The following is a 72,089-nucleotide window of genomic DNA, read 5'->3' as shown; positions in this document are numbered from 1 at the left end:
ACAGGACAAGGGGCAATGGGCACAAACTGAGGCACAGGAAGTTCCGTCTGAACATGAGGAAGAACTTCTTCCCTCTGAGGGTGACGGAGCCCTGGAACAGGCTGCCCAGGGAGGTTGTGGAGTCTCCTTCTCTGGAGATATTCCAGACCCGCCTGGACAAGGTCCTGTGCAGCCTGCTGTAGGTGACCCTGCTTCAGCAGGAGGGTTGGACTAGATGACCCACAGAGGTCCCTTCCAACCCCTACTATTCTGTGATTCTGTGATTCTGTGATTCTGTCAGTCAATCTGTCACTCATTTTTTAGGCAGGACAGTAGCAGAGGTTAGAATCAAATTATTTTTAATGCTCGCTGACAGAGCCAGATTGGATCCTATCTCCTTTTGGAAGTGGAAGCATAAAGGTTATACAGTGAAATGCTCTCAAAACAGGCAGAGGAAGTCGTCCTTTGCCTTTGTAGCCCTAATTGTGTCATTTCTCCTCCCTTTCCGGCAGATTCATAAACGTAATTAGATACCCATAAAATCTCAGCTCTGAGGCATGGGAATCTCTTCTGCTGCACCTGCTGAGACCTCACTGAAGCCATTCATTCTTATTTGCAGCTTTGTCGGGAGACATCACTCTCGGAGAGTCAGAAATCCTTATCTTTATGTATAACAACACCTCATATGCTTCACATTTGATTTTCTCACTGTTCGTTTGCTGCGGGTCCTCAGCGCAACTTCTGCCTGTGCGTGTACTCCATTGGCAGTTCACTGGTTTGTCTCCACCAGCACAGCGCCATGTTTTAGCATCAGGACAGGCTGAAGAGTTTTGAGTAATCATTTCACAGCACTCTTAAATAATTTCAAATCATGTCAAATGATGAAAAATCATTTCAAATCATGTCAGACTGTTTTAGTGCTTACTTTCTGCAAGGAGCCTGCCTAGCAAATTTTCCTGCAGGAATATTTCTAGTCTCAACACATTTTATACATTTTAACTCAATTTTCAGCAGGGAAAAAAAGATGTATTTTACTTATGAAATGCGTAACATGGTAACGGATGTAAAATAAAATCTTTGTAAAGACAGTTCTGTCTGCACGTGCCATTTGAGTTGGCAGATGAATGTTGATACTTGGTAGGGGAAGATGTAGTTTAAACCAGCCTATTAATTTCCGCAGTAATGATACATTGACTTGTCTTCACCTGAATTTTTATCTGGTGTTACTTCCCACAGTCCAGATAAGAAGGTTGTTTTTGTTTTCTTCTCTTTCCCTCTGAAACTAGGACCTTATATTCTCCTTCTAGAGTTTTCTGAGGCCATGCAGTACATCAACAGCAAAGTTAGGTCTTATTCTTCTTGATTTCTTCCAGAATATCCACCAGATTTGCTCAACGCGTACCAAAACAGGCAGCTCCTCCTTTGAAGAGATCTTACTGTAATCTTCTGGCCTTCAGCAAAGCGTCCTGTTAGCCTGCACACTGCGAAAGATGGTGAATGTCGAATTTTTCAAATGCAGGTTTTGTCACCTAAATTAATGTTAATGAGTAAATATGTATACTGTCGGAGCTAGCAGGATGCAGTTTGCTTTTGTTATCTGCTGTGATGATAGGTAAGGGGTGTAATTCAGTTGCATACACATATGTGTCTGTTGCCATGTGAGGCTCCGCAGGATGCCTCTCTTGGCCTCCAGTGACCTCTCCGTAAGGGAATAGGTTTGTGCTCCCGTGCCGTATCTGCCACCCTTGGGAGGGTGTCACCTGTACCCTAGAGCATTAAGACCACGTGACTAGTACCAGTGTTCAGATTTGCAAAAATCTTTCTGGGAAGCAGATCAGAAACTGCCAAAAAAATCCATGCTTTCCTATATTGTACAGCAAGTTGTGTATGCTGGAGAGTGATCAAGTCATCAGCTGGTGGCAGATGGTTTCCCTGACTCCTGGAACCACAGTGACCACTGTTCTGTGCAGTGCTCCCAGTCACTGTGCTTGCTTCCCGCTCTCTTCCCCTTGTATTTCTTTGCCTGGCACTCTTTCATAAAGGCTGCTGACTCCAAAACAGCAAAAGTGTTCCATGCAGGAGCAGCATGCTTATGTCAGGGAAACTGTGTCCACGTTGGAAGTAGTGACTCCGCGTGATGATTTTGGCAGACTGAGGCTAAAATACTCAACACCTTTGAGACTGTCATTGTCCTTGTGTAATCCATGTGGTTGCTGATTTTATTGCAATTATGACACAGAATCAAATCTCTGATTTTGCACAAGGAAAGGTGCAAATATAAATCGCTTATAATAAGCAATGAGGGGTCAGGAATTTGCCTTGGGACTAATTGCTCAGCTTTAAGTATATCCCTGAAAATTCTGGTTTTCAGTTCCAGATCGTACATCTCCAAGAAGTGTGACTGCTGCCTGTCAACACCACAGAGCCAGGGGAAATCTTGTTTTCCCTTCTATCCTGTTACTCAGCAAAGGGCTAGTCATAACTGCCCAAAATAACTGTGACTTTATAATGTAAGGCCTTCACTATGCCTTGCCATCCATCTCTCTTTCTGGCTTATTTAATTATTTCCTTTTCTGCCTTCTTTCTACTTCTTCCAGCATACTGATTTTAAGTGGCAGTGTCTAGGTCTACACATACGTGTAAAACAAAAAACACTTCAGGCTTTTTGCTTTTTTTTTTTTTAAGTGAATGAGAAAATGGACAATTACCACATTTAAAACAATTATTGGAAGCAAAAACCCCCAGCGAGATAAACCAAAAAAACCCAAACACTGCTAATCATTTCTTGCTACCAGCACCATTATTCATCTTTGACCATATTGGCAGAGAAAAGCAAATGGTACTAACTCTCCTCAAGGAAACAGAACTGGAAAAATACAGCCCTGGAGGTCAGACGACTTTTCAAGAAGGATGTCAAAGGCAAACTACAGCAGCTAGTCTCATTGCTCTATTGTGTGCTCTGCAACAGAGCACAAAGCTTGACTTTAATTCCATTTCAAAACAAAACAAAAATCATTATTTCTTTGGAATTTAAAAGAAATTTCCTTTTCTATAGGAAATATCACGATGTATTTCATTTTCATACGTAATTTGTATGCTCAAAATTTCAAAATTACCATGGAACAGAAATATGGAGTGTTTTATCATTGCTAGTCATCAAACATACAGGTGTTCATTGACAGACACAGAACTGACCTGAGTTTCAGGAATGAGAAAGTTGCAGGCAGGACATATTGATATATTTTGATACCCCACCTTACAGCAGCAGAGACCGATAAATTGCTGCATTGTCCTGGATATTTCTAAGATTAAAAAAGCACAAAGAGTAACAATTTCAAAGCCCAGAGCAACTTTGCCTTGTTCAGCACATGAGATATTCTCCCTTTCATAAATTTTCACCATGGTTTCTATAATATGGCTAAACTTTCCCCACTGAGACAGCAAACGACTAGATTAGCATTTGGGCTGCAGTCTAGATTACTATATTAGGGATGTTACAATGCAATGTATTTGCTGCTACACCAAAACTGTTTTTTTTTCCTTTCTGTTTGGTTGGCGTGGTTCTAGAAAGATAACTTGAAAACAACAAGATACAATATATTCTTGAATGTAAAACTTACTTTAGCTTCACTATAATCCTAGTTCGAGCAGCTCTCAGACTGAGCATCCGATGGGAACAATAAGAAGCTATACGGCGATGCATATTCCTCAGCCTACAGAGGGAAAGAGAAACTGGAAATGTGTACTCTTTAAAGGTAAAATCCACAGAGGGAAGTATTAACATTTACATTATTCTAGTGCCCTTTAGTTGAGATCCAAATTTATCTTACTAAAATACCATCTTTAGGCAATCTATTCGCTCCACAAGTCTGAAAGTGCTGTTTTGTATGCCCAATACAACATTGTTTAGACATTAACGTTCACAACAATGTCAAAAAGTGATGACATGGTTATTATCTGACACATTTTTAGTCTTCTTTCTCTCAAAGTTGGAGTCACACTAGAAAAATCAAGTTGGCACATGGGTGTGGTCTGTTTCACTCAGTATCCAAATGCCAAATGATAAACTTCACATAATGTCAACTTTATGCAGCTCAACTCAGCATAACTGGCTTTTGCAAAAAAATTTCTTGAAGGTACATAGCAACACATCTTCCTTCCAGATAAAGACAGCATTAATAACAATTAACATCCATCACTGATATAACATAGTACTCTAAATGTGGATCGACATTTCAGTGCTCCAGTGAATTCTGATTTGCCTCTGGGGTGCTGCCATGACTGTGGATCTGGAGCTCTTCCCTTGGGACAGGAGCTTCTGTGCTGCCAAGTGGCCAGCCATCCACTACATCCATTCATCTTTTGCTACAGCATTGCCCAAATGTGCCAACAAATAATTTATCTTAATGAATGGTGTCTGCACTTGAAAACTCCGATAAAATGAATTTAACCATTGAGCTCTTCTCGGTTGTAAAACGAAGTCATTAATTTAGTCACCGCATTAGATGATGTTTTGCACTCTCTGAAATCAGGTTTCATACTTCTTTCTGCCTCAAAACTTCGTATTTCATTTAGTACTCTAGATGCTCTACCAATTTGACAATGCCAATGCATCATTCATGCTCTGTGAGCTTCACTTGAGATTGCCTTATTTCCTTAGCTTGGCATAGTCTAGTTGCTTCATTAAGTGCCTTTCAGTGTTCAAAACTAGGTCTCAGCATGGACCTAACTCTCCACCCTGCAAACTGGCCTGAGGTCAAGGAGCTGATCACTCTTCTTTGTGTTTAAACATTTTGTCTCTAAAATCCTTTCACAAAGAGATTTCCTTCTCGTATGTTATTAAAAGCAGCACGGTGGTCTGGAGATTGGCTTCCCCCAGCTGCAGGGAAATTACCAGGTCCAATGTCATAGTCACGGTTGATGGCTGCAAGAACTGAAGCCCCTGCTACCCACGGTGTTGGATGAAAGCCTACAATTCTATGTTTGGCATCCCTGAGGGCAGATGTCAACAGTTGGCCCTTCCACCCTGCTCCTCCTCTTGAACTCACTGACTCCTTTAGCCCATTGTTTCCATCCCCCAATTGAGCTGGCGTCAGGGATTCATCGGGAGAGCCCCTAGCCCAGCTCTGCTTCCCTGGCCCTGGTGGGAACCAGCCCGGAGAGCTGATGCAGCCTCTCAAGGTGGAGTCGAGAGGCTGCCTCTCACAGTCACCTTGGATGGCCAAGGGTTCACTAGAAACGCAGGCTGGTAACCAGGGAAAAGGTGCTATGGAAAAGTGTGTTTCTTCACAGCAGCGAGTGCTGCCTACTGCAAAGGCCAGTCTTGCTGCTGACCCTCCTGTAGTATCACCTGTGTCCTATACAGTCTTTCTTTCCTTGGGCTTGGGTAGATACAGAAGGAGATCAGAAAGGAGACTGCAGAGCAGCAGCATGGGGAAATGACAGTGACTAGCAGTGCGTGCAGAGCTGGAGTCCAGGGGTTACGGGAACACAGTGGCTTTCGCTGTGCCTGACAGGTCCCCCACGCAAGAAAATGAAATCTCTCCCGATCTCTCCCCACTCTGAAAATAATAACCTTGCTCAGGAGGAAGCTTGCTGCTTGTGCTTGAGAGACAGGAGACACAATATTACCATCACATTCATTCTTTATCTCTCCATGACTTGAATATATTTAAATCCCAAGTGATTAGAATGAAGAAGAGCAGGGAGGAAAGATTGTTTAAGGCGACTTAAAAAAAACCCCAACAACTTCTCTTAAATTCAGATACTTTGAAGGAAAGATAAAAATCTCATCTTATCCTCTCCACAGCCACTGTTCTCCAGAGCTTACTGGGAAAATCATGTGGTAGCAGGAAGGTGACTGCTGATTCACATGACCTTGCCAAGATGCAAAGCAGGAGGTCATAAACTGTTTCCCTGGTGCCTGTATGAAAAATTTTATCCCACTATTTGTTTCCATTTCATTAGTCAGGGAAAAAAATGGGTGGCCAAATCTTCACATGCTCTTTTCTCTGGTTTCCATAACATATCCCTGCTTATTGGTATGCTTCTCTCTCCAGAGTCTAGAAAGAGAGTGGAATAGAAACAGTAGGTGAGGGATGAAAGTATTCCTGAAAGGGTAAATGCAACAGTCAAAACCATCTTCTGAATGTTCTTCTCTTTTGAAACTAGTAGCCAAAAGAAGTTTTAAACGGACCTTCTCCCCACCTCTCTCCATCTTGCCGATGAAGACTGGAAAAAGGAAAAAGTAGTCTGAGGTCTGTGACCTCAGGTGACCTGTTCTGCTCTGAATAAGAGTCTCCTGGAATACGTCCACACTGTTTCATCAGAGGATCCTTGTCCTCTGCTTTTCCGTATTGCATACAAGATTTTTCACTCCCTGGGTGACAGCTGAGACAATTGGTTTCCTTCAGAAGAAAGGTAGGGTGCAACTGGCAGAATCGTTTTCTTCAGCTCCTTTCCTGTTAGCAAGACCGGCCATGATCCAGAACAAGTTTGGTTTCCTCCTCCAGCACCCTCCTTGTAGATACGCGTGGCCTGACATCTGCCCTGCCATACATCAGGATACACAACATACCTTTTAACATTCTGTGAAGAGACGTCACTGCTGACGGCATCACCACCCATTCATCACTATGGACACAGGACTGCTGACATGCTGGCATCATCTTATGATGTGGCATAGACACCATCCATGGTTGGCTTTGATACTGTCTTCCATATTTGACCCTCAGCAGGGCTCTTGAGTATTTCTTCTCTTGATTTTGCTCAGAAGGTCTTTTTCTGTCTCGTTCACACACTGATTCCCTTTGAGTATAGATAGACTACACTGTGAATCACAATTTCCATTCCATAGGAACTGATTATATTTTATCAATTTTTTTGAAAAAAATATTGTGGAAAGTTGATACACTTTTTTTTAACATTTTTGACTGAAATGAGTAGTGTTGATGTTCCCAAATTAGAATGTTTCATTTGCTGAACTCAGTTGAGACTTTATTTGAAGTCAATTCAAAATGAACATACCTCTGCCAACGGTGCTGCAGGTCCTTAGTTTGGCACCTGCTGTGAGACGAAGCTGCAGTGACCTAGGGGAAACACAGGGTGAGATAAAGGAGCTTGGTCTGTAAAGGAGGATGAGAAGTAAGTCGTGTGATTTCTGACATAACAGGATTTGAAGCGTTCAAGTAGAACATATTTCTGAACAGATCGTTATGGCCCATAGGTGTTCTGTCAGGGAGGCAGGATGCATTGGCATGGTAGAGGCAAAGGAATGGGACATTCCCCCTGGGAGGAGCAGTGCTGAGTCTCTAACAGTGAAACCTTTTGCAGCAGCTTGGCATGTGTCTTGTTCAAAGAGGCATCCATAGCAAACTTTAAGGAAGACAAGAGAAGTTCATGGTGTGCAAGAAGAAAGACAAGAAAAACAATGCTACAAATAGCATTGATGGTGAGCCTGCTCTTCATCATCTGTTGCCAGTTCTGATGGAAAAAAGGACTTGCAGACAGCAGGAGAGTAGCTGATTTGCTGGCTGCTTCTCCCAGGTCCTTCTTCTCCAGCTACTGAACATACTGATTCCAAGTACTTACGCGCTAGGTAGGGTGCTGAAACATTAACTCACTCTTTCTCTCCTTCCATCTGATTTGGGTACTATAATCCTATGTAGCAAGTACACAGATTTATTAGTATGTTTATGAGGCTGCAAGCATATGATAGAAAATATATGAGCTCAGTTAATACGGTAGACTAGCAGCTTATTTTATGATTATTTCTATTAAATTGATATCAGTGAGGTCTGTCTTTATTTTCTCTGTACAACAGAGTGAAACTGTAGTGCAATTTGCCATATATTAAAACCAGATATATATGCCCAGCATGTGAGGAGTGTGTACAGTTAAAGCATACCATTCATTATGTTAACTATACAATCTAGAGACAGAGCTACGCAGGAAGAAGAGGTTGAGGCATGCTGGTCGGCTAACTTCATTACATAAAAAACTTCAGGAAGGCGACCAAACCATCCCTCCACCTACACATATTAAGACTTCTTTTAAAGACTTAAGACAGACTTTAAGACCTAAGACAGTTCTTTCTCACTTGATGTAATTCACTCTTTTTGTCAGGGAAAATTAAGTCTCGAGACTAAAGGAGGGGAAAAATGGAATAAAGTGTTTATGTAAGTAGAGGGGTTGGAGGATGTAACAGCTCTCTCGACACTATTGCAGGTTCTGTGTTTGCTGTAACAGGGCTGCTCAGTGTGCACAACTTCGGTTAATAACTTGTCCAGAGCAGTGCAAAGACTGACTATCCTATAAAACATTCGGACTATTTTTCCTGCCGTTCCAAAAGGAAAAACAGCTTCTGAAAGTTTCTGCAGGCATTTTCACGTCACTAGTACCACGCTTATTTCTGAAATTTTTAAAACTAAGCTGAGCCAGGGATTTCACGCTTTGAAGTTCCTTCCCTGGCCACAATACCTAGGACATCTAAGGTGTCCAACACCCAGTCCAAAAGTTTATCTACAATGATAGATCATAAGTTTTGTTCATGGGGTAGTTCAGAGTATTAAGCCAGAAAGAAACAACTCTGATGGATGCTTCATAACAGAAACTAAAAGTAATTTCAAATCTATCTTTGTTTAAAGTAGAGCGTATGCTCAAAAAAAATCCAATTCTGTCAACCAAACTGTGCAGAGATCATTGGTAAAAATATTGGATGACAGCACCTTGCTGTGCAGATTGTAACTGGTTTGTTAGTAAGCCTGAAGTATGTCAAGTACATTGCCACAGATGGGAAATAAGGGAGAACTAGTGGCACATATTGCACCAAAAAACCCAACAAACCACAAACCAAAAAAATCCCAGAAACTAACTCCAAATTTTCTAAACATACTTTGATGAGAAACACCCTTGTCTCTGCCTTCTCCCTACGCTTATCATGGAGCTCAAAGCTTTAACCTCACTAAACACCAGAAATGGTTTCTCCTCTACCCAAAAGCTGAAGTGGCCGTTAGACTGAAGGGCTGAGTTCCCAAAATGTGTTCTTCAAGCATCCCGCAGTGAAGTTTAAGCCTGTGGGAAGCCTGTCTTGTGGTAGCATGGACACATGTCCTCCAAGGTCTGGGAAAGAAAGCAGTGGGGGGAGAACAGGGAGTTAGGAGAGAAGGCAAGTTTCTTTGAGACAACCAGCCAGGGTAAATCAACTGATCACGAGCAGGGTAAAGCAATGGACTCCTACAGAGTAAGCTGATTTGCTGTATAACTGTCATATGCAGAAGGCACTACGTGTTTTAGCATGCAGGGTACAGTTATCGTAAGAAAAGTGTGCCATCTTGTGGGAAAACGGGGAAAATAGCAAACCGTGGCTTCACATCTATTTTACACGCATTACGCAAAACGAAGGGCAGGTGCCTCCACGAACAAATGTTTGAGGGAATGTTCAGAAGGTCGCTATGCAAAGGGAAGTCCCCAGCCTGAACACTGGAGGACCAAAACCTTCAATAGACAAGTTCAGCTTTCTGATCGAAAGACTTCTGTATGCTTTGTAGTTCTCAGATTGAGAAGATAAACTCAACCAAGAGATTTATTACTGAAAAATTCCAAACGGGCAGACTTCTCCTAGCCAGCTATGGACTTCTACAGCAGGCTAACTCCTAAGCAAAATAAATTGGCATAGCCCAGCTAATTCATTCCATCCTAACTTGTGAGCTTTTTAAGGAAAGAACATGCAGGTTGATCAAAAGAGTCAGAAATGGAAATGAAGGGAAAAGGAGAAAATCAGAAATACTTGCAGAACAAACCTTGTATCACCAGGGCCTCAGTCTCTGTGATTCTTGGCAAAGAGCAAGCGAGCAAGACTTCGTATCCAAGAGAGTGCAGTTCTATTAGCAGTATGAAATGAAAACTAGACAATAGCAACCAATGTCTTGGTCAGAGATCAAATGCTGTACAGCTAATCCTTGGATTATTTACGTAGTTTGGAAAAGTGATGCTTTTCAAATGGACTTTTGGCCGTAAGTATTACCGGGCTGCTGTTGCTCAGGAGACCTGCTACAAGAGGCATAATGGGGCAGAGAAGATGAGAGAAGAGCAAGGTGCATGTGTGGGGTTAGGGCATACAGGCAGAGAAGAAAGGTGGGGGAAGTTGTCCTCTACCAAAGAAAAGAACAGGTAGAAGAAACCTGTGTAAGAAAAAGTCTGTGCTACATCCTTTCCCTTCCCAGTGGCTGGGGTGAGTGCTTTCTCCTCTGGTGGAGCCTGCCCATGGCCCTGCCGTTGTGGAGGGAGCCCACAGCCACCTCTTAGCCCCTCCGCAGCTGGTTCAGTAGTTGTGGCACACAATATGAGGTGTGAGGTCAACGAGCTCTGTACAGCCCAAGCTGCTCAAGCTTCACAGCTGGGTTTATCCTTTGACAGGAAGAAGTGTCAGATGTGTCTCGTTAGCTGCCCTGCTTTCCACAGCTATTTAAATAATGCAAAATATGGAAGAATATTCCACTGATTTGAATGCAAAAGAAAAAAAAAATACAAAAAACCCCACAGGTTAGGACAAAATGGATTGCCATAAAATCATATTTGGGACACACATGCTTTAAATTTAAAAATGACTGAGAGATGCTAGACAGTGGAAGGAAAAAGGATATTAAAAACAAAAAGACTGTCAGAAGTCTTAATAAGCAACAAAAAAGGAAGTCTGAAAGCTTTTCTTTTTTGCTGCTTGGAAAGTTTGCTTTGTTATTGAGTCCCTTCAGATATAACAGTGTCCAGTGTAGCAGGGAGATAATTTTTAGTCCGGTTTGTTATTTTTACATGAAGAATGTTAGTTGCAAAATAAGGAGAAGGTCAAGCGTCAAAACAAACAGCAAGTTCATGTGATATGTCCAGAATGTTGGCAGAACCTATTTGGAGTGAGAGTAGGCCCGTGAAGTGGGGCAAGATTCACATGACTGAGCTTCAAGATGCCCAAGTATGGAGCTTGGTTGCATTCTGTTCCCTGGAGGCCAGTAAAGAGAGAGGGCTCCAGAGAGAGAAGTGAAGGAATTCTCTTCAACGTCTGACGTTTGGCAGGTTGAATCAGGACTTTGCTGTGGCCATATTCACACTAGGGGTGCTTGGTTCAGGACGCCAGATTCTCTCTAGTCCAAAGTAAAACTGCATGTTAGTACAGTTGGAGAGCCCCCGGCAACATAGTCTTCAACCTGCTCACCTGCCCGGAGCGTGCTCGTGCAAACATTGGCGTGTGTTTGCTGACGCGGCATGAACAAAACCAGCCTGGACAGAGTGCTGAGCAGACACAGTGACACTGTCCCCAGGCTGAGCCATGCAGAGAACAGCTTAGAAAATATTTCTTTGCAGAGCATCTCTTTTGCCTGGGATTGCTAGGAAGAGCAGGGGATGCCAAACATCAGTCACGCTGTCCCCTTAATTTAGCCAAAGCAGTTGTCCAACACCCTGCTTGCGGCATGCAGGCTTATCTGCTGGCTGGCACGCGGGAAAAGTGGGGTCGGTGTTGGCAACAAGGCTACGCACAGCCTCAGGATGAATACTCAGGGCAACTGTGAAGGCTGTGGCTTTTGCTGATACAGGAGAAAGTCGACCTCGAGCAGCAGAGTCCTTCACGGCGGAGTACAGCAGGACTTGGGTAAAGCAGAAAGAAGGGAAAATGAGCCACAAAGTTGGGATCTGCCCTGGAAATGGAGAAGAGAGGTAGAGCAGTAGCAAGGAGTCAACGTGAGCACCATGTTACAGTAGGACTTTTGCACGTAAAGGTGGGTTATGTAAACCTATGCCAATCACATCATGCCGTTGGTGAACTTTGCTTGGGAAGGCTCAAGCTTTTATTTTTATTAATTTGGGGCTTCCTTTGATGCATCCACTCCAGTGAAGGAAAGGGAACTATGTTTGACCAAGGCCTAATCAGGCCAGTAGAAACTTCATATTCCTGCTGCTGAGTGGCCTCTTTGTCAATTCAGCACAGATGTTTGATCGTATTCTGGTTTCTTGGTTTCTTTTTTCATGCACAGCCTAACAGATGTCTTAAAAAACTTGCAATATTATTCTTGCATATTTACTCTAAATTCCTCCTAGCTGGTTCTGACCTTTCTAAAAATAGAATTTATGTGTGAGTTTTGACTAAAGAACATTTTTAATTCCTGTAATCCCTGACTAGAACAGGACATTGTGATCATTCACTGAACTTACGGAGCCCATGATAAGTTCTAGCAGTGCTGGGGAGCAGACAGAAAGCTCTTTGAAGGAAAAAGGATATTTACAGGATGAGAACCCATCCTTCCTTCCATTAGCATACGCTGTCATGGGCCAGTAGGTGATGTGCACTGGCTACACCACGTACCTCTTGATGTTCTTTGTTTCTCCTGGCAGTAGACATTGTACTGGCCCCTTTCCTGGTCCAAGCTATTCAACCTGAGACAGCTCCAAACCACAAAACTGGATCTAATTTTAATTTCCCAAACCTTGGGATAGGGTTCTAGTCCCATAGCTTGTTAGAAGGTTGCTTCTCATAACAAAATAATTTCTTTAAAATATCTCAAATACACAAGAAATTGCCGACAAATCCACATATGATATTATTTCAATGATTTTTCTTTGCCTTTTCAGTCTAGCCCAGACTCCCAAGAAGAACTGACAGATAACTCCACTGATACTTGCCTCCTCTGACATTCAGGTGGATTTACTGCTTAATTTCCTCTAGAGCCTTGGAAACTCCCAGCCACATGAATTTTAACAGACTCACTTCTAAGGCAGATCATCTCTCCTTCCTGCCCCATCTCTCTAGGAAATCGTGTCTTTACTCTTTCTAGTGACAAGTTCTGCCTGCATACCAGGTTGCTAAAAAAAAAAAAAACCAAAACAACCCACAGCAAAAGAACTGCAGCTGTTTTATACACGTGATGGACTGTATTTTCCTCCTCGCACACCCATGAAGTGAGGAGGAGGAGGGAGGATATAAGGCCCACCTCATAGCCCATGCTCACAGCACAGGGCAGCCAATTAAGGTCCCAGAGAGTGGGTAAAGGTGTTAGCCTAGAGCAACCACCAGCGGATGAAGGAAAGAAGTTATTGTATGGTTTAAAACCAGTCCCTGAAGGTTTTAGACCAGAACTCCAAATCCCTGACTGGAAATTTTTCATCATTTTTATTATTTTCCAGAAAGAAAAAGTAGGTGACCTTATTTCCGCTCCTAGAAGTTTTCACAAGCCACAGAACATTGTGTAAGAAAGCTTTTCCCTGGTTTGCACTGGTGACGGCATCTGTTTTCTGAACCTGGATCTACTTGGTGCTCGGCTGAGCTATGGATGAATTGCACAGGCGTTTTTTTCTGTCTCTGTCCTTTAAACCACATCATTTTTAAGAAGTAGCCCACAGTATTTATTTTGGCTGGAGTCTGCCAGACTGTCTTGAGATTTTAGTCTTGCCAGATACTGTTATCACGATCAGTGAAATTTTTCACTGCACTTCTTTCCCTCTGTAAGGAAAGCAAGCTCACAACCTGTGCATTTCTAAAGACTGAATGTTATGCAGGATTAGTGTTGAAAAATCTGTGCTGGATTTTAATGTCATATGAACACTTTTATGATGCCACAGGTCCACATTTAAACCTTTGTGCTATTTAGTGCTGTTCTGTACCATTCCCCAGACCTCCACCACACCACAGATTATAGTATTTCCTTTACGTTCTCCTGTCAAGAGATACACTCCCTGCCAAATTTCTTGCTTGCTGATTAGACCTTTTTCCTCTGTATCTGTATTTCTTCCACATGCTGGTTCTTTGAACCATATCCATCTATAGATAAGTAGAGGAAAGAAAGAAGGCTGCACAGCAGTGCTGCAACTGTTCCCCTACAAGGCCCTAAGATGATTAAAGCTAATGGGAGAGCACTCTCCTGCTTTGTCTCATCACCCCAGTGAAAATGCATGCTCTCGTGTTTCCCCTTTATATTTCCACAGCCTTTGTTAGAGGCTGAGGTGTGGCCAGGAGTTAGCATCTCAGGTGTGGCTGAACTCTGAGCCTCTTTGAGGGAGCCACCAAAGAAAGATGCTGGAGGAGCAATGAAGAAGTTTCTAGAGGCTTTGGTCCGAAGGACATGCCGCGAAACTCTAAGAAATAGGGACAGAAACACGGAAACTCTGTGACCAGACACTTAACAAGGTCACTGATGGACAACTGTCCTTTAAAACCAGGCCAGTCCCATTATAGCTCCTCACTCATTACTCTTCCTGTGCTTCCCGAGTGTTCAGGTCAGCCTGACTTATAAAAATAAATGCATTCAACCTGTGCCTTTGACACCACACATTCAGGACGGAGAGAAGAGGTGTCGTAAAAATCCTCCTGCTAACTAATGACAAGAGTCAAAACGACTGAATCTCAAAAGCCAGTCCAGATCAGGAACTGGGGTAAGAGATGAATCTGACAGAAAGCTGCAAATATGCTACATATTTAAACTGGAATTGACTTCAGTGGGAGTCTGGCCCAAGGAAGAGCTTCTGGATTTGGCCCAAGCAATTTAAATAATGCAAGACAGCTTGGTCAGTTTCTCAACTTTCAGCTAGACAATCTCTTTAGATTTAACCCAACTTCATCAAAAAGCCCTTCTCAGCCTACCGAAAGGCCTAGTATTGGGAAATGGGACGGAAAAGTAACATTTTGGGGATGTCCTCTCATCAAAATGATTGGTGATTGTGATTCTGATTAGCAAATCTCTAACAGACACTAGAAGCAGTGTCCATCCTTGCTTAGACAAGCCCCTGAGTTTGTCTAAGCAAGACAAAGCTCTTGTAGCTGGCACTGCTTTGAGCAGGTTGAACTGGGTGATCTCCAAGGATCTCCAACCTTATTTTTTCTGCAGTTCTATGAATCTAATGTTACAAGAAGGCCCTAGCACAGTATTAGTCATTCTTTAAATGTTCTTCATTAATGTTAAAAGATGACAACTACACCATTTAAGAGCCTGTTCCAGGCTTCAGTACTTGTGTGACTTCAGGAATTTCTGGAGACTCTCTAAGATGATGCAGGGTACGTGATGTACCTACTCAGACTTCAGTGGGAAGAAAGAATAGGCCAAGTGTATAGGATATTAAACACTGGTTTCACGTAACTACTTTTAATTTAACTCACATGACCATATATAAAATGTAGTTTAAAGAATATGGTCAGATTTAAAGGCCTTTCTGAGGCTTGCCTAGCTTCAGCTCTTCTGTGTACTTTTTCAGCTGTAAGAAACAGATTATAATAATAATAATCATAATAATTTCCCTGTTGCTTATTGACTTGACTCACTGTTCTGTTCACCAAAAATGAGACAATCAGTAATAAAAATTATTTTGTTCACACAGAGATGACATTATATCTTTTCACCCTAAGACACCCCTAAGCAAGTGTCCTGATCTTATAAATGTTCCTTAACATTTTCACATGTGCAATTCCCTAATTTCAGTTGCAATGCCAATGTGCTGGATGTTCAGTCTGCAGGATCAAAGACTTGAGACAGTCATGAGTTGTGTGACAAATGAGAATGAGTGGCAAAACTGTATGCACGACTTCAGGCTGAACTTGCCAAGTTATTCAGACATGTAAACATGCAGAGGAAGACTAAAGTGAATTTTTTTAAAGCCCTTCTATTGGTAGGGAACAAGAACAAGTTTTTAAAAGTCCAAGTTTGCAAAAGGATGTTGGCATGTAAAGTGAAATTTGGGTACCTAAGTCCAAAACTTCTGGACTGATCATCTACTACCTGTCTGAAGAAGCTCCAACAGAGTTTCCTGACAAGTAGGTGTCAAGGTACATGCTGCACAGTAGATTTTGTCAGTTCTTTCTGTTGAAGGTGTGATTTTGCTTGGAAGAACTGAACTATCCCACGACTAGAGAAGGACAGCAAACATTATTCCCCCACGGAGTTAAAGCGGGCAAAGTGAATTCACTGAGGAAAAACAGATTTCCTGCCTTAAATAGTGAGTGCTGAATCCTTTTGGTTACTTTGTAAAGGAATAACTACCTCCTCAAATTTGCCTTAGGACCAGTGTGAAAATATAAGCACTGAGCTAGAAGAGACGAGGCTCCAGTTTCTAACCTCAGGATTATTACTGCTTCTGTTAACAGATTAAAATCATGCTGCCCGCCCTTCAGCTTTGGGCTGGGTGAGCCAAGACAAGGCTCTTCTGCTTGTGTGAGGGGAAGGGCACGTGCCGTTGATCTTCCTGTGTCACTGGACTGCTGCCATGCCTGGGGCATGGATGGGGCTTTGCACCCAGGCCTGGAATAGGTGCCTGGCTGACACGCAATAGACCTAACTCTGCCCAGAAGCGTTGCTCTTTGACATGCATGTGATAAATCAGCAGTCCTCACTTTGAGGCTTTATTTAGGATGATGTTAACAAGCGCATTTTTTATTGGGTTTACACTTAGTTATTTATTGGTTTTCTGTTTAGTTCCAGAGAGGGTGACGTCAGTTATTTTCTCGCAGCTTAGTGTCACTGAGAAACTGCTACTGCTGAAAACCTTAGTAAAAGTGTTTTCATATCTTTCTGCTTTGTTTATAACAGTACTAACTGTAGCAGTTAATAAGCCAATACTTACTTAACGTCAAGGACCGCTTTTTATTGTTGCTTTTAATATCCATTTAATATGCAGTCTCTATTGTCCTGATCTCAGTAGGCAGTGAGAAACACCTGACTCAGAGAACCCCAGTCCTTCACATTATTTACAGACCTACACGGACTTGGTAATGAGCAGCTGTACCAGTGAGGGGAAGCTCGGGGGTTTTTCGGTATTTGCTGGTGAGGTGCTATAAAGAAAGGAGCAAGGGCTTATGATCAGTGAGCATTCACAAGGCAGGCTGCTGAGAAACATGTGTGGGTTGGGGATTTTTTGTTTGTTTGTTTTCAAGAGGAAGAAGATGTAAAGTTCAAATATTAATTTCCAGCGTAATCTGTGGCTGGCAGAGAGGTTTCAGGCTCCTGGCCTGGCTTATTGCCCTGCTAGATGAAACCTCAGTGTTGCTCCCATTCCCAGGAGAGGCAGGGAGAGCCACTCTACCAGCTCCCCTGGCAGGGCAGCACGGCCGTCCTGCATGCCCGACAGCACGGTGACTGGTACCGAGTGCGGCAGCTTTGGAACGAGGAGCTCTTTCGAGAGGGGTCCTGGGAGGCGGCACAGTAAATCCTGTTAACGCTGCTTCTTGAAGAGGAGAGCCAGCTAAGCTCTCCTGTCCTGCTGCAGTTTAGACCGGTAATCATATGCTGCAGGTGGGAGAGATGCTTTTCGAATCATGTGAAAACCCAGCGTTAGGAAGGGAAAATATGGCAAAGAATAATCCTCTGCTAAGGAGCTTGCCGTTTAAACACAAGCACATTGTTTCAGGGTTTAAAGAGATTAGTGCAAGGTAACGTGGACACTGGGCTGGCTAACTCCAGCCTTCCCAGCTCAGCCTTACGAGCCACCACCTCACTTAAATGGCCATGTGGGGGGGAGGCAACACAATTTTCTTTTGCTCTCTGACAGGTCTGTGCGTTGCAGTCCGCTTATTATCAGCGGCAGTTATCTCAGCAGGCTCAGCACAGGCTGAGCGAGTTCTCTTCCCTCCAACAGCACTGAGAGAGACTTTGAGTAGGCAGACGGCTTCCCCAAACCAAAACATTCAGAATGAGTCCCTTAAAACTAGTGAGCCTATATGCTTAGTTTATACCCACGGACTTGCAATTTCCCACTTTTTGGAGAACTCTGGTCCTTCAGACTGCCTCTGGGTCACAACAGAGCACTGCAAGTCCTGCACCCTCCTCGCCCTCTCAAGACGTCTCCCTCGCTTCATGGCCTTTTTGATGACTGATTTCAGTACTGGCAGAGCAGACGTCTCACCGTTGTTTGGTACCTGAAAATAGACTGCTGGCCTGCAATTATCCACGCACACTTCCTCCGCCAAGTTGCTGAGAAAGAACTTTTCTATAGCATCACATTTTTTCCAGCTTTTCTTATCCTCCATTAAGGCAGAATGGCATTTTCACACAAAAGTCTTTCAGTCTTTCATAACTTTATCAACCACAACTGATGCATAGTATTAAAAATTGTCATACTCAGGTTCCTCCATAGTGACTCCATGTCTATCATGGTAAAAGCAGATATATTTGCTTTTATAAATAGCTCACATCAGTTTGTTCACTACCAGTATTGTCCTGTTTAGGGGGTGGCTCTGCATAGGTAAGAGCTTCTGTCCCTCATACTATCCAAGAAGCTACTCTTATGTGAAGCATCAAGTACCATTTGTATGTGAAGCATAAAAGTATTCCTTTCAGGATGTGAAAATGAGAATACTTGTGTGTTCAGTTTCATTTACAACTCCACGGAAAAATCCAATCTTGCAAGAGTCCCTCTGTTCTCCGTCTCTCTCATCAATGTACAGGTACATACTATTATTTTGTATTTTTTTGTATGAAGCACTATGGGTTATGTTTTCTGGATTGATTGGCTCAGTCACAACAAACAATCTCGCGAAGTTCTTGTTCAAGTGTCTTTCCAGCAATTTTTTCCCAAATGCTGGACTTTCAGAGTCTTTTTTGCTCTGTAACAGGTGGAGTCAGTGCTCTGTAGTTAGCTCCCCATGAAATGAGTTAGTTTGAGCTGGAGTGACCACCCAAGAAAATACAGCAATTTTTATGAACAGTACTTTGATCAAAAGAGTGACTATGTTCACTACTTTGTAAGCTTTTGTAACTTCATTACCAGCATGTGTATCAGCAGCACTTGAATGTCAGCCCACATAATCAAGCAGGTGAACAAATCCTAGCCCCCCTGAGCTCAGGTCTCCACCTGGGGTTCAGTGCAAATTAGTATTTCAGCAAAGACGAGCTCTCCATGAGACACCAGTGCAGTGAAGCTTGTCCAGCCCATCAATTTCAGTGTATTTGTCTGTGTCAGACAACAAGGCAATGATTTGGACCTAATAAATAAATAAATATTAAATGACTAAGTACATTCTTATATAGCAATACCTGCATATGTAGCAATATAGTAATTTATATACTAATTATTACAGTTCTACACGTATAAAATAAATTACTTGGTACTAAAAGGTAACAAAAGAGATTAGGCTTCAGTTCTTCCATGCAAAGAATGCAGATGTTATGTCTAGGTTCATGTAAAAGGCTCATATTGGACTTCCCAGTGTAAAAATCAAAAGGTAATTGCAGAGTAGCACTGTGTGTATGTTTGTATCATTACTTGAAATTAAGGAAATTAAGGAACTGCAAAGAACATGGTTATTTCAGGCTTTCTACTGCCTTCATTTTCAGTGCTGTTTGAAGAGGACAGGCACAACATGTAAACATTCTGATAGCCACTTCAAGATCACAAGAGGAGGTGCCCAAAATTATTATTGCAATGGGGCTTACAGATGCTTGGCAGCACATAGCAGATATTATATCTTCTTTCATTTCACCGCTTCATTTACTGAAACGGGAGTTTTATGAGAATTTGATATTGTTGTCATTGACCTTTCCACCTGAAAACGTTTACTACTACGTTCACCATCACTATTCTTCTCAGTGGCACTTATGCATAAGGAAAAATCAATTTTTATTTATGCTCCTTATATACCAATCTGTTTTCCTGTTGTGTTTTGACTTAATAAAAGGCTCTTTAAAATCATCAGTAAACCGTCTCTGTGAAATGTACCATCTGGGAGTAAAAAAGACCTAGAAGGAAGACGAGTCTTAAAAGACAAAAAAAAAGAGAACTTTTTTTTTTTTTCAAAACGAAGCAAACAAAAAGTAGATATTTTGTTTTGAATTCTATCACATCAAATATGAAAACAGCAAGCCTGGGGCAGGAGTAGCTGCTTTCCATTAAATGACAGAAAGCAGAGAGAACTGGGGAAGACACTGGGCTAGTGAAAGACAAATAGCCGCCTCCCTGTCAGGGGAACACCATTTTCAGATTATTTGCCATACTGCATCTGTGTTTTGTTCTAAACTTGTGGTGGAGTTTATGTCAGCAAAATTTTCCCACTAAGTTACCTCTTAGGAGACCTAACACTGTCTAGGGACTCACGAAGCATCACTTCACGAAGCAATACGATGGTTTTCAACAAAAGTTTTGCAGGCTAAAGTAAGAGTGCTTTTGAGGATAAAATTACACTTAAGGCTTAAGCTGATCTACGGCTTCCTATCACTGAGGTGGGAAGGTTTCCCTTCCCTGCTTCTGCCTCTGAAGCTGCATGCCCCAGTCTCAGCTGCGTACTCTCAACCCCTGCCTGCTCATGACACAGAGGACCAGAGAGCTCATTTGGATCAGCAAAGGGTCCAGTAGGCACCAGAGGTGATGGAAGAAGGGGAGCAAGTTCACTCACTTGGAAGCAGTGGTAGGAGTTGGCTCCCCCCCCATTTCAGCCCAGAGCGAACTGATGGACTGACGCAGCTATTCATGCTGTGTAACTTACGCTCAGGGTTACAACGCAGGACATACTTCACCCTGCTGTGATTAAGGTTCATACATAAACAAGCAAGCCCTCTGATTTCAAAAGAAATAAATTGCTTTAACCCCAGACTACTAACTGTGGCAGTGATGGGAACATTCTCCCTTTGTTTCTGCATTTATGATGTTTCTTTTACATGACTGTAAAAGAAATGTTAGGCTAGCAACATGACAGTATGTGGCAGGCAACAAAAATAATCTTGGAACACAGAAACACAGAAGGAGTATACGGAAAATACAGCCTCACATGAAACTGGCTATTACATCCTGGATTTCTATCCAGTTCTGCGGCATCCGAGACACCCCTTAAGAGGGTCCACACTTCATGTTTTATCATAACCTGTTCCTATTACAGTCTGAGAGCTCTGAGAATGCTCTTCACCCCTGTGTGTTCGGCAATTACTGCTATCACTAAAAGGCAGCCAACCTTGACACGAAGCTCTGCAGCCAGTGTGTGCCATTAAAAAAAGCATCTGCTGACTGGTTGGAAGGGATAGTAAAGATTTGCTGTCATGTAACAGTCCTACACAGTGCAGTTAGCCTAGGAACGGTTGTAATTACAAACAACTGATTTACCCTGTGGAAAATTATTAAAACTTTCGTGCTTACCATCAGCCTTATGAATGCTGCTACGCACTGTCAGGAGAGGAGTGTCCTTAAATGGCTCATGAGATTTCCTGTGTTGGTGGTTATTTCCCATGTTTCAGAAGCTATGTTTCCCATGTTTCAGAATGATCCTTCTCAGAAACGTAATGTGGATCATTAGCTGTTCAAGATGTATCTTGATAAAAGGGGCATTTCCCATGCAGGAAGTATTTACCCAGGAAATAGAGTCATTTCTTCTCCTTTGTGCTCATGCAATTCCTCTCTAATACAAAAATGTGTCCAATCAAAAGATTTACCAAATACATCAAGAGCTAAAAAGTCAGGAAAATGGATCTGTAACTTGACAGTCTGGACACTCTAAGTTGGGTTTCTCCACACCCCTCACCTGAAAAAATGTGGTCATAGAATCATAGAAAAAGTCAGGCTGGAAGGGACCTTGGGAGAGCATCTAGTCAAATCTCTTGCTCAAACACAGGGACAGGTTCAAACTTCACTCTAAGATCTTGGCTAGTGAAGTTTTAAATATCTCAGATGAAGATTCCCCAGCTTTTCTGGGCATCTCTTCCAGTACTGCACAATCTGTGGGGGGAAATCTTTTTCCTTGTATCCTACCAGAATTTCCGTCCATTGCTGCTTTGTGGCCTCTCGCTGAGCAGCTTTAAGGGGTTGGATCTGTCTTCCCCATAGCCTCCCTCTAGGTGCAGGAAGAGACATTTAGGTTTCTCTAGATCACTCTTCTGCAGGCTGAACAAACCCAGTTTCCTCAGCCTTTCCTCATATCTCATGCCCTCCAGCCCCCTGACCCTCCTCTGGATTCTCCCTGGTTTACTGCTTTCTCTTGTACTGGTATGCCCTGAAACTGGACACAGGGTAGATGCGGTGCTACTAGTGCTGAGCAGGGAATAACTGCTTCCCTCTGCTTGCTAGCCGCTGTTCTACTAATGCAGACCAATAAATAGTTCAGTGTGTATCCTATGTTATTTTTTCAAAACATCTAAATTAGAGATTTCCTATTTGTCTTGAAGGCTGGTGTTTCAGACTTCTGTGCACTGCCATGAAGACTGCAGAAATGGTGTGGATTGGTTTGGTTTTATTTTCGTATTAAGGGAATCTGGATTCTCAGCAGAACATTAGACTCTGGCAGCTTGTGGATTAAGGAAAGGCATTAAACATCTTAGATACAGTTACCGGCGCTGGCACCAAGAAACATCTGCTGCCGTAGACCCTGTAAAAGGGTAAAACAAAAATCACCTTGGAAGGAAAGTGAAGTTTCATATGTGGTTTGAAGGTGTCATTCAGCCGTTGGGGATGCCATTTCGTCCAAAGCAACATTCTCCCCTAGGATGCTGGCCAGTCAAGCTGTTCCATGCAGGAGCGAGTGCGCCTCTGGATCCTGACTCAAAGCCCCTTGCTATGAAACCAAATAACATAACAAGTCCCTAGTTGTTAAAACTTCTCTTCACCCATTCTTTGGCCCACAAGTGATGTTTCCTTCACTGAGAACTGCATCAAAATGCCAGTACTCACCAGGAAGAATGAACTAACAAATGGAAAGCGTAACATGAGGCTTGGTCTTCAGCCCAGCATAACAAAAGCTGTTCTCATCAATACAATGTTCCTTTTTCCAGCTCAGAAGGGAACCATCTCATTTTTTACACAAGCAGGTTTACTGCTTCTTATAAAGCATTTCAGAGCCTCAAAGGCAGTAATAATGTAATTTCACAATGACTCTTATGATGTTGATCAACACTGGAGCATCCATTCAGCTGAATCACACAAGGATTAATCCTGTCCTCCTCTTACCTGCCAATATGCCACCTTTTCCATGGTCTAGCATACCTGCAAATCTTCATGCTGAGGTGATTTTCCATAGTGATCGTAGCTCTACCCTGTGGCTGTATTCATCCTATCTTGCTGAAGGATAATGATATATTATAATATATAATATCATACCAGGACAATGATGTGTTAAAGGCAGGGCAACATGGCTGAAGTCACGTCTATGGTCCTAGTCCAGAGCCTTCGTCACCACAAAATAACTGTTCCCTGAACCTGACGGGTAACCCCAGTACAGTTTATCTGTGTTAAATGTACACATTCTTCACCAAGGATAGATTGGTGCTAAGTTTCCTTCACAAATTTTTTGGCTTTCTGTTAAAATTCTTACTTACTGCAAAACACAAAGTAAGTTACCACAGAAGTCCTAGTATACCAGAAATGCATGGTTAGTTATCTCTTTTACATGGTGTTAGTTATTACAACGCAAAAAGTAAAAAGAAAATGCAGGCTTTTTGTGTGTATGCTACCCAATTACAAGACCAGTTAATCAATTTGAGAGATTAAACAGAAGACATTTACAAATTCAACAGTGTATGTGGAAGGGAGAAAAGCACCAAGTGCAATGTTTGCTGCCATTTCTGTACTGAACCATTTCTAAGCTTAACTTGCCTGTATTTTCAAAACCAGGGCAATCAGCAATCAAAGCAAACATAAAAACACTTGGCAGCGAAATTATCCAATAAACCAACATGAATTCAACCTTTTGCTCAGCTGCAGGAGCTTGTGATTAAGACAAACCCCTTAACAATTGCTTCCTGAAACAGCCCTGCGAGTCTGTATTTAGAGCTCCATTTTCTAGGAAACCTTAGCATCTAAACCTTAGCAATCTTGGGTTCAAGGTAATGGACAAAAGTGAGAATACTCTTTAAAAAAAAAAGTTTGTGATTGTTTGTCGTTGTATTCTTTCCTGGGTGGCTTCAGATGAAAGCACTGCAGTCTTGATAATGAGACACAGTTTTCTGAGGTGAATTAATCTCAGCTGCACCATCTGAAAGTACAGTAGTTGTGGTTAAGGCCTGGTTTGCTTTGCATAGGCATAAAAACAGCATAAAGCTGGTGAGAGATACTGTTCATATGCAGTGGCAGAGCCAAAGGCACAGCATATGAATTGCTGTGAACTCAGCAGGTTTTGTGGTATTGAGTTCACCCTTTCACTGTACTACTATGAAGGGTGCCTTAGCTGTACCCATTTGCTTGTATGACTGCGCTCTGTGTCTTGGTATCCTTTTTAGACTTTCATTTCAAACTCACACCCATAGGGCTGTGTAAGTTCCATTTAAGCTGCAATTTCTTCATTTTCAGAAATGTTGAAAGCTGTTTCATAGTGACACTTGTTTAGCATGTACGAGATTTGATATGGTTAGAGATAGATGGTGGTAGATGATATGTTGCTGTTACCTTTAGAGCTTCTTCATTTTGGCAAGAACTTCTGGTTACCTGGAGGACGTACAGGGTGGCTGTAACAATGAGGACAATGAATTTTGGAACAAATTTAGAAGGGACTTGGCAAATTCACAATAAATTTGCATAATTTTACCAAGACAGGACAGCTTCCCAAAGATGTAAGTTAACCACATCTTTGCCTAATGGAGCAAACATGGAAATGACTGGATCCAAGTTTGTGACTGGTGGTTTGCTATAGCTCAGGTTTTATGGCTTTCACAGCTCCTTTTGAAGTTTTGATAGAATGATTAAATTCTGAGGATGAAGATGGCCATTGTGGCACTTGTACTGCTGGTGCCCACCCAAAGATGCCATCTCCTGCCACTCAGTGACTGTTTGTCAGCACCTGTGAAGAGGTACAGGGAGCAGTGGGGAATGTAGCAGTAATGTCGTGTGGCTGTGCTTGCACACTGGCATTGCAACACAGCAGGCGGTACCTAGAACACCCAATACTTTGCTGAACAGCAGCGTGGAAGGCTTCCCAGAACATATAGCACGGCAGCGATGGGTATGCTTGATCCAACTGCAAAGCGCCATGAGTCAGCTGGAAACGCAGTACTAGTCAATTAAGAATGGAAACACTTGAGTATTATTCAAAATTCTTTTTTTTTTTTGTAATGACTTACTTTTTAGCTAGTTTTCAGATGATGTTTATTACTTCCTTTTATTTCAGAAGATATTAGAACTTCAAAAGCCTTAACAAATCTAATCTGTAGCCAAATCCACACTTTTTTTTCCTGTTTTCCTCCAACCACAAGGAACACAGGGCAATTTCTTGTCTCCTTTAAGTGTTTATAAAAGAAATCATAAGCATCTGCAAACTTAGCTGGACAGATTTTTTGTGGTCAAAATGTCCAGAATGTAGATCGTGTTTCGTGATGGAGAAAGTAACTTGAATTAAGTTATTTCACATTTTAGTGATGGTATTTTATTAGAAATACTTTTTAAAAAGTTATTTTGTATTTTCAGACAGCACACTTATGGTAGCATCCAAAATAATAATTTTCTTCTTTTCTCTTTTTTCTTTCCCCAGGGCTTCAAGCTCATTTCTTAAGGCTTTCTTAAGCTTTCAAACAGGAGAAACACGACTTGTTCCTCCTGTTTCAAGAAAAAACTAGAAAAAGTCTTGGAACAAAAATTGAAACAGACTTTAAGGAAGTCCTAATATCTGGCACTATCCAAAGTTGGGAAATGCAGCATTCAAATGAAATGTAAACCTCAGCTCTATCTGCGCTTAAATTCAAAGTCCAACCTCTTTCTTTAATGTCATCAGGCTTTGAAAATTTCAGGACAAGAAGTGGACAAAATATTAATGACTTTTTTCTCCATTTCTGATTAATTGGAAAGCAGATCGCTTTCTGGCAGAGCAGAGACTTCATTGACCAGACCCTGCAGTGTAGAACTCTGTGGCTCTCAGCCCTGTGCTGCGTTGCTGGAGACAGGACCAGCCACAGCCCATGGCCACTGAGCAGCTCGCTGGACCAGCTGGGAGGTTCTCCCACCCGTGGGCAGGGTCCAGTCCCATGCCCCATATCATTCCTTGGGTATAGGCAGCACAAGCCCTAGGAGGGAGGGGATGAGGCTGCAAAGGCTGTGGGTTCTGTCAGGTTTCCTCCTCCTCTAGGATCACAAGAGTCAGGTCCCTACTGACCAAGATCAGACCTGAAAACTTAGAAGCAGCTACTGAAGGTGGTACTCAGCAATAACATCATTTCACCCTTTTTTGGCAGCAGTCGTTCATCCCAGTGAGGTTTTCAGGAAAGGTTTTCCCAGTGCAGTGCCTGCTCACTTGAGTTACCCTATTTTCTTTCTGCCACACAATTTGAGATTTGCTTTGACAAATTTTTCACAATGTACAATAATTTCTTATTTCTTTACCTTTTCCAGTGCTTCTCCAAATATTGATCTGAACTCGGCACATATTTCTTCTTCTGATTGTACGTAGCGCTCCTGTATTTACAGAGATTGTTAGAAGAGCTTTTACCCTGTAGGCAGAAATTTAGTCTTGCAATTAGTCATATGCTGAAGTTTTTCTTTCAGGAAACAGGAATTCTTTGCGTGCAATTGTGGGGCAAGGCATTTTAAATTAAAAAAAAAAAATTATGCCAAAAAAACAAATTAACAGCTGGCTTAAAAATAGTCCTCCCAAATGTATTACAGAGGTGTTTACCTTGTCATGTCTTTGAAACATCCTTTATAACCAACTACACAGACATAGCTCCAGGCCCTGGCTAATGGTTACAAGGCTCTAAAGAATACAAGATTAATTTTCTCAAGACAAATCAAACCAAGTGCAATTCATATCAGACAGCAACATACCTTCCTAGCTAGCACAGACAGCAAACATCAACGGTCTCATTTTCTCACCACAAACTGCTAACTAAAAAAAAAAATCTATGTAATGAACCCTTGTTACGAACAGGCAGTTCATTTAAATAGGATTCGTAGCTTTCATGCCAAGTTTGAGATCCTGAAAACTTAATTTCTGTGTGGGAGGAAGAAGTGTGCTTTTCTCCCTTGCCTGAATACAACGTTCCTCATTTTAGAAAACAGGCCTCCAAACCATGGTGGAACTTCTTCCTTGTGGTGTCCCAGCTGACCTACCGTGGTGACAACGGGAACATATGCCGTGTGCTCCCTTTCCAGGTCTTACTGCAGCCGCAGAGCACTAGTGCCCAGCTAGCTTCTTCCCAGAGCTGCTGTTTCTCCAGTACAGCCTGTTCCTGCCACCGAAGGCTTATCACAGAATCACTGAATGACAGCATGGTGGGGGTTGGAAGGGACCTCTGTGGGTCACCCAGTCCAACCCCCTGCTGAAGCAGGGTCACCCAGAGCAGGCTGCACAGGACCTTGTCCAGGCGGGTCTGGAATATCTCCAGAGAAGGAGATTCCACAACCTCCCTGGGCAGGCTGTTCCAGAGCTCCGTCACCCTCAGAGGGAAGAAGTTCTTCCTCATGTTCAGACGGAACTTCCTCTGCTTCAGTTTGTGCCCATTGCCCCTTGTCCTGTCGCTGGGCACCAAATATATATATACCTCTCCTTCCATCATTGTACACCACCCTTGCACCAGCGGAGACGGGCCATGGTGTGCCAGGACGCAGCAAACACTGACCGGTTTGTGTTGACCCATGGGTGTGCCACGCTGTGTTAGCCCAATCCAGGTGCCAGCACCCCTCTGCAGCGCCTGTGGGCCTAGCTCCATCTCTGCTATAGCGGGGCAGTCCGGAGCGCTTCTCCAGCTGGTTGTGGGAGAACTATTCTGCCCTTTGCGGGGACGGGAGTGCAAAGTGAACTGTTGGGAAGAGGCTTGAGGGGCTGCAGAGATATCGGTTGTTCTGACCCCTCGGAGCAAGGAGAGGGGATGCCAGCCCCAGCCTCAGCAGATCCCAGGGTATGACCACCAGGCGTAGAAATCTGCTAATCCAGGTCAGAGGCTGCCCCGTACTGAAGCCTGCTGTAAGTGCGCACAGGAGGTTTGGGCTAAGACACAGTCACAGGCTAAATAAAACAGATTTTTCCTTTCCCTGTCACGATGGTGAAAACTAATTTTAAAAGTATGTGCTCATTATGAGCCTGACCAAGAGCCCGCTGGGCGTCTTCCTAATTAATTCAACAACCTTGGGTGGGGTCTTGGACAAATTTGGTTACCTCTTTCTGCCAGTCGGGTCAGCTGCTTCCGCTGCGGTGATGCGTGTGCGTGTGGGAGAGAGAGGGAGCATTCAGCAGGCGTTGGCACGTACCTCTTCACCGCCTCTCCTGGAATCCAGCAGTGCCTCGGCAGACTATTTAGCAAGCCACAGGGAGCCACAGAGAGCAGGCACTTGCAGATATTATAATTAGGAGTAAACTAATAAGAGCATTTGGAGAAGGAGGGAGGCAGAGTAAACAATCGCAGGTGAACCACTCAAAGGCACAAACTTGGTGTGCAGCACTTGGCTCCCAAATCTCCTCCTGCCATCCCCGCTACCTCAGGGGCTGATACCAGGAGGAAGCAAGACACTGGGTTGCTGTCAGAGAAGACTGTGAGACAAGGAGGTAGAGAGAGGTAAGAGCAGTAGGCACAGCACCCGTAGCTGCTGGAGGAGTGCAAATCCTTCGTGCTTTGTGGCTGCTGGTGGGTCAACACACCCGGGGGAAGCAGTCTCTGCTTCAGCATCTGAATGCTGTATCTCCTTTCTGGCAGTCAAACACCACACATAAAGTTCCTCCCCACTCAGCTGTCCATAAAGACCTAACACCTCTGTTGCATGCGTTATTCTGTGATTAAAATGGGACTCCTGAAATATGTACAGGCCCCTGGCCTGAGAGGGTGTTTCAGGACTGAGCCCTAGTTTGCTAGGAGAAAATTAAAACAACGTCAGAGCTATTATCTCCCTGGGACACATGCTTGAACCCATTTATCTGCTAAATTTCCTTCTGCTTTCCAACTGAAGACAGCAGGACATGCGCATCCCCAGAGGGAGGGGGCAGAGGGAATGAAAGAGGTTATTGTCGCACAGGCAGCAACCTGCAAAATCTGCAAAGCTGTCTTCATCTTTTCCCTTTGCTGTCCAATGTTTCAGAAACTTAGCTCAGCTGTTGGTGTTTTCCATTAGGCTTACTGTCAAAATGAAAACAAAAAAGGAAGATAGTGGCTGAAAGAGAGAGGGGGGGAGAGAAGGGATCAACCATCTTTATTTTATAATTTCAAAAAGGATTATACTAAAATCCTTTTTTTTCTGCTTCCCCAGTTTGCTAACGTTTACGATTAATCTCACTTTGATACTTCCCAGCATCTGCTTAAGCATAATCTGTCTCCTTCCCTCACTCCCCCATCTTGACTAAAATGTAGCATGACCATTAGGTCCAGCTCTTAAAGGTATAGGGCCATATTTTGCTTCTCCCTCAGTTATGCTGGCACAAAGGAATCTTTTAGAAGGGAAATGTACATCATTTTGGAACATTCCACGCAGCTGGGTGTGTTGTTTTAGTTTAATGACCGAGAAGTTCCACAAGTCACAGGAGGGGGTTACCTAATGATGATCTTCATAGTGATACAGACTCTACATTCAGAGATTACCGGGGTGTAGGAGTGGTTTCAAGAGGACTATGTCCAGACATTTTTTCTGACTCTTTTTTCAAGTGCTGTTCCTAAACAATCTGCTAGCACACACTATGTGCAACAGTGCTGTTATCACTGCAGTGGTACCTACCTGTTTTCAGATAAATTTGCTACGCACGCTTTCAGTGCCTGACCAGCCCTGCACCTCCTTGTTAGCACAAGGCACGAGATCTGTCCTCGAGGGGAACCAGCCCCAGGCCAGTGAGGCTAAGGAATTCCCAGTTGTACCAGCCTGACCAGCTGAATGACCAGTTAGGGGCCCAGAGTTGTGATGAGTCTACAGGAGCAGCGTGCTTACTACATTGTGCTGAGGTGGCTTTTCTGTGTTGTTTTTCTCAGCTCCAGCCACACTCTGCTGTTTGGCTCAAACCTTCGCTTCCACACTACAACTGCGCGTGCATGTCAGGATGTTATGGCTTCCACATCTCTTCTCCTGTGCTCTCTTCTCCCTTTTTACTGTCTGGCCTCTGGCACTGCACCAGCGGAGTTACTCCTTATTTCCAGTTACACCTCTGCATGCTCTCCTGACTACCTTATTTCCACAGGAGAACACGGTAAGAACTTTCCAGCCTCTGCTACACCACTTAACCCCTCCATGCCAGTGGTGTTGCGCAGATGTCCTACTGTGGGCTCCTGTAAGTGGGGACCTGGTACAAACAGTGGGGTGGGGCTGGTGTGGTTTTGCCCAGCTCCCACCATACCTTCCTCTGACTCTGTTGGTGGCACCTAGCCTCCGCAGCCTGGGGGTCCGATGCATCTGTCTTTCCTGCACTCCGGATAGCAATACCGCTGCACCCTCTTACAGGCAGAATCACATTACCAGATACATTAATTCTGCTTGATGAAACCTAGTAGCTGAAGCCTGGTTTGAAGACAGGATGTCACAGCCGTGTGAACACAGATGTATGAAGGAGCCAGACAGATAAGCGTCTTGTTTAGCATGAGGCATTTGCATGTTTCTGCAGAGAGGATATTCATAAAACCTGTATCTGTAGATAAAAACCTGTCACTGCTTTCTGTGGAGCCTGACGTAATGATGTGGCTCCAGGAGAAGCCAAACTGGAAGCATTTCTTCAATTCTTTGCATAATCCTTTTGAGCTTTGTGAGCTCAACTAAAAGAAGTACTAAATCCAAGCCATTTTTGGTTTGGATTTTAGTACCCAAACCTCACTTAATGAGGTTTATTAAGCCTCGTTCTGCTTATCATATCTCCTGTTACAGGGCCACAATGAATGCTGAGTGGAAACCAGGCTTTCTGCCCTGCAAAAGTTTTTCCATTGTCAGAAATGTTCTGTCTGTGTTAAGACAAATCCAACACCTTTCAGAGTAAGAGAAAGAGGTTCGACTTCTCTCCTCTTCTTTAGTTAAAGTGGTTTCACTTTGTGTAAGTAATTATTTGTTCAGAAGAAGAGTGAGGAAGGCATTGACTAGGGTTATTACATTCTCATGGGATGTGGAGGAGCCAAGTGGGGATCCCTGCCTCTGTTAATATTGGTTTGCCTGAAGGAAATGGAGTGCTCACAATGAAGGAGCCTGAAGGACTCTCTCCTCATGTAGTCAACAGATAGATAAGGCTCTTGTCTCAGATGAAGGAGTTACAAGGACTTGAATCCAAGTTAATGCGTTGTAAGATTTCATTCATCCACCGAGGACCGGGTGCTCTCTCAGGTTTGACCAAGTGTTCCCTGTGGGGTTTAGCAATGTTTCCTCGCAGAATTGGTACGCACATTTCCCCCTACCTTGGAAAATTTCAGTTTCATTTAACTGATGTTTTCCAAGAAGAAACATACTCTTCATAGAGTTCCCTACCACCTCTAGATTACCTGATTCTCATGGATTTTACTGTTTAGAAAAGGGAGACAGTACTTTCTCCTTCACTTCAGCGGTACGGCTATCATCATGTGTAAACACTTCTCTGGTCTTAGCCACAGCTGCCATACAAGAGATGGGGTTGGTCTGGCCTCCACTGCAGTGTTTGCTGTGGTGTACTACAGAAACAGCTGGGGACAACGGTAATGGTTCGAGCTCCACTGAACTAAAGCAACTTAGCAGTAGGGAATTGTTCAGCTTACAGATATGGGCTAGGTCTCTCACAGTGTGGCCAGTACTATTAGATCACTGCAGGCTTGGTGCAATTCTGGAGCTAATTAGACTGTTCTCGTGGACTCTTGGCACAGCCCAGGATGCGAGGAGCAGCTGATACAGCTTTTGATGGATGACAAGTGCAACTATAAGAGAGGTAAGGTCGCTGCAATGCAAGTGATTCCGTACTACCAGGTATGAAAGACAGCTTTCCCTCTTGCTCAGGGAGCTGCTCTGAGCAGTAGGCTCTCTCCCTCCATATGCATAAACACACACATGCATATGTGCTTAGATGTATAGTGCTTCAGTGCAAGAAGAAGGAGACAGTTTGCTGGTTTTTCCATTACTTTTGCTTTCAAGCTTTTGTGCCAAGCTCAGGAAGGAAGCAAGTGAGAGCACCTCAGAGACAAACCAGCCCACACTCTTCTCAGCAATGAGAAAGGTAATTTGGTTGTGTTGTCACCTGTGCACTGTGCCGTACACGGTCAAGAAATCTTAACAGATAAATAAGAACATTATGTTATTAATTCTGGTGGTTTGTGGGTGCTAGGCATGAGAGAGGCAGACAGTTCTGGAAGGGATCAGAGAAATGTAGCAGGCAGCAGCACCACAAGTTAGATTTTCTCCCAAGGCAACATGTCTGACACAAGTGGCAGCTCATTTCTCCTGCCCTTCGATGTGAGCTGCTTCTGAATGCCTCCCTTGTGCTAGGGCTAGTACTGAGCTAAATGTGGGCCTGGCGCCAACGATTACAATTCCTATTAGCTGGAATATACATTAACTTGAGAGGTTGTGGACCTCTCCAGCAAGGGAACAGCCTGCTGTATGCATCCATTATTTTTCTGGAGGAGCAGGAACTCGGTTGTGCGCCTTCTATTCACTCACACAATCTGTTTGTTCGGTTTTCTTTTGGTTTTGTTAGGAAACTGACACTATTGAAAACCGTTTTGCCACACCACTGCAGCGTTGTAGGTTGTCAAGCAATGTGGCACTGCAGCCTGCTGGGGATGAGGACGTACCCCAGCAACAGGCGGCTCCTCAAGCCTGGCAGGATGGCCGGGAAGTTTGCGTCTACCTCTGCCCTGCCATGAACGTACACAGAAGGTAAGAGGATGCCCTGCAAGCCAGAGCAGAGAGAGAGGGATAACAGCTGGGAAGAAAGTCTCTTGAAAGCTCCAATGGTTTAAAGCAGCTGTGAGAGCTCTTCTGAACCCAGGGCATTACCCATGGTGCACACTCACCTTTGCTCCTTTATCCTTGAATGAATCTGCCAGCCTGGACAGATTTTAGCTATAAGCATGAAGTGTTAAATCAATGATCCGTCTCTCCTCCTGAAGCCTAAGATACATTCTAGGGCTTTAAGATGCTGTTCGCTTTACAGGTGTTTATCAAGAAAAATCCTGGTTCAAAAGTGGGAAAAGTGTGTCTTGAACAATCATCCAACACTTGATGTGCTCAGGATATTGATTGCTACTTTAGTCTGTGCAGCCTAGGAGATTTAATTGGTTCTGACCTCCTTTTCCTCTCCAACCCGTGTGTTATTTTCTGTGCTGTCAGTAAAACTCTGTGTCTCAGCTCTTATCATGGTGATCAAGTTGCTGATTCACAAAAGGGAGCCAAAGAAAGGCCTGGAGAAGCGAGGAGCTAATATCTGCTGCCGCTCTTGTGTGTCCTCACACCCTCCCATCGCTGAAACAGGTATCCTGATTTTTAACATGAAGCTGGTCATTTTTTTGTCTCCTAAGGCTACTAAACAAATCTGCGTGCTAAATATCTCTGTTAGTTAGGTCATTTGGGGATGAATCAGGATGTGACCCATTTGAATAAAATAAAATGAAAATTCCTTTCTCTTTTCCTTTGTTTTTGTGGCTCACTACAGTCAGAGGTCACAGTACGGTGGATTGATTGGACACCTAAAGCACCTCAGGGCCTCAGCAGAGGGGAAAGCTCCTGTGTGCTTGGTATGGCACAGACAGTCTCTGGCCAAAAGATTTCTTAGTCTAAAGAGATGAACAGATGAAGAACAAGCACAGTATTGTCTTCCCTTTTCTGCACACAGGCAACCAGGGCAGAGAAAAGTCAATGGTTTACTCAAAGTTATCCTTTTGCCTGAAGCCTGCATCGCACAGAAAAAAACCAGAAGGGTCCCTGAATTCCTCTTGAAGACCTTTGCCACAAAGCTGTTCTCATTTTTGGAAACACTGCTGCTTCAAAAAATGATTAATTGCTTCTCTGGAGGTCTAACAGCCAAGCATGCTGGTAGCATGGAAAAACAACTCTTGCGTCTATGGAGATCTGCACATTCTCTGTGGATCTGAGATGTCAGGCCTTCCATTTTTTGAGGACTTTTTGACTCCCTGCATCATCCCTACCCGCAAACTGGTTCAAGGGGTTTATTTAGGCAACTGGAAACTAGTAAGATTTCGTTTTGCAGCAGAAATGCAGTTGCGTTGTGATTTCTCAATGTAAAAACCTTGATTGGGTAGGGAATGCTCATTTTGCAGAGGGGAATGTTCAGTCTACAGACCAGGGTATCTTTAGGTTCAGACTTTGCTTTGCAGTTCACCTGTTGCATCTCTTCTTGCTTTGCCCACATGGATGCTCAAGGAGAATGGAAGAGCTGGACCAGTCTTCTGCTTCCATCTAGAGGGAATGGATTGAGTTGTCCTCTCATCTCACTCCTGTTTTCAACCACCCGCACTCCCCTGAAAAGTCCCAGCAGTGCTACACTGGAATGTCAGTGTGTTAACCGGCAGAAGCAGTAGATGGAAGAAGTTTTCAGAGCAGGAACAACTGGCATCTAACTTTGACTTTGTGCTTCCCATCAACGCAAGTATTATCTCAGGCCATTTTAAGCAGAGCCTAGATGTGTTCAGTTCCCGTGCCTGTATCCTGATGCCACAACCTCATCTGCCTCTGGCGCTCATTCTTAATCTCACCCCTCTTCTGTCATCTTCTTTGTGTGATCCAGCCTCATCCCACTCCCGTTTGCCTCTTTACATAATGCATTACACCCCACCTCTAATACTATCCCCACATAATCCATCTTTACTGTGTCTCTAATCTCTTAGTTTTATAACTGTTAGCCAGAGCCTTTGCCTCTTTCTTTACCCCAGGACAATTTCCATCCACAATTTCAACAAACTGATGAATCTAGAGTTATACTCTAAACTAAAAAATAAAATCTGTAGAGAGCTCTGGTCTGGCTGTTCTTGGTAATGAGGTGTGGCAATGAGCCTGTGTTTAGCTTTTGGTGTTTCTCTTTGCTTCAGACATGGCATCAGCTATTCTTGGTTATTGTCAAGCTCTGGTTTTGTTTCAGTTTGGATTTAACATTTTGTGGCTGTATTTACTGAAGAGGCTATTTTTTCTACCGTTCTGAATATCTAATCATAAAACTCCCCCTGTGAATGTTCACTGCTGTCATTATTGACTTTCTAGGCTGAAAGGCAGTAAATTCTCTCCATAGCTGACCTTCCTTTATGATATTAGCAGTGATTTGTGACAGAAGATTCTTGTCGTCTTCTTTTCAGACCTCATCCTACAGTAGCACTGCTAACAGCATTTTCTGTTGCTTAACTGCAAGTCATGGCCTTGGTGTTTGCATTGGCTTCATGCCACTGGAGCTTACACTGGCGGCCAACAGGTTGCAAAAAAGCAGAGCTGATGGAATCTTTGAAAAGCTTAACTTTCCAAAAGGGATAGGCTGCATTACCCAGCAAGGACTACCCACTTATAAGCTGGCGTAAGTTAGCACAGATTTTCTAAGGTGGGTGTAGCTCTAGTGATTTACATCAGCGACTGCCCTAGCAGCCACAAGGAAAATTAACAGCCTGTGTTTTATAAGGTGCAGCAAGAGGATAAAGTCAGGCTCCCATCAGTGACTTTTCATGCTAGCTGCTCCTGACTACTGTATATCCAGGCTCCTTCCTCTGTGGGTTGAGGTGAGTAGTATCACCACAAACCCTTGTGTATTCTCCTGAAAATTTTGGGAGTTTTCATGTAGTGCAACACACATTCGAGCAAAGCATCCTCACTAGCCCAAGACTTGATTTAGGAGAGACCCTACGTTGCTGGGCTTAACTGTGAGCACGTTTAACTTCACTCTAAGCTGTATTCACAGCCCCAGTTTCAGTATCAAGGCTATCTGAACAGTGCCTGGGAAGAAAGCCTGATGTCTGAGAATGATTCACATAATTCAGGCTGAAATACAGAGGGTATCTAAGCAGTCAAGAGGAAATACCAGGGAGAATGGGGCACATTAAACTTTATGTCTCTTTGGAGTTTCACTTTAGTGGGAGTTATTTGTCCCCACTTTGGTTTGCAAAATTGAATCCTCTTCTGACTTTTTGTATCTAAAACAGGAAAGGGATCTCTTCTTAGTTAATTAGTTAGTGTACTCGGCTAGGCCACAAGAACCTGGATTCAAATACCTCTTCTTTCTCAGGCAGCTTGAACTTTCATTTTCTATACGAGCCTGGTGAATAATATTATGTTAGAATAATGTCATGCTATGAATGGAATGAATCCTACTTTCAGATAAAAACGATGGGATATCAGAGTAGGTAGTAACACCTGCATCTTCTGTGTGAGTGCTGTGATCATGGCAAGAGTCATCCTTGCATTCCTTCTCTCTGCCACAACGAATATTTAATTGCCTCCTGCACAGAGTAACAGATTCAGCAACAGAGCTGAAAAGCTCCATCACAGAAGATCCTGTAATTTAGGGCTTAGAGTCATCTCCTATGGTATGTAATCACATCTCCTGAGGCAGAGAAAGGATCTGAGCCAGGGCACCTTATAAAGCAGGCAACTTAAACAGTCAAGTCACAGAGAAAAATATGTTCCCCATCTGCTTCCTGATTATATGGAAAAAAGCTGAAATGTGCAACGTGGGACTTGAGAAGGGACATTTACAGTCCTATTTTCATAAATATTAAGGTAAGTTTCAATATTTTGTTTGAAATATGAAATAGGATGTGAGCAGCAGAATGTTTTCAAGGTAGATACAGTGGTACGAGCATGAAGGAGCCTCACAGGGGAAGCTTAAGCACAGAAGGAATTCAGGGATCTGCAAAGCTGCATGGGCAGAATTTAAATTTTGGTTATTTAAATGTATATCTGTAAAGTACAAGCTCAGCATCTTAAGTGCCCTTGTGAATGTGAGCAGAGACAGCTAGATGAAGGTAGCAAGGGAGCTCTGGGGCAGAAGGACAACCAGAAGGTGCCTCAAGGTCCCTTCCAACTCCGTTGCACTGTGTGGCTGTGTAAGGTTCATTCTGGCTGCTGTTGCTTTGAGGCCGGGTGAGGTTCTGCCATCCATACTGTTGTTGCAGGAAGCTGCAACCTCAGCTGAGGAGCCAGCAAGAGTCATCATGGATAATCAGGTTCAATGGCCAGTAGTCCAGTTTTGAAAGAACTGCTTTTCTTCTCCTGAGTGCTTGTGTACAGCTACTTTTGTGGGTTTTTTTTCTTTTTCTTTGTGCTCTTTATTATGAGGGTGCTTCTTGGCCTCTTGTGGAAGCTACTTTCCCATTTTGGTAGAGGGCACTGGTGCTGTACAAGCTGCTGCAATACCAGATCGGGGCCTTATATTTCGGGGAGAGGAATAGATCAGCTCTACCATCAATTCATTCAGCGAGTGAGTCACTTTGTGTGTATGTCTCCATTTCTCCATCTCTAGGGTGGGAAGGAGACCAATGTCTGTGTCATGCGTCAATATTGTTCCACTGTGCTGGCATACTGGCAGGCAGAACTGCCCTGCCTATGGTGCAGGGCAGGGCTCTGGCTGCAGAGCAGAGTTTCTGCTGCAGAGGAATTTACTCCCCACACACACTCTGTTTTCAGATTGAACCAGGGCAAGTCTAAAAAACATCTGTCTGTTTGACAGAAGATTTGCGAGGGACTCTCACAGCAACTGAGGCATCAGGGCAGACTGAAACCTCACCTTGGGTCTGGCAGAAGCTCATCAAAGCCAAAGTTGAACTGATATCATGAGCTGGTATTCTCCGGTGAAAAAGAGTTTGTTTTTTGTTTTCAAGACCCACAGGTTACTGATCTTGGATCACCCATTGCCTTGTTTCCCCTTCTATTCTTTTTTTATTTTAGAAGTTATTTATTTCACACAATGAGATACTACGGTGGACTACTAGGGGCACCTCACCTGAAGCACTGGTCACTGCAGAGCATCCCCTGGAAAATACAGGGTTTCTACACTCCCAGCCTGCTGAAGTTGTCCTTTCACCCTGACGGCATCTGTGATGGGAAGGAAAGACAGCTTTGGAGTACCACTATTAGCTTTCTTCTCACTGTGCGTGGGCCACTGAAAGGCAGCTGGTAGCTTCCCTGTTGGATCTTCACCCACTCCTTTCCTCCCTGCCCTATTTCCAGGTTTCTTAAAAAGACTGTGTGGGAGCAGCAGTGTATACACACACTCACTGACAGCATCAGGATGGAGAAATCAAATGGAACAGCTGCTCCTTTGACATCTAGTCATATTTCTGAGTTGCACAAATGTCCATTTTCACCTCAAACATCCTGCCAGAGGCAGCAGCCAGTCACCCCATTCCTGTGCCTGAAACGTCTCTCAGATACTGGGAGCACTGGAGGACTTACAGCTCCAACACCTCAGTTTATGAGAACTGGCAAAACACAAATATTCACCTTAAGATGACTGTGACAGTGTCTAGCACTACACTGGTCTAAGACCTGAATACCGACCAGCTTTCAGCCTCCTGGCTTCAGGAGCGTGGCACCCACTCCTACCAGATGCATCTTCAGGATGAGTTCTTCATGCTAAAGCTTCTCTGCTTGATACTTCCAAAGCAATCTAGGAGCATTTAATATTTATAAATAGCGAGGATTTCTGCTCTGCTTCAGCATTCATTACAGTTGCAGTGATTCAAAGCTCCAGCATAGGCAGAAACTGCCTTGAGCTGAAACTGAGCAACTGTCTAATAAAATATAGTCAGGAGATGAATAGAAGCTGTATAGCTGAAGTGCCCTGAGCATGCTTGAAAGATTTATTTCCTGGCTTCATCTGGAGGGCTTTTTAATAGAGATGATAGGACTCTGTCATACATCCATATGGGAGAGAAAAAGATCTACAGTTTTAAGGGGGAAAAGAGGCATTTACACTTCTGGAGGAGATGCCACAGGGAAGCTTTCCTTATTTTACAGGGACTTGTTATATTTACAGCTGCATTTCCTGTAAGAAAACAGATGTGACTGCATCATTCACAGTTTTAAAGTAAAATTTGCCCTGCATTTGTCCATGCAGAGAGGCAATCCAAGCTGGAACGCCTGAAGACTGCACAGAGGAGTGGGGCCTTGAACCGCAGATGAGGAGAATTTGTATCTGAGCTCAGACAAGTAGAAGGTTGCTAGAGGGGATTCTGTTGCCAGACTCAGATTAAAGAGAAATAAATAATATTAATTAAAAAAAGCACATATAAAGTTGCATCAGAGCAACGTCTCCAGAGTCTGAAAAAGGAGAGGTCAGTAATCATTTCATACTCTCGTATCCCTTTGACCTGTGTCCCAGTCTAATCACACATCTCTTCTGTCTCTCTCAGCTGCTGCTCCTAGGATGCTTGCTCCAGAGGCTGGAGGTGGAGGGGAAGGTTAGGGAAGCAAATTCCTGGGATTCTTCTCCTCTCCCTTTCTAGGCTGGATATATAAAGCAGCGACAACGAACGAGCAGAGGAGGTGTCCCGTTGCTGGCAGCCAAAAAGCAGAGCCACCCTGCAGGGATCTTTCTGCAAAGTAGTTCGCAGCGGAACAGAGCCCGTCTGGCCTCCTTCATCCTCTCTTATCGGCTGCTGTTTCCTCAGATGTAAACAATGACATGATGCAGCACCTCAGAAGGGTTTCCACTCGCCCTCCCCAAATACCACCGAAAATGTGTTCTTTCTGTTACCCCACAGGATTTCCAGTTTTCTCACAATTTTCTTTCATTTCTCAAGCCTGTAATGCATATCCAAAGTGCTGCTTCTCCCTTGTCTACCTGACTTTGAAATGTCTTCTTCACAGACCCTGCTGACATGAAGATCATCATGCCAGGGGAGCTAGGCTGATGCAGTTAAGTTAATGAAGCCATCTCTACCCACTGTGTTTGCTTGCTAGAGGGCTTTCGCTAAGGTGGTTTGCTAAATTAAAGTGCACTTCCTCAAGCCCTCCCTGCTGGTTGAAGTCTTTCCAGTGGGAGTTACACCACAATGTTTTTTCTGCAGCAGTTGACAGATCATTATCCCCTTAGTATGGTGCAATTTATACCTTCTTGATGCAGATCATTTTGATGCACATCGTCTCAGAATTGGCCATGATGATGACTGGATCCACCTTCTTCAGAGGGCAACTCATTCTGGCCTTAAGTGACTTATCCGAGCTAAGTAAGAATAATCATCCTCTTGTCGCGTGTTTCTTTCTCTCTACCCCTCTCTAGGGATCGTAAAACTAGTTTACTCCAGATCCATGATTTCTGGACAGATACATATGAGTGAGTGCACTCCTAGCTTTAACCTTGCATTCAGACTCATCCTTCATATGTTATGGTAAGAAGAAGAGTACGTAGCGAAAGTGTGAATTAGCCACTTTCTTCTTGAATTATACCTTTTGTCATCTCCTTGGCATGTAAAATACTGTCTTGCATTCATCTGCTGTTCATGTGGGAGTAACCTGAGGCAGTCTGAGCACAGGAAAATCTGTACGTGTAGGAAAAGGAGTGGAGTTGCCTTAAGCAAGACAACCTTATTTGACCCTCCTCCTTCCTTCACAGCTGGTGTTACTCGAAGCTGGGACAGAGAAGAATGAGGGGACTGAGGCTAAGGCTAGACTTTGGCATGGAGCAGACAGGAGCTTAACAGGTTTTCTCCAAGCCTTTCTGCCAGTGCCCATTAATCCTGAGCCACAGTGCCCTCTGCCATTCCAGCTCTTTCTCCTTTCCCTTAATTTTTCTATTTATACCTTCTGAGCTGCAGTCTCCTTTTGTATGTGCCAGTTTACACCAGTGTAAATTCATGGATGCCTGTGGATTTATTCCTGGCTTACACTCACCTATAAAAGAGAATTAGACTCATCAATTCTGGGCACCAAATGGAGTATCCCCTATCCTTTGATTCTGCTAAATACTCCTTGTGTTCACATTATATATCATTCTATTCCAATACAGAGCAACCTGCTGTTATTCCAGTGCTGTATTCCCACAAAGCACCCCCTGATGCTGCTGCTGAAGCTGTGCCAGGGACAGGACATACCTGCAGCTTCCTGCGTGCTGGGTCGCTCTGGGATAAACGCTTCCAGTGTCGTCCTCCCTGGGGACAGTGTCAGCAAGGAGACGTCTAGAAGTGGCCTCTTAGTTCAGCATCACCTCTCCACATGCAGCCTGGCTACTGTACGTTGTCCTTAGGATTGCCTAGTGTTCCCTGTAGCCCTGCTGAAGGGAGCCAGTTAAGGATTTGGCCCTTCCTGTGCTCTGCACTGGCCAAAGAGAGGAAAAGGCCAAGACTTGTCTTGCAGAACTCAAGTCTAAGCGTGGCATTATGTGTTCTTAATAAAGGAGTGATTATATGAATCACAGTAGCAAAATGTTCTTGCAGAGCACATGCCCCACTCCCTGACTTCAGCATCCAAGGGCAGCTGTACATCATTCCAGAGGAGGCTTTCACCTCAGGCATGGGTTAGCCTATAGCCCCCCGCATTACAGGGGAGTAGCTACAGAGCTAGAATTCAAGAGAGTCCTTTAATGAAGTTAGTTGTGGCTGTTCATTGGACAAAAATAAATTCCAACTGGCCCATATAACAAATGAAACTCAGCTACGAAAATGTAATGATATTTATTCGCACAGCTGCCAGCAAACTCACATGCACCATGAGTCATTCCAGATGTGGATAAAAACAAAGTCTGTCTGTGAAAGTACGTTTCCTGATCCCGAGGAGACTTGGTTTGGGAGAGGAGCAGCACACTGACTTCAGCTGCACTCAGAAGAATAGACAGGTTCTCCTTCAAAGGGGGAGGGGGAGAGGAAAAGCCATTTATTTATTCCTGAGAAGACAGGAGGTAGGAAATTAAAAAGCTACTATACAGCTAGATATACGTATTTTAAAGAGAAGGATGCTTTGGAAGACACTGCTGCTGCTGCTGTTCTATTACAGTGCTCATGCCACTGTGACCCACAGATGGAGCAGAGGTAAGATTTAAACATGAAAATCTATTTAAGAGAAAACTTTGAGTTTGTAGAGTTGGTCTGAAATGATGGTCCATTATACATATATATACTTATATATACTATTTGACCCTCCCAACTCTGAAACTCTTTTTCTCCATTAAACAGCAGATCAGCTAAATAATTATATAGACAAATGGAAAAATACTACTTCATAAGTGCATTAAGGTAAAATTAAATATGTATTTTGTGATAATACAAGTAGATATATAAAAAATATCCCAAGAAACAAAATTACATTCTTTTCTCACTTTTTCCTTTCTCCCTCCTTCTTCTTTTTCTCCTGCATTAACAAAAATTATGGGTCACGAAACCTTAAAGCAAAAGCCTTTGCAGTCACAGGTGGCATAGTCTTCCGTTCCACCAGGCAGATACCTGACAACAGTAAACACAGCAATGCCTGGATTGTGCAAGGTGCCTAGGAATGCCTATGACCCTACCCTGACAGACTAGCACATACGATCTAAAGAAAGCTTCCTGCGGTGTTATCAGGCTTCAGCTGCCAACTTGACAACATATAGTTGTGACATATTTGTATTCAGGTGTGTGATAGTAACGTGTGAAATAGTTTGGGACTACTGGATTGCACAGGAGATGCTTGCTTAAATCTAGTGATGGTGTCTTTTCCCTTTTTTGTTTTATTCTCTCCTCTGGTATTTGGCACGGGTTCAGTAGCTGCTGGAATTGGAGAAAGGAAACACCTCCCAAAAGATTTCTTTGGTTCTCATGTTGAAATTTACAGATACTTAAAGGAACCTGAGTCTGTCAAAAAAAATCAATCATTCAGGCTCCCCCCTCCCTACCCCAGTCTCCCAGATCTTCCTCATCATAGCTGCTGTTTGGGTTTGCTTTTGATTTTGTAGGGGAGACAATGGCTGAATAAGGTAGCGAAGAGCTGTGAAATTCTGCTGAGGCTTAATTGTTCCTTACAGTGAGTAGGGGCTCACTGACAGGACATTGACCAGGGACTCAGAATAGCAGGTCCTTTCCCCAGCTTTTCCATCAGCCTCTTGGATGATACTGGATGAGTCATTATACTTGCACGCACCTTACTTTTCTCTTACTGTATAATAATGACACCAATTGTCATCATAAAATCCCTTAATTCTGTAGATAAGAGTTTGTCTTTCCAGGATGATACATGAAAAGGTGAGGAAATCAGAACTAGATCTGCATATATGAAAAAGAACAACCCTACCTTTTGGAAGAATGAGATCACCTTACCTATGAAATGGAAAAAAAGCAAAAAGAAAGGGGTTCAGTTCCATGAAATAATCACTATGCAATTTAAGGATGTTCTTCACTTTTGCTAACACACATTTTAATTAAACAACAACAACACAATGCTAAAAGGAATCCATGCAACTACTAAAATCCAATTTTAATCACTATGAATATTTAAAGGAAAACATCAGAACTCTCTTCTGCCTTTTGGGAAAGCAGATTGCTTTCAAGCTGTAAGCTCTAGAGCTTATTTCTGGAGCCTTCAGAGGGAAGAGAAGATTCATTCCCTGTTGTGATAAGGAGTTCATTTCTCACAAATATTGTGTACAGAGATCTGCTGAGGAGGAAACCAAATTTCTTCTCCACAGCTGCTGGGACTATTCAGCTTCAAATATGTTTTAGAGGCATGACTCCTTCAACAACAGCTACTTCAGGAACCTCCACTCTCCTAAACAATCTGTGCGTCAGCTGAACCAATCCCATCCTAATCTGAAGCATCTAGAGGGCCAAAGCACTGTCCTATTTTTTAAATTGCTTAGAAACCTAAGACGAAGTTTGACTGAGTGCTGAGGCATGACACACCCTTCTGCACACCCAGAGTTCTTCCCTCCCTCCACAAACGACAACTGACTCTTTTCTGGGTTAAACCTTAGTCATATAAGTCTTACCCAACTCCTGATCCGAGCTTTGCAGTGGAAAAGCAAACACACATCAGCATCTGGTCTGATGGAAATGAAAGACAGATCTGCATATCATCTCCATGTTGACTAGTAGCCCAGATTGTTTACAAAACAGTAGGACAAAGGGTCCTGCTTTAATTACCAACAGTTGTTGTTTGCAATAAAAATGGATGGTCAATACTGGATAAAATGAGGGGGCACTGAGGCAGCCTTGGATGCTCAGCCCTTGCAACCAAGTATTTGAGCTTTGACTGATGAAAGAAGTCAGATGTAAGGAAGGATGAACATACTTGTGCTGACTGGTGAGTAGGATCTCCAGACTGCCACCTCCTTTTTCCCCTGTGCTTTTAGAAGCATCAATGAACGGAAAAAAAAAAAGCATTTATGGCAGGAAAATTGAACACATTTTTTTTCACTCCCTCAGCCATTTTCATTAAAAAATCTCATACGCTACTCAGCCAGCCTAGATCCAGCTGTGGACATTGGTCCAGAAGTCAAAGGCAAAGCTTGGTCCCTAGGATGGACATGTTCAGAATAGTAAAGAAAAGATCCTGAGCAGTGACAAAATAATTTGCTTGTCATCATCTCGAGTGTCCTTGAGCCTCTTGTAGGCTTCGCTGTGTGGTATCACCCTCTCAGATTTCGTGAAGAACCTGTCTAGGGAGAAAAGGTAATGTTACGTCTCTGCTGAGTGATACTCCCTATACAATGGTGGAGGTGAGGTCATATTAATTTCTAAGGGTCCCAAATCAGAATTCCAGATCTTAAGAGGTGTATTTGCTGGAGAAACCAAGGAACAAATCCTGTTCTTTGACAACCAAAATAAATTAAAAAACCCATGCAGCTGTGGTAAGTGGAGACAATGTCACTGCTTGCCCCCCAGTTGCTTTGGTCAGACTGCTCGGAGGAGCGCCGGTACATTGGAGAACAGACGTTAGCTTCAGATCTGCATGATAGTAACTGCCTGTTCCCTGAGGTGAAACCCTAAGGCAATTCTTATCGGCACGTTTCATCTCCATGGGATGTAGTTTATTTGCTCTAAGGGCTTCCTGGTTCAAATAAATGACAGGCAAACAGTAGCTTCCTACATGGTTGCTCAGGGAGTGAAGATCCAGTACGATTTCTTGTGGTTGTGGCTTCTTGGACAGTGGGGAAGCAGCAGCAATGGTAAGTTTGCCGCTAAGTGGAGGCTGGAAAAGGAGATGTTGACAGACAGAATAAGAAGCTAAAACTCTTTTCAGCCATCACTAAGAGAAGGGTGTATTAGCTATATTAGCATCACCAGAGGTTTCATGCTGTTGTGGAATGGCTGTGCTGTGCCCTCCAGACTTCAAATGGGGTATTACAGTTACACCCAGATCTCTCTGGTCCGCATGCTTTATTCTGTACCCAGTCCCTAGCGATCGGTGAAAGTCGAATGGTTGCTCCATAACACCAGGGGAACAGTTTGTTCTCCTTAGAGGCTTTCTGCAGAAGGAATTACTTGGAAGAACAGAAGGCCCATCCTCCTTGATTTCCCAACAAAGTGCAGACTTTCAGTATTTGCTCTACTGTTGTGGCAACTGAGTTTGTGAGTTTGATGGAGCAGCTGCTACATGAGCAACTTCTGCAGGCTGCTTCTGCTCGTGGGCTTAGCTACAGCAGGCTGGCAGCTCTCTGGTGCCAGGAGAGAGAGGACTATGTAGAAGAGAAGGAGAGACTGGCTGTTGCCAGAGAGCCAGCCAGCCCTTTTATGAAGAAGCAGTGTTTAACATATTCTATACTCTGTGATCATTTGCTACATGCCAGGTTGCTGGTGATCTTGCTGTATGGGCAAAGGATGAGTGCCTTGGAGATTAGGGCATGCGCTGAATCCCCACACCTTTTGACCTTGTTTGCTTCTCTTCCCCCCCATCTCATATCCCATCTTTACAGCCAGGCACTCCCTTCTAGAGCAGCTTCTGGGATTCCACCACTGACAGCAATATTTGTTGGAAGTTTTTGGCTTGGACAGCAGGAGCAAAGGGAATGTGGCCTGAACACAGTGTGTTTTTACGATACAAATGGTCAAACACATATAGACATATATGCCCAGCAGACCTTGAGTATACCAGGTTATGGTCTTGGCTTATTTAGGACATGCTGAGGTTTCCAAAGGTCTGGTCCAAGGATAAACAGAAATCATACCAGCTGAACCGACTACAAGAACTTTTTCAAATGCAACATCTATTGAACTTCCTTTAATTTCCATAAAGCTATTGTTATCCAGTTCTTAAAATATGTAGTGCACATAAAACAATGAAAGATATGAGATGCTGGGAAACAGAGCCAACTCCATCTAAGCCTGGCTGCATAAAGAATGATTCCTCTTAAGGAGAAAATGCAGTATTTCCCTTTTCTCTGGCTCCCATGTGATTACTTGGACAACTGCCTCAACTGCCCCAAATTCCCTGCTTGTTGGACCCATTCTAGTGACCTCACTGGAGCTGCAAAAAGATTGATCTTCTGCAGAGGTTTTTCCCACCTACATTCAGTCTGTACCAGTTCCTGGGAATGCGTATTTGTAGGCTGGACTCTCCTGGTCTGGGGGTTTATTTCCCAAATGTAAATTATTACTGCACCAAATATCACAACTGTACATGTAGAGGGAGGCACTGCCTGAAGGGCATTCTGGGATTAAAATTCAGAGGAATTAGCTTTGCAGCTCCACGACCTGAAGAAGACCATTTATATACCTATGACTCTACTTCCTGAATTCCTTTGCAAAGAGCTGTATAAGAGATTAGCATAAATGTCATAGACCTAAAAATATATCCTTAAAAAACAAATTGTCCTACACTGTAAGTAATAGGAAGAAGGCATTAGAAGACTATTTTCTGGCCTTTAAGAAATTAGAACAAAGCAAAGACAAAAAAATGTCTTCAAGCAGGTCTGGGAAATATTTGAGGATTAATTATCTAATTAACTAATTAATGAACTAAGGAGGCAACCAGGATATCTGCATGGCGTAATGGTGTGTGGATCAGAGATCACAGACCCAGGGCCGAGGCAAGCTGCCTGCCTTGCCTGGCACAGGAGAGTGCAAGGACTTCAGCTGCTGTCCCAGCAGGGTGACAGTCCCACCCATGGCATTGCCCAAGGGCATGAGCTCTGCCTTTCAACAGGGATCACCTGATTGGACGCAGTGCCACACTGGTACAGTCCTGTCACTGCTTCTGGCTTTGGCGTCCCTGCCCTGTGCTTTGCTGTACGACGCAGACATGGCCCTCTCGTTTCTTGTGGCAGATCTTTCAGGCATCAGCTGTGGTGGCAGTCTGAAACTATTAAACAAAGTACTATTGCAGGAGGAGCAGCGAAAGGACTGAAGAAGGGGCTGAAAAGAGATTAGTTAGTAGTACCTGGGAGAACTGCTTGGTATTGTGAAAGGTAGCTAGCACATAAGAGGCTCTGAACGGATTTAACCTGCGTAGGATAAATATCCAATAGGGTAGGGCTGCAACTGTAATCAAAATCCTTTCTACCATGTCCTTATTCCCAAAATGCTCCTTTAGGGGAAGACTTAATTAATTTAACCTCCATGGAGAGTGATCCCTGAGTCAGAATTCACAGTGGATACATGAAACAGAACGACATACAAAGGATGCTTAAAAAAAAAATCAAAGTTTATAATCCCTTCTAGGGCAATGATGCTAAACCGTGATGAGATCAGAGGGAGCATAGATCATAGAAGCTTCCACATTTTAGTTTAGATCACAGATGTGTATTGCACCCTATAAAAGCAGTCATGCTGTTAGCAAGCAAGGATCTAAGTGATTCTGAGGCTCTTTTCACCACAGAAAGCAGCCAAAAAATGGCGAAAGCTTACAGCTCATACAGTCATAAACTGGTTGACAGAATCAAAAGTTAAAAAGAGAAAGGAGCTAGACAATTTTGAGGAGATCTGTGTAAGCAACAAGAGAAAGACACGGGAGGTAAAATGTTTTCTCTTTGATTTGTGCTAGGCTAAGTGAGAACTATGAGCTGAAAGTGGCACCAGTAGAATCTTCTCAGTGATCCCAGTTGCATCCCAGTACTGAGAAATGGCAAGTCAGTAACACATTTGCTGCCACTTCGCTCTTTTTTTAAGGATTTCTGCATGCTGTAGTGTCTGATCTGTTTTCCTCAGTCCCAGGTGTAGAACTGTCCTGGGATCCAGATCAGTTTGCACAAGGGTCCTCATGTCCCAACGAAAGTCCAGCTCAGAAGCACCTCCTGTGATTCAAATTCCTCGTTACACTTTCAAATTACAAAAAACTTCATCTTACCTTTAACCACCGTGTCACTGCTCTTAATGCACGCTGTTAAGCCAAGGTTACCTTCCATAGGCAAAGCAGCTCTGCTATGAATGAAATAACTCATGTCCACGTGCAAAGATTGTAGAGCACTCTGTGAGTCCCCTCCTGATTATCTTATACTTGACTGCTGGGCCCAGAGACCCCACTGGTACCTGGCATTATACAAACACACAGAGTAAAAAATCTTTCCTTCTCCAAAGAACATTCAGTGCAATTAAGGAGAGGAAAAGTCAGCAGCCCTTTTCATTGTGAGGCACAGTGTATTTACATCACTTGCCCCAGATCTCTTCAGGATGACTGTGTGACTAGTCCTGTATGTTGTTAATAGTGGTGATTTTTTCTAAATTCTCTTTCTGAAGCATAAAGTGCTTTTCTTGTTTTCTTGGGGTAGATCATGCCAGATTCAGCAGGAGCGTAATGACTTCTCAGGCAGAAAGAAATCCTGTCAGAAGCACTGAGTAGTACAACGTAATTGAAAGGAAAGTCAGTAGGTCTTAATGAACATCATCAGGCTGCAGATGCTCTGATTACTCCAGTAATGACAGGCAAGATGTAAATTGCCAAGGTAACATGCTGAGTGGCGGAGCAATTAACTTTGCACACAGTGCCTGTGCGCAGGTTCAAGGCAGGGCAGGACTCATAGGGCCAGTGTAGGGTGCTGGAGACGAACGCTGGTGTTTGCCCACATCCACAGCCTGCACCTACCTTGAACTGGGGCTCTGCAAAACCGTGCACTCTCCCTCTGCACCCCGATGGCTCTGCTGAAGGGAGCTGAGTCCATCCAAGACGCAGAGAAGCTAGCTGCGTACGTGGGCCCGGTTGCAGAAAAACAGGGAGCTGTGCAATTGTCTTGAAGTGGGCTAACCAGTCTGCTCCTTGCTTTAGCTTTAAATGCACAGAAATGTGCAAACCAGCACCAGTGAAGTCAACGGGAGTTCTGCCACTCTCAGGAGTGAGGCCACAACCTCAGTCATTGTCTGGAATTTGGTTTCTTGCAGTAACCCTGATTGTTAAAAGCTTCCAGCCCAAACACGTTATTTGTTGGCTAAAGTGTTTTTCAGTAAAATGGCACTGGCATGGGTGAAACTCATGCAGGTCAGCTACATGGATAGCTGATGGTGGGAAGCAGAGCAGGAAACGTATCATAGCATCACAAAAAGGAAAAAAAAAACAACCTTGATGATAAGCTGCAAATAACACTTGTGAGGAGACACACAGACAAAGGTCCCCAAGGGGACAGTCATCTGTGGGGTTTTCTCTCCCACTGGAAGGAAAGAGAGCAGAGGAAGAGATCCTGCATGCCTCTGCTGTCCCTGTGTCTCTCATTACCCCCAAATCCTGTTTTATTTGGCTATTACTATGGCAGCTTTATGATATATCCTCCACAGCATGCTTGCTAATACAGAGACACTAAACTAGCCTGAGTCTGCACCGCAAGTCACGGGGCTCCCTTGCCTACGCAGTGGCTAGCCCTTAGCCGGTAACTCTTTTTATCCCCCCTGAGGTGCTCCAGCCTGCAGCAACAACCTGGCTCCTCTTGTCTCGCTGTCACGGTGCTTATGGCAGGGCGAGATCAGCGCTAGGCTTGAGACTAAGAAGAATGTGAGGAGGAGAGGAGCAGAGTTAAATAAGCCCCATTATTCCCTGTTTCCACAAACATTCCTTTCCTCTGGTGAAAGCGTATGTCGGGCCTTTCCTGGCCCGGTTTGCCAGTTAGGTTTGGCAGCTCCCCAGTTCCCCTCAGATCGGCACGCATACCACTCATCCTCTGGAAATTCCTCCCCAGCCACAGGGAAACAGGTCACCAGTCAGAAGCCAGGCTCCAAACCCGCCGAGTCTCTCTCTGCTCAGGAGTAGCCAGGCGCGTAGCTGGAAAAAAAGTCGCTGAGAAAGGGAAAAATAAGTTGTTCAAAGCTCAGAGGTTATTTGGGGGGAAATGGGACAGTGGAAGGGCAATGCTGCACTGAAGTCTTGTCTTGGAAATCCAAATGCTCAAGGTCTTCTATGATGCCTGAGTGACCTCCCCACCCCCTGGTACAGCATGGGGGGAGCCAAACACTTTGGTTAGGTTTTGCCTAATTGTGAAGACCACTGAACCAGATGTGGATAACTGCTGTGAGCTAGAACATCAGGATTTCATCGTCTCCATCTATCTGGCAGGTGGTGGCATGCCCCAAACGGAGCTGATGCTTCTAATCACTTGTCTGTCTTCAAAAGAGTACAAACTTTTCAAACTGGTAGGGCTCATTTGAGCCACAGAGAGGGAGACTAGAGGCAAAGGCAAAAGGCAGAGATGATGAGGAAGAATAAAGAAAAAACTGGAGGTAAAAGTGGCAAATGGAAGGAAGTAGCATGAATGAGAGGAAAAGAAAGGAAAAGTGTGGAGAGAAAGAAAATGAGGATGGGCAAGATGAAAGCACACATACATTTAAGATTAGGGTGGTGCTCACCCCCTTGTCAGCATGGTATGCAGCCCCATTTGAACCTGCCCTTCAGAAGATGTCCGTCTGTCACAGCTGGTCTTCATCTCATCCATCTGCTTCTCAGGCTCATGGGATGGTTGCATTTCTCTGGAGCTGGCACTGCCTTTTTCTCATATAAGCAGGACTTGTGCTTGTTTCTAGTCCTCACCAGCCCCTCAGTACACCAGGATACTGAGATACACTAGTCTGGGCAATTCACCACCAGTCACAGTATAAAAGTTAAAGCTACTGCTACTGAACCATCAATTTGTCGAGGTTTCTGCACTTTTTTTTTTTTTTTTTTGGCTTCCCTTTGAGCTTTCTAATCTATGTAGGTATGAAAAAAAGACTCTTCCCACTGCCCAAGAAATGGCTTGTTCTATTCCATGAAAGCCGCAAGAAATTTGCTCTTTTACAGGGCTATGGGGCTACAGCATTTCCCAGTTACACCAGTCAAGCTTTTCCATTAACACCAGTCATAGTAATATTGCCACAGCTGCACAAGTCTCTGCTTCCCCCCATCCGTCTCTGAAGGAATGGATCGAGTTCTGCAAGCCCTCAGTCTCCTCCTTGGTTCTCATAATGCTCACAGCCATGGCATTACATTTTTGTTTATGCCTGGCTCTGAAGAAAGACTAAGTAATTGTTTATTGAATTTATTTCTTAAATGCAGATTTTATGTCAGAGGGAACTGTTGGTGTCTTAAGCCCCCTCTTAAAATAGAAGACATTTAAGGCACGCATCATTTTTATTTACTGCAATTGTTCATGGCTTGGCACAGGACAAACTCCATTTCCAGTTAAACACTACTTGCAGACATCCTGATATAGCACAGAATGTGTTAAGTGAAACCATTCATTTGTCATAGTCACAGCAACTTCTGTTTTTCTGGATTACCACGCCAATTTGGCGGAAAGTTTTGGAAGGTAGTAAGTCTAATAATAAAAACATATAGACTGCTTGTTTTGCTGCTTTCTGCCACCAGGGTTTTTAATAAACAGAGCTCAAATTTGCTGACCTACCTTGACTTGTACTCAGCAAGCCTAAGCTCAGTTGGGTCCTCAAAAAGATACAAGGATAGAAAAGTACCCAAAGATTCTTCCACACAGGAATCAGATACAATCAACAGAATTCAAATACAATCAGGCCCAGTTAGGCTCAAGTGGCAAAGGGCAGCGTGTGACTGCCGTGTTGGGCTCTGCAGCAGAAGGAGGATGATGGTGTGGCCCTGCTCCCACACAGGATGCCTGGGAGAAGCCAGGGTGAAATGAACAGGCAGCACGGTGTCCGAGCCCAGCTCAGAGGATCCCAGTTTTGAAGAATGGACTACAGATAACAGGTGTACCCTGCCAACCATCAAGAGCAGCCAAAACTTGCTCTCTGGCCCAGGCTTGGGGTTTTTAGCCATGTCATCTAACCTTCCTGCCTTCCCATACCAGGTCCCTGTCACTGTGCCCCTTCTCTCCCTAAAACCAGCCCTGATGCACAGAGGGAAGACAGCAGCCACATGGCTGAGGTCTGGGCAACGCTGCATGCTGCGGATGGAGGGAATCCTCCAGGAATGCAGAGAGCTGAGAGGGGGATTTAGATGTTTAGCAACGGGACTGAGAAAGATGAAGCAGTCACACAGACTGGGGCTTGTCTTTGCCATGGTGCTGTATTTGTCACATTCACAGCAGGGAAATGCTGTGGGCTTCAGCTGCTGAAGAGGTCTGGCTTTAAAGAGTCTGCCTAGTAAATAGCTAAGTGTTAGGGATACCGTAAGAAATTGTCTTTCCCTAGAAAGACACTTCTTTTCTAGCCAGAAATTGTATTTAGGGAGCAGGCTGTTGGACATTTGCTGAGAATTTCTGGATGCCCTTCAAACGCCGAATGACTAACTGCATGTGCCACAGAGCATCGCTCCAGGACACATCCGGTTAGGTCAGCCCTCATCTCTGTGCGTGCTGCTCACAGCCAGCGTGGTCCAGCTGAGGTGAACTCCAGAGCTGGACAACGCGTGCACATATATCCTCCAAAAGAACACATGGGGACTCTTAAGCAAAATATCACCATCAAGGCAAAGAGCTCAGTTTCTACTTGTACAGACTTGTCAGTGAGGTAAATGTACCCAACTCATCACAAGTCTTAAATACTCTACACCCCTCCATCCTTTCTATTTACATGATCAAAGATGGAAGTGTGTATCATGTCCGGCTGGCTTTTCAGACCAATCTATGATGTCCCCCCAGAGCTTTTCACTCCTAGTTGAATTCATGCTGCCAAACAAGACATGAACTGTCAAAGAAGCAAATGTATCTCCCCTGATGCCTCTGTATTGGAATGCTGCTGGCCCTGAGGCTGCTCCTCAGCACTCCCTGAACATCTGCCTGCTGGGGTGGAAAAGTGTGCTAGCCCTTCTCACTGCAATTTGGCTGGGAGCAGCCACTCGAACATGCAGTTCATCTGTTTTCAAAACCCAGTGCACTCCCTTATGGGTGCTTCTGTTGACAAAGTAGTGCATGCATTATTTAAACAAAATTATAAATCACCTCCTGAGTGTCCCTTTCACAACAAACTGGAGCGCTCACACCAGCCTCTTTCTGTAACTCAGTGCAACGGGTAACAGCTATGAATCCAGTGTGGCCAAGGAGCTCAGCCATGACCAGCTAGTTTGCATTCTGCCTCAGCCTTAATATCTATACACTGCTCAGAGGTCAAAACAGAACTTCAATATTACAGAATCACACAGAATGACAGCATGTTTGGGGTTGGAAAGGACCTCTGTGGGTCACCCAGTCCAACCCCCTGCCGAAGCAGGGTCACCCAGAGCAGGCTGCACAGGACCTTGTCCAGGCGAGACTTGAATATCTGCAGAGAAGGAGACTGGGACTAGCATTTAGAAATATATACAGGAAGACAAGTAGTCTCTGCCTTGTTTTGTGGCCATGCTAAATGTCAGTCTGCCCCTATAAATGATTAGTTTGTTGTATTGGTGTGCTCCAGGATCTCAGACAATGGTTACCTCTTACCTATAGGCCAAAGACCAGTAATAAAATTCCCCTAATATGAAAAAGTCATGAAGATGATGTAAGATCAATAACATTTTCATAACCAGATGATCTCTATGAGCTTACCTGTGAGATCATCATGACTACCAAGCTGAGGAAGAACTGTTATGCAGAATTACCACACGATGAAAGCTAGTTTTTCCAAGCAGTGCTTCCTGCAGACACAAGACAACAGATACTGGATTGACAAAAAGATTTTTCATCAGCAGCCTACAATGACAACACACAGAGTGTGCACATGCTGGCAAAAACTGTTCTAAACACATTTCATTATGCAGGCATCAGAGTGTTTGAATTAGTAAGAAGAAAGCCCAAACCCAGGAAAAGACAGGTTGAGATTTACAGTGTGAGTATCACAGCAGCTTAGCTAAAGTGCTTCTCCACAGTAACAATGTCTTCTTTACCAGTCCCCACACACAGAAGAGTTAAATCAGAGAATAAACTGCCAGCTGGTTTCAGTCAGCAACATGCTAGAGGTTTTTACTGGAAATCAAGTCTTCTTCCATTTCTCCAAATTTATTCTTCCTAAGTTTAGAGCATGAAGTCAGCAGCATTTTTTCCTTCAACATTTACAGAATCACAGAATAGTAGGGGTTGGAAGGGACCTCTGTGGGTCATCTAGTCCAACCCTCCTGCTGAAGCAGGGTCACCTACAGCAGGCTGCACAGGACCTTGTCCACGCGGGTCTTGAATATCTCCAGAGAAGGAGACTCCACAACCTCCCTGGGCAGCCTGTTCCAGTGCTCCATCACCCTCAGAGGGAAGAAGTTCTTCCTCATGTTCAGACGGAACTTCCTGTGCCTCAGTTTGTGCCCATTGCCCCTTGTCCTGTCACTGGGCACCACTGAAAAGAGCTTGGCCCCATCCTCCTGACACCCACCCTTCAGATATTTATAAGTATTTATTAGGTCTCCTCTCAGCCTTCTCTTCTTCAGGCTGAACAAGCCCAGCTCGCTCAGCCTCTCCTCGTAGGGGAGATGTTCCAGTCCCCTCATCATCCTTGTAGCCCTCCGCTGGACTCTCTCCAGTAGCTCTTTGTCTTTCTTGAACTGGGGAGCCCAGAACTGGACGCAGTACTCCAGATGAGGCCTCACCAGGGCAGTGTAGAGGGGAAGGAGAACCTCCCTCATCCTGCTGGCCACACTCTTCTTGATGCACCCCAGGATCCCATTGGCTTTCTTGGCAGCCAGGGCACACTGCTGGCTCATGGTTAACCTGTTGTCCACCAGGACACCCAGGTCCCTCTCCACAGAGCTGTTCTCCAGCAGGTCCACCCCAAGCCTGTACTGATGCATGGGGTTGTTCCTCCCCAGGTGCAGGACCCTGCATTTGCCTTTGTTGAACCTCATCAGGTTCCTCTCTGCCCAACTTTCCAGTCTATCCAGGTCACGCTGAATGGCAGCACAGCCTTCTGGTGTGTCTACCACACCTCCCAGTTTGGTGTCATTTACTTAGACTATTTTCCTGTAAGCTCAAATCTATTTTACAATTTCAGCTCAAAAGACTCCAGGAGAAGAGAATGTGTGGTAAGGAAGAATAGCACTGAATCAAATACACAGGACAAATTGACAGGGTCCTCTTGGGTTGCGAGCCACTGAGAGATTGTATCCATAGGGGCAGGAACTGCAGCAGTGAAAGATGTAGAGTTCTGAATTTCCACCAGTTTCAGGAGCAACTGTCAGCATTTTGTGCCTTTCAGGTCCCACTCCTCAGAAAAAAAGATATTTGGGTTATTTTGTTGGCAGTAAGATTTCTGTAAACCTGAATCTAACCTTCTCCTCTTCCCTCCAATCCCAAGCATGCCTTCCACAGCACAGGGCTCTCTGTGACCCAGCTGCCCACAAAGCACTGTCATGGGGCTGGTGGTGCCAGCTCAGGTCATCTGAGGACCTCATCCACAGTGTCCAGCTGCCTTCAGCAATTTGCAATACTCCAGGTTCTGGCAGGGCTTTCTGTATTTAATGGTGAATCCAGTTGTATGTCAGTTTCAGCTTTATTTCAGCAGATTGCAAAACCTGAAAGATCTAGGAATAGCCAGATTTTAGGAGAGCATGAAATAATAAGGAATGGTGGAAAAACAACAGCTTTCTAAAATGGAAATCCCATATGTGTGTTTGTGGAGTGGGGAAAGCAGCTATAAAAATAACCCATTTTGCATTCATGGGGCCCAGACATTCATGCAGGTGTGAACTTGGCACAATAGATACCTTCTCATGGTGACCCTCACTCACCACTCCAGGAGAGACACATGGCTCCCCTGCCTCTTACCCAGGGATGCAGCACAGCTTTTCACCTTCATGTTCTGTTCAGGTGGAAAGAATTTTACCAGTCCACTTCAGAAACATACCTGAATCCATCTCCAGCTCTGAGTTGCTTTCTCAGACTTCTTGTCTTCATTATCACTACTAGAAAACATTCAATGTTCTGAAATTGTCTCCAGAAATAACTCATTTCCTCACAACAAAGACCCAGTAGCCCTCTGTTTCTTGGGCAAGGCTGATTTATATGCTTTCTCCATCCAGCAGATATTCATGTCATTAAGAAAACGAGCAGCAGGTGCACTGGCATTTGGAGCTTAATGAACAGCTGGAAAGGCAGCTGGGGTTTCCCTGTTTCCAAAGAACAAGTGAAATCCCAGAGCAGAGGAAGCAGAAAAGTGGGATTTATGTATTCTCCTCCTAACAACTTATTTCAACTAGGATGGGGATTTGCAGGAAAGGGGAAGACACTTCTGGTCCTTTCTAATGAGGGAGAAGAAATGGTCAATATAATGTTTATTCCTCCTCAGTTTTGAGTTGCGATATTGGTACTTAGTGAGTTTGAGGAATAGCTTTTTGTTTCGCATGCGTGCTACTGTATGTGGGTGAGCAGTTCATACACAAGTAAAATAGTAAATAGTTTAAGTGCAATAACAGTTCCTAGATGCACCACCAAACACTTGAATTTACTTGCTGGTTAAAACTATTCAAAGACAGCTGAAGTGAATAATTCCAGGGTCCCCATCATTTCTTCTGTTTTTCTTCACCTCATCTAACAGCTCCATGATCCCAGTGGGACAGTTGTTCCCAGAGGATAATTCAGCAGAGGACAATTCAATCAGCAACAACAAGAAACCTTCATTATTATTCTTAATCTGCAGATCATATGGCCATAGATCTTAAAGTCAGAATACCCATGTATTTTTTTCAGTTTGGCCACCTGCACACAACTTTGTGTAGCATCCCTTTCAACAGATTCCATGCATTGTGTTTCATTAATACTTATTTTCTGAAAAGGCAGACAGTTTGAACTGGAAGACATGATGAGATGGAAATCTGCTAATTCTCTTGTTAGCATGCAGTAGGGCATTGCTGTTCTCCCATATAAAAAGGCAAGGTAATTTCAAAGAGAGCTCCTAAATCTACACAGTATTGTTTGTTTAAGTAAAGCACATGATATTGTTCCTCCTCTCTGAATAGACATTTTATGAAATCAGTCAATGACAAGAGTTAATACTTGGACTGAAGAATCTGAGCTGTCATTCATGACAATGAAATAAAATTCTTCCTGCTCCCTGCTAGGTCTGTGGTTCAGACTAGACCTTTAATTCCTTTCTCACCATCCAGTCTCGGAAAAAAATTTAGATATTCTTTGTGCCAGTTGAATTTACTTTGTCAAAAGTTCAGGGGGGTGTAAGCATAGAAGGGAAAGAAGTGTTTGGCAGCTAGTGGTCCTGCAGCCGATCCTCACCTCTAGCAGGAGCAATGACTACACTCGTTGAGGTGGTCGTCCACAGCAAGGAACCCGTGAGCTTGGTGGTTAGATCAAGGGTGTGTAGGCATGAGGAAGGGCTTCTGCTTTTCCAAAACAGAGCTGAGGTCCATCCTTATGTCATCTGAGAACTGGAATAATCACCAAATGTCCTAAGAGCAGCTGGAGCACGCTTGCACTGGGAGTTTCTCACACATAGGAGCGCTGCTGGTGTAGCAGCTGTGATGGGGAGTGAGACAGCTAGGATCTACCACTCTTCTTTTGGTTTGATTTTTCCCTTCATTCATGACAAGACGGATCCCTGGCTTGGCTCACTGGGTGGTCACACAAAGTGGTGTTGGAACAAAGGGAAGGAGGGAGAGCCTGAGTGGGGGGCAGGCATGCTGGGCTGCCCTGTGCAGCTGCAGCTGGGATGAGGTCAACCTCAGCAAAACCCTAGCTACTCAGTCACATTTTCCTGCCAGGAATCCAAGGAAGCCCGACTGAAACAGAAAGTGCAACAAAATGTAGAAAGGCCAGACATCTCTCTGCCGTGCTCAGTGTCTCAGCTCTGTGTAATTATGTACCTGGGAGGTGGTGCAGGGCTCAGTCCACCCCTTCAGGCTCTGCAATGCTGATATAATGCGGGCAGAGAACTGGAGGGACAGATTTGGTTTTGAAGGCTTTCCTTTCAGAGCAGCCTTACCATGATGCATAGAGCTCCTGGAGCTGCTGCAGCTCTGTCTTTTCCCATGAAGCAGAGCTCTGATTTCCGCTGCTCAACAGGAGAGTCATGCACTTCACTCTGCTCCTAGTGTCCTTCCCAATGGCTCAGCACTGAAACACCAACACCCGGCTGTATTTCTTCCCTTCCTTGCTCCCTCCCTGCTCTGCTCCTTCCTGGGAGAAATGGAAGTAGATTGGATCATCATTATATCCCTTCACTTTTTTGTTTCTAAGGAACGTTTTCAAATGTGTTTAATTAAGATTGCTTTGTGTCTTCCCCTTGCATAAGGGCTGTTGTGAGCAACACAGACAGGGAAGGAGAGGTGACTCTGCAATGAAGACAGGGATATAAAGCACTGGTTCATTTCCCAGCTCCGCCTGAAATCTCCCATGTTGCCAAAATTGCTTACTGCTTCTGTGTTAAACCTGTGGAACAGGATTGATATTTCCTTTCTTTATTGCTGCCCTTCACTCATATAGTGTTCACCATAGCCTATCCCCAGTTCCTGGTAATATGACAGCAAAATGAAGGATAGCAGCATATTTCGCTTACTTCTTCTTTCCTGCAGTTTCTCTGTCTGCATTTTCTCTCTCCACGCCTTCTGCGGCAACTTTACTCCAGCACATTAAAGGCCTCTCTTGGCTGACTGCATCTTATTTTGTGAGCATAAATAATTCCAAGTGGGAACTCCCTCATTATGCCCAAAAGAAGCATAAATAACACAGCATACATTGCTCCAGGCTGGGAACAGGTGAAAATGCCGCATAATGGAAATTCCATCTGAGGGAGTAAATTCTCAGACCATTTTCGGTGGTTGATGGTAGTCATATCTTTGAAACCATTTTACTTAAATCATAAAAGAAAAGAATATCCTCTGCCTGTCACAAACTCACGCTTAGATGCACCGTTTCCTTCTCCAGCAATATCCATTTCTGTAAATGTAAGGGTTTTTCGGTCTTTCTAATACATCTTTATGTTTCTCACTCATGCCAGGTAGCTAGAAAGACTATTACCACTCTAGTTTTATATAGAAACTCTGTTGCACCTCAATCTAATCTAACGTATCTTAGGACACTTATGTGTATGCATTACGCATTCTGTATGCAGAAGTCTAGGTTGGAGTGGGTTCTGTTTCACAGACTGAGACACCCTTTCAGAATACGTGTGTTTCTTAAAAAGGAGATAAATTAGTGCAAGGTAACTTCAAAAAAACCGATTGTATGATGAACTAAGGAACTGAATACAATCTGTTATTAATTCTAAGTGTTTTAACCGATTTTTTTCCTAGGAACAGTGTTACCTGTTGCCAAATTTTGTAGAGGGATCTACTTCCTACATCCCGATTAACAAAACTTAGACTTTCAAGACGGAGCTTTCTTCTTTTAACCGTTGTCTTTATTACTAAAGAAGAAACAAATGTCTGTTCTCACTTTTAGCCAACAGGCAAGAATAAAGAAAGACCACTGCCGCTATTAATTTTAGTCTTAGGAACTAAGATAGCAACGATACAGAGCTGGAAGTAAAAAGAGGCAAATTCTCTTGGTAGCTGCTTTTAAAAATGAGCTAGTTCATGTTGTTTTTTAATTAAAATGTCTTCTCCATCTCACTGATGTGTTCTCCTAAGGGGCATTGGGATTTAATCTCCCAATAATGGAGATTTAAATGTATTAAAATTGGAATGCACAAGCCTTTGCATTGCACTTGTTGTCATGGGAGCTACTTCTGTGAGTAACTGCAATTCCAGATACAAGTTTCAGAAGCTAGCCTGTATCACTACAGTGGTTTTTCCTTGTCTTTCTGGGTTTTTCTGTGTGTTTCCCTTCTTTTATTACCCTTATTCTTCCTCCAGCTTCCCACTATTTCCATTTCTCCCGTGCTAGGGCAAAGTGTTCAATCATTTCTAATATAGCAGTTTCGATACGGAAAAGCAAAAAGTCAGCAAACACAGAGGAGCTATGGCTGAGCATGCTCCGCTGCAGGGCTGGGCAGCCAAAGCTCAGGTTCCACCCTGGAAGTGATAGCAGGCCCAGGGCATTATCAACGCCTTGCAGATGGTGGACACCAGGGATGAGGCAAGTGCAGGACAAGAAGTAAAGAAGGATGGGATTACTATACAGATTAAAATCTGTTCATTACTTATTAACACTGCACTTTTCGTGATTTACAGTACTACTTTCTCTGCCCACCACACACCTCTCATAGGTCAACACCACCTTGCCCTGGAGGAAGCAGGCACAAAGCAGGTAGATGCTCAGGGCAGCAACATATTTAGTGACTTTGATTGACTGCAGGTTGGTAAGCACAGGCATTTCACAGTTAGCCTGAGGCAGAAAATTGGGGACAGTGAATTGTTACTCCAGTAATGGAGCAACTCATCATGAGGACCCACCAAAGTCATCTGACAGAAATAAAACTCTTTACACATAAATGGAATTATGCTCTGATTGTAAACCCTCATAAGCAAGGTGATCACAGGGAACATGAAACAAAAAGCCTTTACCAAGGCTATACGAACTTTGACACTCATCTCTTCTGCACTGCATGGTCAAGGAGAAATGTAGAGACTGAGTTCAAAACAATGCTTCTCATACACTGTTACAGTGCCTGCTGGTATTCGCCCTAATATCCAAAGCAATAATGACTTCTAGCAACTGCCCAGCAGCTTCCGAAACAAAGTAGGTTCAGCGACCCTAGATGACTCATGATTTTTGCATGGCCTTATAATGGCTGCTGTGTCTGCCCAGACAAGCACCTTGCGGACAGTGTTGAGTTCATCTGCTTTGGCAAATGCTTGAATACATCTTGAATAATCATCTTCATCTTTCAAAGAAGTCAGTGCTAGTGAGAAAATCTGTTCTCAGGCTATCAACAAATGTCTTCTCTTGAGAGGACCCTCTGGGTGTGCTGAGATCCATTTAGTGCAAATTCCAGGCAGGTTAAAGAAAAATGTCGTGACACCAGGAAAACTTCCAGCTCACTAGTGGAACCATCATATGCTCCAGGCTGACTAAGAGCAAGCTTAAAAGGGTTATCCATCTGGCCCAGGAGATGGCTTTTTTGACTCTTGCAGAAGCTGGCATAAAAAAAAGGCTGAGCACAGCCACAGATTTTTTTTATTTGCTTTTCTAGCCATGCGATGTTTAGGCTAGGGAAAAACTCCCACCACTGGAGTCTGATTCAAATGCTGTGTTTCTCTGGGCTTGTTATAGGACAGAACAAAACAACTGCAGCCAATGAATTTATAAAAAATGTTTTATGTACTTTACCATGCCTTCATGAATGATAACCCACTAAGTTTTACATTTTCCTTTCCTTTCATTCAGGGGGCAGTAAGCAGATTTGTTTCCATGCACAAATGCACTCACAGCAATGAACCATTTTGTAGGAAACACTTTTATTCCCTGCTTTATCAACAAGATAAAGCCAAATAGGAAGAAATTGCCGTCATTATAATTTGGGATGCATTAACTTCTTTCTGTCGAGGTCTAGGAGTCCTGACTTCAAAAGTTTTGAGCAGGAAAGGGAAATTGTGCTGTGAGGGATCAAGCTGGATGTACTGCTGAGCTTGCAGCAGTTTCTCACTACCAAGGGGTGGTTGTGAGCTTGCAATAAAAAGACGGTTGTGGTGGTCTGAGAGGATATGGTTTTGCAGAGCCCTGTTAATCCCTGTTACAGCTGCTGGTGAATACATAAAGGAGTTTCAGAGACCACTTTTCCTTTTTAGGTCCATCACTGAACACGAACTGCTGCTGCTTGTTAACCACTGCCTGCCTTGCACTCCCAGAAACAGGGGGTTGGTCCCAGGAAGCCAGTGATACCCAAAGAAAGTATTTTCATGAGTTTCTTTAGAGTCAGGCTAAGACAGGAGGACACAACTGGCAGCATGCTGACTGAATTTGCATTATAGGACAACTCTAGCTGGGCCACTGCCTTTCCCTACGTGAACAGGCAACTCTCCTTTGCTTTGCTTGCAGAGAGTCAGGAGTTTTGGCCCAGAAGTCCTTCTTGTCCCCTCTGCTCCTCCTGTCCTTGATGGAAGGGGTCCCACTAAAGCAACGAGACAGCCCTTTTCCACACCCCTGAATACAATCAAAATAATTCCTACTGAGTCATGACCCCAGTTAAATTGTATTCATGTCCTGGAGCCCTGGGGAGCTGTATGTGCTTTGGAGTGATGGCCTGCACAAGGCTTGATTCATGCTTTTGGCTTCATACCTTCTCATATGAGAAGAAAAAGTCGTTGATGATGCACAAGTAATTGAGCACTCCTGCAGCTATTCACTGTACTTATTGAGCAAACACATCACCGGCAGCAACTGGGAAATCACGAGCAGGATTGTGGACTGGAAAGCAAAACTAAACATCTGTACCCTCACCAGTGAAACCACATGGAAAACCTGGGAGAGGATCACAAACGCTTATCACGTGGCTAATGAGGTCCAGAAAATTCTGGCACAGTTCTTAAAAAAAAAGATTAAAGCATTTCTAAAGTAAAACTATTGTCAGCCTCAGATGTGATGTTACTTTTAAACCGTGAAGAAATTTCTAGGCTGCCATGAGCTAAATAGTTAGAAGCAAGCCAACGAATTGGCAAACACAGCTGCAGCTTTTGTTTCAAAACCCAGGTAGTCCTTAAAGAGTGGAGTTGAGTCAGCAGAGCTGTAGGAGACTGGATGGGCTCCCACAGTGAGCAGTGCAGAAAACAGGGACTCCTGCACCATATTTTGATGGGCATTTTTAGCCACGTTTAGGACTGGGCTTGCTGGCTGCCCACCATCTTCAGACAGAAGCAGTGGTGGGCTCCAGGGCACAGGATGAGGCTGTTCGGGGTCAGACAGGCAGGCTGGGAGCGGGTGGCTGTGCTCAGGCACACTCATCCCACCCACCTCCAGCCCTGAGGCCTCTGGGCAGCGAGGGAGGTCAGAGCAGGGAGGACTCCTAAGGCCCCTCTGAAGAAGGGATTTGGAAGAGGATGAGCCTGGCAGTACACAGATAGAAAACATTTTCAGTAAGGGTAATCAAAACGTTATTTTTCCTACCTCACCTCTGTGTATCATAAGCTTATTGTTACGTGACTGTTCAGCCCTTAGGACAGAAGCGCACGCATCTCCACTGGAGATGTCTTGACACATTTGTAAGAGAAGTAAAAACAATAAGACAATACGAATCTCTCCACTGACTTCAAAGATGACTGGATTGGGCTTTCTCTGTCAATACTGATTAGGGATCTCTGCTCCTCAGACATCCATGGCTGCTGCCGTTGAAACGAACTGGCTGCAGCATCACCATAAAATGACGCACATTGCTCTGCGTCTTCCTATGAAATAATTGCTTGATAGCTTTACAGGGAACTCCCTTGGGAAGAAAAGAGTAAAGAGATGGTAAGTCACAGTAATACTCCTCTGCTGTTCTTTGATACTGCCCAGGTAACTCCTGTCAGAAATGGAAGTAAATGTGAGAAGAAGTAAAATCAGCAGAAAAGTTTCAAGTGTAATTTAATCATTAAATGCAGAAACTGGTTGCAAATCTTCCTCTGTATCAGCTTTAGTGCTTCACTTATGTATGTGTTAATCAGTGTAATGAAAATCAGTGAGTACTTGCTCTAAATGCTCACACAATGTTGGAGGAACTTGTGAATTCATGAAGAGGACTGTGGAGGGAGCAGTGGTGGAAGGATTTGACACTGTGCAGGAATAGAAAGAAAGGGAAGGACTGAAATAAAATGTGGATCAGGGAAATCAGATCATCATGACAGATATAAATGAGCTTTGAAAGAGTTTCTGAGTCTCTAAGAACTGTAACAAAGTTTGATATGTTTTGGGAAAAAGATAATGAGATCAGGGAGTCAGTGCTAGCCGGGTCCCCACAGAGGACGGCATGTTTCTGACACGCATACAAAGTCCTTTCTCACAACATAGCAGCTCAGGCTCTTACACCTTTGAATCTCCTGACCTAATCCATGTCATACTGGGAACTGCTGGGTAGAAAACCCAGGTGCTTTCTCAGGTGTTACCTGTGACTCAGCAAGCGGGTCAGTACTAAATCAATAATATGGCATTCATTTTTATGCCAGTCCTTCACTGAAGTGTTTCTGGGTGAGTGGCGATGGGCTGAATCTGGTGGCTCCTACCGCAGCTCCATAGTAGGAATCTGCACTTGGCCTGAAAGATAAAAGTGATCAGTGTGATGACAATAAGCATGACAGCACTGAAGCATGATGCCACAGGCACCTTTTTCATGGCTCAGGGAATATTTGAGATGTAAACCATCTGCATATGTAGAGGTACTCTGCACTCTGAGGCTGTTTCCACTGAAAGGGCATCTAAAAGAGATAAAAATGAATCGTCATCATTACAGACTGGATTTCTGCCAGCTGCTTAGTAATTAGAGTTTTAATTGCCCAGTAATAAAAGTTTTAATTACTCAGCAATTAGTGCTTGAAGTTTCAAGTGCTTCACATGCACTCAATTGCATTCTCAAATTGCCAAGAGCGAAAGGCGGAATAGCTCCAGTGCGTCTCAGCAAAGCTCTGAGCAAGAGGGGTGAACGTCAGTGATGGAGCAGCAGCAGAAAATGGGTATGGCCCCAGCTGCCAGTGGTCAGACAGGCAAACAGCCCCGCACAGCAGAACCCGCAGGCAGCTTGCAGCCTTTCCCAAACTTACCACCTCCTCAGCTGGTCCAGACAAGATGCTCAGCTGGTAAAGGCATCGTGCTGGAGAAAGCCTACTGCAGAGACCAAGTCCTTTTCAACATCTCTGTTCTTTTACTTGGTGCATTTATTCCTTCAGGCTTTTAGTCACATATCCTGCAAGTACTATTCGGTTATTTCAACAAGTTTTAATCTAAACTCACGTAGATCCAATAGGAATCGCCTAGCTCTGTAGGTGTCTTACCAAAATGCCTGAACTCCATCCCTCCAGAATGCCTTTACAGTTAGTAGTATCCAGCTGCAATACGTCTACTGCAATTCAACAAACTATTTTAGCCATACTATATTCCCTAGCTAATTCAAGGCCAAAATACCCTTTGCTGGGTCCAGCATGAATTACTTCATACCTAGTGTTATCCCAATTAGTTGTTCCTACGCTACACAGTCAAGGTCCTAATAAACACAATCTCTGAGGGCCTGGTTTCTTTCTCCTTGCGTTACTTGAACTTAAATATCATTAACAAGTCAAACTTTAAAACGTCAACAGTTGGCAACGGCCCAGGAAACAGGACTGCATTTAGGCTGAAGTCGAGCAGTGAAGTTATGAGGCAATGCACCAATAGTCACATAAGCACAGCTTTAAAAAAACCCTTCCTGTTCCTGAGTATTGGAAAAAATCCAACAAATCCAAAATACGGTTACCTAAACATCAGCATCTAAATCACACACACATAACATTAAATAAACCAGGTTTTTTTTCCCCTCTACTCTGAAAGGAATTGACATTTTTAATAGTACCTAGTTACCTGGTTAACAACGTAGTTAATAACTTAGAGCATTTAGGTGGTCTGTAATGTAGCATCAGATGTCTTCTATACTCTGGACTGTACAGGTTATTGGTTCCACAAACGCTTTACTTCACTGAGGTGCTGAGGTCCGGGGCTATACATGTGTTTTCTGTTTCATTTCTCTGAGGCAATATCTGTAGTGCACTTCGCAGAAGTGAAGAAGTACCGGATCATAGCAGACTTTGCTGTTTCTAGCTATAACACTATGAAGTATTAAAGCCATAATAAACTGAGATTCACCTCATTGAATGTAGCTGTCTTCTCTAAGCTGGCTCAATGAATAGACATAGGCATCTCCAAAGGGTGAGTCACTCCTTCCAGACATACGCCCAGGACAGATGAGCCGATCTACCCTTTGGAGGAGCTGTCTCTATCCACTAAGGAGATATCAAATTTTAGGCAGCTGAACCCAGGAGAAATGTAGGTTCTTAGAAGTGTTTCAGCAGAAGAATGGCCTGAAGAAGGTAGGCTGTGTTGAGGGTCGGTATTGATTTCTCCTTGCAGAGCCAGGAGAAGAACATGTCTTTTAGGTAATGTTGATGTTGTGGTTATCATTATTATTCCTTACACTGTGGCTGCACCTCAGAGTCCCAGGCTTGGTTTACAGACCATTCTGTGTTAGACACTGTATAGATACAGGACAAACAGCTAACCTCCATCTCTAGCAGACTATAGCCAAAGCAGTCCATGCCGCCCATTTTATTTACAATGAGAAGTTATACTGCACAGTAAGACTTCGCAACAGGCAGTTCTTTGGTTGAATCTACTATCGAAAAGTGCTTCCTCTTTTCAATGTTTGCCACCCTGTGGAACCTCTCTTTTCTCATTCTTATTTTCCAGCTATGCTTTTCCCAGCTGCTCAGCGATTCAAGAGGTCCTCAGCTGCCTTCCTTAACCCAGTGCTACAAAACTCGCTGGAAGATGTGGTCCTGCTTTATGAGGTTCAGTATATGGGAGCAGATGGTACCTTAAGCCCTAATCAAGACTGGGTTTACTGTCCATACCGGGGTTATCCATTTTCTGTCTTCATGTCACTTTTACTCATGCCAGTACTAAACCCATTGCTGACGAAGTAATAGCTCACCAGGAGGGAGGGAACAGATATATGTATGACAAATTCACCTCTTTCAGCAACAATTGCCCGCAGTACTTCAAATGTGGGTTCTAGCTCAGTGACAAGGCAGAGTGAAAACCAGAGCAAGTGGCTTTCCACTGGAAGCAACTTTCTTCCAGAACAGTGGCATATTAACAACACAACGCATGTAAATTCATTGGTCTGAGTCTCAGCCCCAAATTATATGTTCAAATCATGAAAGCCATGAGTATCAGTCATTGGAAAGTAATCTCAAGGGCCTGAGTGTTTCAGTTCAAAGTGATTCAGGTCCCCTCTTTCACAGCAGCGGAGACTGCAGATGTAAGGCACAGTTTGGAACAGTGTCGTGTGGTTAGCTAAGGGAAAGTGCTCCACCTGAAGAACGTACATGGGTCAAATCTATCTATCCCACACCTTGAGAAATTGGGACTGGATGTCCAAACAGCGGAGATAGGCTGGGAAGCCATTGCTGTGCTCTGTCACACAGAGATAGGCCACTACTGGTATCCCTGGCAGGGTAAATGGCCTTTCCCAGCTGTGGTGTTGTCGCCATCTCTTTAATTCCCATGTGACTCCAGCAGCAACCCATGCCTGATTTGTATAATACAAGACTACCTGTTGTTCCCCTTTTCTCTCTGCTTTCCCCATAGCCTGTCTCTAATTTTCCCAGGTAGATAACACAGGAGTCCAACATTCACACAGAGACTTTCTGGTCTGCCCCACCTCCAGCCAGTGCAATGAGAATTTTGTCTCCATTTGACCCACAGTAAAGACCTAAGGACATATTGCTAATTCGCATTTACTCTGCCTAGAGTTTCTCGGAGAAGATAAATAGCTTTCTGTGTTCTGATTTTGTACCAGTTTCTTTTAGCTGAGCTTGACATTGACAAAGGTCAGAGGATCTCCATCAAAGATGAGGAGCTTGCTTCACTGAGGAAGGCTGCCGAGTTTGACACCATCTGCAACGAGATTATCCCCAAGAGCATCACAGAGATCCGCAGACTAAGTAGCAGACTGTCTTCCTATCCTCGAGTCCTCAAGAAAGAAGACTTTGAAAGGACAGTGCTGACCATGGTCTACACGGCCTACAGGGCTGCTCAGTCCCAGGGGCACCAGAAAGAAGCTTGGGCTGAATCCTTTGTCAGTCTTTACAAAGCCCTGAAGCATGACTTGATGTTCCCATACAAGAAAGACCCATCATAATGGGAGACTTGATGCAACAGCAACTCAGCCACCTCTTCCGGTTGATAAGGGACACGTGTAGCACGTCCATCACTTTATTCTATAAAGAGGTTAATAGCCTGCTTCATGAAAGATTATTTGTTTTCTAGCTCCCTCTTGTGGAATTCATTTTATAGTGCCATGTAAAATGGGGAAAAATGTTATCTTCAGTCCTGGGAATTTGGTTTTTGTGCTGGCTTGGAGATACATTCTGTAACAAGCAGAGAAGTGAGTCTGGCGTACGTGCCAGACAGATAGGCCTTTGTTTCGTCCTGTGGGTTTCCTATAAACAATATGTAAGCATACTATGCTTATGCTCACATACCTATGCGTATGTGCTGGAGAACGACGATTTCCTAGCTAGGGAAACAAGTTCATATTTTGGCTGGCCAGTAAAAGAGTATTATAAAGAGATGTAAAGGCCCTCTGTAAAAAGAAGATGATTCATAACTGTCAGCCTTCAGAAATTATGCCAAAAATATTAATTTCAAATGTTCTTGTAAATAAGCACTGTCTGATTCACTTCATTTGGCTGAGACAGTTTTGAATCACAATAACATTTGCAGAAGACAAAGGGCATTGTGAACACCAGCAGCAAACAATGCCTCTGAACATATTCCCCGCTTCCCAGAGCTGCCCTCCCAAAGAGTCGGCAATGATTCTTTCATTATTTGCACATGATTTTGCTTCTGCTCCTTGGTTTTTTGAAGCAAACATGGATTTATCCCCAGCAGAGTCAAAGGGAAGGCAAAGGCCCTGTTTAATCTAATGATGACACATTTTTCCTGGTTCTATCACTTGAACGTAGGTTATCTAAACCGGTGCTTCAGAATCCCCCTGAGGCAAGGGAGGAAGGTGCATTAAAACATACCTGGTGCTGAATTTAGCAGTGTGGCTCATTTTTGATCACAAATTATATACTCACTTGTGTATACGTGTGTGTATGTTCATGCATGTGTGTGTATGTAAGTGCTGAGTACATGGAAGAATCCTAAATTGTTCAGTCAAGGAACAATTGCATCTGAAAAAGCCATTCACCAATCTAGCAGTGGAAATTATGACTTGGGGAGCAGTGGAAAAGCAGTACTTGTTTACAGCAAAAACTGTTTGTAGAAATAGTGCAACTGATTATTATAAATTGCAAAAAAATCATGGACAGAAAATAGACAGGAAAATGAGATATATCTTGTCAGACAGATGATTAGCAATGAAAAATCCACACGCTTCTAATGCAAATCCCATAATTTTTGGGAAGAATTTATGCAGACTCTGTTTCTCCATTGATAATAGAGGTGCTTCTACTTCTTGAGCAGGGGAAAAGAGCTGAACATTTATTTCATCCTTTCATACCAGCACTCTCTATCTCTCTCTTTGCATGTCTTAAGGAGATAGGCTCAAACCACAAATCTCTGAGACTGTGAAAGAGAACTGCGGGACTCCAGTCCCAGTTCTGAATCATCTTGAACTGCTTCTGCATCACTTGGGCAAAAAGCATAAACTCTTCTTCATCCCTTAACAGGGAAGCTTCAAGGACCGGAGCTGAAAGAATCCATCCGGCACCACCTTGTTGCAGCCAACAGCAAGGAGTGCAAGCAGTCAGAGCATGCTGGGCTGGGAATGTGGACGCGCAGCAGCCTTAGTGGCAGGCTGGCAAGGGCACAAACGGCTGGAGAAAGGGTTTAGAAAAGACACCGTCAGTCCTGTTTTTCCCAGCAGTTTCTGTACATGTACACATGAGTGTGCACGTTCACATTTAGATGCACATATATGTAGGTGTACTTTTACACCTGAAGATCTTTGCTGGCCATCTTCAAAGCCTGGCTGGCATTTGGTAAAGGGAACTGAAAATCCCAGACACAAAGCTATAAGCCACAAGTATTTCCACCTCCTCTACTTGCACACGCAGCTCAGTGCCCACAAAGCAGCCTTGCGCCACAGCCCACATGCCCTTTAAGCCCTCAGCATCAACACTGATGACCTGATTGTGTTTTCTTCCCACACCATGCTTTGTAAACACATGGAAGGGGAATAGCATGGAGCATACTCCTGCCCTTCCAGCTGTGCTTCTTCTTGGGTCCCTGAAGCACCACTTGCTGGAATAGCCTGCAACAAGGGCAACTCATAAATCCCTTACAGCCAGTGACTCCAAGTTTGCCAAGATAACAAAACAGAGCACCACAGCAAGTATTAATCAGTAGCAGTCACTATCCAGAGAAATACCTCCCAGCCACTCTCCTCACCCCATAAGAGCACTGTCCAGCAGTCAGAGTTTATTCAGCAGTATCTCACGGAAAAGAATTATAGATAGTTTTGAATATCCAATCATTTCCTATGGCATATGTACCTTCCTATATCTTACAAACAGGTAATTGAAACCTTTACCTTCCCTACAGAAAATAGTCTTTCTGAGTTTATTTCCCTTCTCCCATTACTGCGTGTAGTGCGGGAAAAGAGATTTATTCCTTGGGAATGTGCTTCGACTGCGCAGGTTAATTTAACAGAGACTGTCAATATAATAATAAAAATACTCTACATAAAACTAATTGGTTTTGTGGTGCATTGATTCCAGCAGCAGATTTAATATTTAGCAAATTGCAGCATGGGTAATCGGTTATCTCACTCTGCAAAACTCTTCAGGGGAGCAAAACAGTACAGGGGAGAAGGGTGAACAGCCCTTCCCTCCAACGGGCAGGAGGAGGTGATAAATAGGAACACGAGTGCTCCCTTTCTCCAGAGCTCAAGTGGGAAGGAGCACTCTGCCTCAGGGCAGCTCTTCGGGCTTAGGGCATCTTCCCTCCTCCAGCACTGTGTAAGGTGCAGGCGTGGGTTGCCTGTTCCCGAAGAAGGGAGAGAGGAAAGACTGTCAGCTCTCCCCAGCTCATTGTGCATCTCATTACTGCAGACTGAGTCATGTTTAGAGACAGTCCTTCTCTCTTGGGGTAAAGAGCCATTGCCTTGAAATGGCACATTTTACCCACCCTTTGACCTGATGGATCATAAAATAGTGAAATAAAACATAGATTTTTTTTTTCATTTAAATATTTTAAAATATTTTCAGTATTTCAGACATTCTTTTAGCTTCTCTGCAACAATTCACAAAACAGATATCAATTCATTGGCTGTATTGGCCAAGCCACAATCTTCACATTAAATATATTTTTGCTTCCAGAACTAATTGCTAAACTTGCCTGAAGGGTCTCAAGGTGCCATTGTCTGACGGAAGCTTCAAAGTATAGAAACGTTACACAGTCTTAGATACAATTACTAATTTCAGGAGGAATTTGTGCTGCACAGCAAATTCCTCTGCACACCCACCTTTGCCAGTTCTCCAGGACGCAGTGTCCCAGAAGCATCCCAGTTCAGTCTGGGGAGCTCAGTTTGTGTCTGACACGCTGAGCGTGGGGAGACGATACACAAGCGAGGTTTGAGATCATGTAAAACCCTAGATGTGTGGCTTTCCATGAGATATAGGGCAAATTGATGTCTGTCTACAGCTTGTGCATGCAGCCAGCCAACGGATTCGGTCCTAAATCTAGAACACTTTCTGCCCCACAAAGAGCATTAATAATGGCAGAGTTGTAGAAACATTTCTCCCCTAGAAGACCAGAGTAGAAAGCCTAAAAAATCTCAGTTTGAGTCTGAATCCTACTGTTACTGAGGGCACGTGGATCACCACAGAGATCAGCCCATGGCTTATGAATAAGTGATGTTCCTGGATCAGGACGGAAGAAACATGAAAGACAAAAGGTACTGTCTAGCAAACAGTGATTATTATTTATTATTTTACTGGGAAACAATAACTGACTGTTCAGCAACCAAAAAAGGTATTTTTGTCTGGTTTTGTGCATGTCAGAAACAGGAGGCTGTTGATTTTCTCAAATGTTCTCACTGGGTTTTGGAGAATGGGTGGAGCAACTACTACCTTCCACAGTCCTCATTGGTGAGTTAGAGTTGCACGAAGATTTTTAACAAGTTTTTATCCTGAGACCAAGTATAATCTGTGTTGGAATTGTCGCCCTGTGAATTCCAAGCTCAGGGCAAAAGTAGGGTAAAGGTAGATACAAAGTAGAAGCTGAAACTACAGCGAGAAGACAAAATCTGGAGGAGCTGCAGAGGTTTTTTTGTTTTTTGGGGTTTTTTTGAGAATGAATACCTGCAAGTATGTTTCTGTGCGCTGAACCACAGATTTTTGGTTTTAATAATTTTTCAGCAGAAAAGAAACCTCTATTTCAGACATTCAGACTATCAAACAGGAGGAAAAGAAGCAGCCTGAAACGCCTCATCCAGTGAATGAAAACAGGAATTACATTGATGGATGATGGAAGAAAAAAGCCT

At 43.8% G+C, this 72,089-nt stretch overlaps 1 protein-coding gene across 1 annotated transcript; it reads left to right on the top strand.

Moving 5' to 3' along the window:
* Nucleotides 1-41,486: 41,486 nt before the first annotated feature.
* Nucleotides 41,487-68,815, top strand: FAM180A (family with sequence similarity 180 member A). Its single transcript, XM_009941693.2, has 3 exons — nt 41,487-41,720; nt 66,281-66,381; nt 67,395-68,815. The coding sequence occupies exons 1-3, from the start codon at nt 41,645-41,647 to the stop codon at nt 67,734-67,736; spliced, it is 519 nt and encodes a 172-aa protein (XP_009939995.1). The 5' UTR covers nt 41,487-41,644; the 3' UTR covers nt 67,737-68,815.
* The last annotated feature ends 3,274 nt before the right edge of the window (nt 68,816-72,089 follow it).

This window comes from Opisthocomus hoazin, chromosome 8, assembly GCF_030867145.1.
Source record: "Opisthocomus hoazin isolate bOpiHoa1 chromosome 8, bOpiHoa1.hap1, whole genome shotgun sequence".
NCBI classification, from domain to species: Eukaryota; Metazoa; Chordata; class Aves; order Opisthocomiformes; family Opisthocomidae; genus Opisthocomus; species Opisthocomus hoazin.
This window is presented reverse-complemented; position numbering and strand designations above follow the sequence as displayed.

Coding starts and splice junctions, on each gene's coding strand:
- FAM180A (XM_009941693.2), top strand. CDS start 41,645: ATGCTTTGGAAGACACTGCTGCTGCTGCTGTTCTATTACAGTGCTCAT. Junction 41,721..66,280: donor GACCCACAGATGGAGCAGAG/GTAAGATTTAAA, acceptor CTTATTTTCCAG/CTATGCTTTTCCCAGCTGCT. Junction 66,382..67,394: donor ATGTGGTCCTGCTTTATGAG/GTTCAGTATATG, acceptor ATTTTGTACCAG/TTTCTTTTAGCTGAGCTTGA.